The sequence below is a fragment of the Melanotaenia boesemani genome, chromosome 11 (assembly GCF_017639745.1).
Source record: "Melanotaenia boesemani isolate fMelBoe1 chromosome 11, fMelBoe1.pri, whole genome shotgun sequence".
Lineage (NCBI taxonomy): Eukaryota > Metazoa > Chordata > Actinopteri > Atheriniformes > Melanotaeniidae > Melanotaenia > Melanotaenia boesemani.
In genome coordinates, this window is record NC_055692.1 from 703741 (window position 1) to 775829 (window position 72089).

Below are 72089 nucleotides of genomic sequence, written 5' to 3' on the forward strand. Positions count from 1 at the left end.
TCATGATGAATATTTGATTGTTTTCCAAGTGCTGTTCTAAAACCACGCCAGCAATGAATCTCCATGGTAAGCGTTGCTCTCGACCAGCACTGTGTCGTCTGCCAAGTCACCGAGTGCCCAAAAAAAGACTTTTATATGAAAATCAGGGAGATTGGGATGAAAGCAACAATATCCTGCAAATTCTGCCCTTTGTCTGAGGTGGATTACTCCATTAGGGAAATTTATGGAAATGCAGCTAATTTTACTTTGTTGAACTTTCATTTATGGAGCGACATCATTTCAGATAAAAGTCTGATTTATTTGGAACTGATAGAAAGAGAAGCGGTTCTACATCTGGAGGCTAATTCTGTGTTCGTACTGAGCAGGAAGCCGTTTCACAACTTGCTGCAGGAGCTCCAACCTCAGAGGACATGTTACCCTCCCACGCCCTGAGCCACATGCACGTAAACACGCACGTTCACACGCACGTACACATTATTTCAACATCATCCCATTAGAAATTAAATTTGTCATTTATCTGATCTGAAAAATACACAAGATGTTAAAGTTTTTATTGTTTAATAAGAAAACAAACTGAAACTACAACTGACAACTATTAACATGACAGAATTCAATTCAGCTTTATTTATACAAAACCAGTTGACAACAAACTTATCTCCAGTGACTGGCTGCTTTTCCATCAGGACCAGAACCAGGACAGATGGCCATCTTCCTGGATGGTTGAGAGGAGAGAGGACAGGACAGAGGCGTCAGCCAGCAGGAGAACTCTAAGCCAAGGAGGAGGATTATTATTATTATTATCATTATTATTATTATTATTATCATTATTATTATTATTATTATCATTATTATTATTATTATTATCATTATTATTATTATTGTTATTATTATTGTTATTATTATTATTATTATTATTATTATTATTATTATTATTGTTATTATTATTATTATTATTGTTATTATTATTGTTATTATTATTATTATTATTATTATTATTGTTATTATTATTGTTATTATTATTATTATTATTATTATTATTATTATTATTATCATTATTATTATTATTATTATTATTGTTATTATTATTGTTATTATTATTATTATTATTATTATTATTATTGTTATTATTATTATTATTATTGTTATTATTATTATTATTATTATTATTATTATTATTATTATTATTGTTATTATTATTGTTATTATTATTATTATTATTATTATTGTTGTTGTTGTTGTTGTTGTTTACATGAAAAAGTCTTAGATACTGTTCTAGAGGCAGAGGAATGTCTTTCCTGTGTATTTATCATCTAGTATTTATTGGATTTTATGTTGAACTCATTCAGCATCTTACTGTATTTTTACTTTCATGCTTCCTTTTCTGGTTTCTTGCTGCTTGTAATGTGTTGAAGAGGAAAATGTTTCTCTCTGGGATTTATAAAGTTTTTCTGGTTCTCATTGAGTTGTATTTGTTGGTGGGTTACGAAGGACATGAAACAACAAGTGCTTTGCTAAATATTTTATTTAAACACATTCAGGCTCCCACCCAGTGAGGAAGGTAGATTTCCATCCTGCAGAGCCCCACCCCCATCCAGGCCCGGCCCAGCGGGGTGTTTACCCTGCCAGCAGTTCCACGGTAAATAAATGATGGCAGCGTAAAGTGGCGTGTGGAACAGGCTCTGAGATTGTAGGACAGTCGGGAGGGCGTGGCAGGCTCTGAAATATTAATGATCCTGATTACTTTCTGCCCTGGTGACAAAGGCTTCCTGAGATGCTTCCTGACAGAGCCGAGCCGAACCGAGCCGGAGACAAGCTGCAGCAAATCAAAGCTCAGACCAGAGGACGTGTTGGAAGAGCTCGACACAGAAAACACACATTCCCTCAAAGCTGCTTAAAACTCTGACAAACTGGACAACGTCTGAAAGGTGTCAGAATTCTAAAATAAAACATCATGTTGGCTCTCCGGGTTTGTCCTGTTACGGGTCAAGTTGGATCAAAAAGTTGGAGAAAGAGATAAAAACTGCTGAGTCATTTAAAGAGATGACATCCTCTTTCACTCCGGTGCATCATGGGACGTCCCCCCGCGGAGAGGAGCCCGGTGCATCATGGGACGTCCCCCCGCGGAGAGGAGCCCGGTGCATCATGGGACGTCCCCCCGCGGAGAGGAGCCCGGTGCATCATGGGACATCTCCCAGCAGCCTCGGCCTCTAGCAGCAGGACTAAAGGATGGATCAGGGTCACCAAGCCGGACCTGCTATAAGATTCATCAGGAAGGAAAGTTTGAAGATGATCTGAAGGTAGAGAGGGCCTGATACCTGAAGGTTCTGCCTCCCGTTCTACTTTCCATCATTAAATGTTTGCAGGTTCATCAGGAACTGATTATCTGGAGAGTTTTCTGGAGGAGACGGGGTCTGGTGGAGTTATTGGTGGTGGACAGGTTCAGATACAACTCTGTCCTCCTTCCTACTGGGTCACATGATCAGGTTTACCTGCGTTTGAAGACTTCATATCCTGTCTGTTGTCAGGACGTCTGCCTGTTGCTACCACACCTCACGGCCTCATGGCGCTGACGTGTCCTCTCGTCAGAAGAACCTGCTGTCATCAGGAATTTTCCACCAGTTAGAAACGAAGAGCGAACCCTTCCACACAGAGCTTGTGGCTTCGCGTCCAGCCTCCTTAGGACGATGTGAAGAACATGTTGTTCTCCTGAAGCATGAAGCTAGCTACAGATTAGCAGCTTGCAGGATAAAAGACAGAAATCTGTGCAACAGCTGTGAAATCTGGTGCTTTGGAGGATAAAATAGAGACACTTCAGATGTGTGAGGGTAATAACATGCAGGGAAGTCAGTGGTCTCAGACAAGCCGCGGTATGTATATCACTTCAGCGGAGGGTGTTTTTGTGGAGGAGCTTTCTACTTTGCATTGTAGGCTTCAAGTAGTGTTTTTTCTTCCCTGTAGACCCTTTATGGGGCCCCACTGGGGTCTCCAGATGCCTTCTGAAAGAAGAGACATAATGTGGACAAGCCCCCTGACAGAACAGGGCCCCTCTGAATTATCACCCACTCCTCCTGGCTAATTAAAATTTTGCTTGTAACTTATGTCAGCCATTTGAAGGCTGACAATTCCCAACCTCCCCCTCATTTTAATTTGTGGCACGTGTGCATAAATTGTTGGAAAAGGTAGCGGCGGCGATGCCCGGCACAAATTGAAATGGTGTGTGAATTCTCTGCCTCTCTGGGAGGGGAAGCTGCGTTTAGAGGTCCTTCACTCCTCTGAGGACAACTTGATTGATAAATGCCAGGGAGGATTTGTCAAGCAACTCAACTGCCCCCAGTAGCAAGTCAATATGGTTCATTTAGACTCCCACCAGGCAGCGGCGGCCCGTGGAGAGGACATGCTGCAGAGATCAGGAGGGAGCTGTGGCCTGATCCAGGCGCTGCCGCTCTCTGAAAGGAAATGGCTAACTCCTGTATGGAGGGATAAAGCAGCAGGGAGGACATCGCTCCGAGATGGGGGGCAGCAAAAATGTGTGTGTGTGAGGCGTAAGTGCTGGAGAGGAGGAGTGAGGGTGATGCAGGGTTCAGTGTGTGATTGGCTCAGCTCAGCTGGAGGAGCTTTTAGTCCATCTCCCAGCAGCCTTCAGGACAGATGCACTGCCCTGAGCCATAATGTGTGTCCTGCTTCAGATGACAAATGGCGCAGTGCTGCATATTGCATTATATATTAAGTAGCAGCAGTCAGTAAGTTATAGGAGGCTGCTGCTGCCTGCAGCACTTGTCGCTCACTAAGCAGACTGTTTTACAACAGCCAATTAGATCCGGGCCATAACCTGCCACTAAATCCTGTCCTGCTTGAGTCTGTCACTCCTCCTGGACCCTGAGCTAAAATACACACCAGCAAGAAAACCAGTTGATCTGATGACAGAAACCATTTAGAATATCTGAAAGCTGCCCGACTCAGTTGTTCCCAATATTAACCTCTACTGATCCAAGTTTATTTTCTGCCCCCCATGAAAACCATGAAATTTATCTCCACAGCTACCAGGGCTGTAGGCGTAACCCTGCTTTCACACGGAGCTGCTCCTAGGAACGAGTAAAGTAATCAGAGTAAATTCACTCTAGAAACGTCAGTGTATGTTCACCGTTTAATAAAAACTATTTTCCGTGAATCTTTTTCTTGAGTTTTCAGGAGTTGAATTTTCAGATATTTCTGGATAATTGATTATTAATTTATATTTAATAATCTCCTCCACAGATCAGCTGCAGCAGCATGCCTTTTGGGAAAAACCGATCCTGTACCCTGTTTTCCCAAACAATCCATAAAAATAACCTTTCTTCATCCCTGCATAATGAGATATTCTGTAAATAATAAGAATGCAGGAAGTGCACGATGGAACTGAAGAGATGAAAACCGAACCGTCTCGTCTGGACCTGACCCGGTGTCCTCACCATGACCCAGCAGGGTCGGCCGGCATGCATCACCACCTCCTTCCAAACCATTAGACACAAGCGCTGCCACCTCAGCCTGAAAACGCTCTGCTGGATCCATACAGGCCTTTCAGGAAACATCTGACCTACATCCAGGTCTGCTTCCGTCTGCAGCCCTGAAAGCTCTAGAGACCCACGAAGCACAGCAAAAGGGAACATATCATCCAAAATACATGAAATATTCATCATCAATAAACATACAAGATCATACAAAACATCCAGCTCGTTGCTATGATTCTGTCTGGGTGTGTGAAGCAGAGACCAGGGACCAGTTTAACCCTCAGCACCTGAATTTATTTACACTTTTAGAGAAAAAAACAATAAATACGGTAAAAAAAAATAAAGAAAAAGAACAGAATAAATGACAATTAAATATTTAGTAAATTAATACCTTTAAATAATAAACAAAAAGAAGCCTCTGAATCCAGCCTCCAAACCCGGGTTAATGAAGAGCTTACAACATGTAGCCTCAGATAGTTTTTCTTTTTGTTTTTACATTATTCAGTTGAAAAGGTGAGACGGAACCAATTTGGTCCACGTGAACGTTCACTAAAGTGTCCTATGATGTGGAAAACTTAGGAATTCTGGAGGTTTAAGTGATTCAATGTCCCACGTTGCTGCTACGGGAAAGTTCTCATCGGCTAGGTAGGCTGAGCAGAGACTATCGAACACGAACAATGAATGTATGAATAGATTTAGCAGCATAAAGGTCGACCAGAAGAAGAAAGCAGAATTTATTACTAACAGAACTTTGTAGAAATAACACACAGATCAACAGTGACCAAACCTTTTCTCATCTCATCGTTCTCTCAAGTCTTGGCTTTCAGGAGAAAAAATATTGTTATTGAAACAAACACACAACAGAAACTATTTCCATGTTTCCACTTTTTCCTCATTTCCAGTTATTCCTGCTACTATTTACCTGCTATCCTCACTAAACCAACTCCAGCTCAGCTGCTTTGTGGCGCCACCGTGCATCAGAAACGTCTTCTTGGCTTTATTCCAGCCATAGAGGAGCATTATTTTTCTTCTTTTCACACACACATAGAACTTTCTGCTCACTGGTTGATCTTTGGCTGCTCCTGATTGGACGTTACCGTCAATCTAAGCTCTCTGATTGGTGGAAAGTCTGACAGGAGGTCCGGGATCTTCTGGGATGTGGACCAGCTGGCACAGCTTAATGTCGGACACCGAAACAGATTAGATTAAAGGAGCTGAAGTGGTTCTACCAAGTTTTCTGGTAGAATTCCTGGAAATGTTTCTAGTCATGTCAACAATGACGTTCCTGATGGAGCCAGTTCTTAGTGTTCAGTCTCTGGAACTGGACTCACTCTGAGACCCTCCGTGGATCGTGAGGATCTTCCTGGTCTTCTGTCTCCTCCTCTGGTGCACTGTGTGTCCATGTACTGGTTTTAGATACCAGGACTGAGGTGTTTTTTCTGACTCTTATCAGAAGAAAGTCAGGAGGTCACAGGATGCTGTATTTGGGAAGTGACGTAATCCCATTTTTCCTGCTCCAGCTGTCTGTGAGAAGTTGACGGGGAAGACGGGAAGTGAAGCCACAACTCTCTAATTCTGTTTGCTGGCAGGCCGAGACACGCTGCAATTATCTGAATGAATAGTGGCTGCAGACCATAATTTGTTTTTCACTTATTTCACGAGGGTCTGGTAATTCACTTTGTGCTATTAAAATATGCCAATTAGATATTCTAATTACAGTTTTCACTGTATCACTTTTTGCTGTCACTGAAAAGATGTAATTCTGCTGTTGATGGGGAATATAGCGACAGCTTCATGTTAGCAGCACAGACTCAGTTCCTGCTGGCAATGATGCAGAAAAAAGAGGAGTTTTTATCTAATGAGAAAAAAAGTTGGACATTTCATGTTTCAAACAGACGATTTACCCCAGAGGGCCCAGAAACGCCTGGACTGGGTTTACTGTCAGCTTCCACATCTTCACTAACAACAACAACAAGAGTCGATCAGACACAGAAAACCAGATGCTCCAGAGAAGCAGGCGACTCAGGAAGCTGAATGAATGGATGCAGGAGGTGGAAGACAAGCATCATGAAAGGATCAACCATGGCGTGCTTACGTCTGAATGAAATAGAAAACAAGATGGTGTCCTGGTTCCCCAGGTGGGTGGCTGGAGCATTGAGGTGGGCGCTGGCCCACACCGGGTGGTTGCCTGGCGGGCACCTGGTCCTCCTGGGTGTGGTGCGGGTCCTCTGCCTTCTCGGGGGGTGGGGGTTGCCTCTGGGCTCTTTTGCTCTGGCCGCCTAGGATGGGTGGGGCATGGCGGGGTTGGTGGCAGTCGGTTTTCGGTTGGTGCTCCAGGATTGCTGCTGATGGCCTGGGTCTCTGGGCCACCCTAGTCTTCCTCTAGCCTCCGTGGAGGCGTGGCCTCATCTCTGATTCTTCCTCATTCCTCATCCTCTGTATGTTGAAAAGTCACTGAGGTGTCCAGTGGGTCTTTACACTAAGAGATATTTTGGTTGTTTTTCTCTGCAAGTGAGTATCTGGTATTTACGGTTGTTGTTGTGATACTTTCTTCTTTCTCTTTTGCTCTTTTTGCTATTTTCCATCTTTTTCTGTCCCCTCCGGTCAGGTCCAGTAAGATTACATAGATTCTGTGATTCAAAGTAAATAAATAAATGAATCACATTATCAAGAGGAGCCTTACCCATAGGCCTCCCCTTGGCAGAGCAAATTTGTTCAGTACGATACAGCAACCAGATTATCATTTTGCTGCTATGATGCTGGACAGGACAAGTTAAAAAACAACCAGAGAAAGAGACTCAATCTGCAAAAATATGAGTCCAAATGGACGTAGATGGAGTGAAACCCACCCAAGGACAGAACAGGAACAGAGGACATGAGGAAGACCAGATGACCATGTGAAGCAATTGAAGCATGTCAACCTCTCAGATCGTTTAATCATTCATTCATTCATTCATTCATTCATTCATTCATTCATTCATTTTCTATATCTCTTATTTCAATTCAGGATTGTCGGGAAGCTGGAGTCTATGCCAGCAATCTGTAGATGAAAAGCAGGAACACCTGAACAGGCAGCGGTCCTTCGCACCTGGACAGGTAGTTGAGCTGGATCACCGTCTGTGAGCGTCTCAGATGGTCTGCAGGTAAATGAATCTCTGTGAGATTTTGTTTCCTGTTGAATGTTTTTCTTTTTTTTTATTTCATTGCTGAATTCCAATAATTTCCCTTTTCAGGTGGACTAAAGTTGATGGATTGGGGTCTTCTTTCACCTGGCAGGTGTGGTTCATGTGGACGAGCAGACGTGCTGTAGACTCCTGTTAGCTTGCAGAGCATGATGGGAAATAACAGGAAAAAGATTTTGAAGCAGTTTTAGTTGCAGTTTTATGTAAATATTGATTTGCGTGTTTTGTGGAGGACGCTGGCTCAGAGTTGTGCAGGATGTTGCTGTTCTTCCTTCTGCTGTTTAGATGTGATGAAATTTGCCTGCAGTCATCGCCGGGGGCGACGGCTGCCCCAGAGACAAAGGAAGACGGACTGCCACCATCATGGTTAACCACCCCTGACACATCATTGCCCTTATTGTGCCTCTCAATCTGAACACACACACAGGAACACGCAGCGTCCAGGCAGCCGAGCTGGAGCACCATCTGTCAGCCTGGTGTCAAGTGGCCCTTGTCTCCAGTGATTATGGGAGTTCCTGCTGCCTCAGGTGGTCTGAGGACCAGCTCACCATCTAGTGGGGCCAGGCCCAGCCATATGGTCTGTGGGGCACAGGGAGACACCCAGGGGAGACGGCCCTCCTCCCAGACGCCACAGCCTGTGACTGTCCGATGAGATGTCCCAGAGGCCGACATGAAGGTGAAGGATCTGACAGGCATCAGTCAGAGTATCTGAAAAAGGTCAAGGAGAGCTGGAAGCCCCAAGGAGAGAAAGAGGAGTTGTTTTAAAACCAGCCTGTTATTACACTCGCTGTAAACCTGGTATAAAAACTCATGAGCAGAGGTCATGAAACATAGAAGTGATGATAAACTTCCTTCCTGCTACTTCATGCTGACATTTGGCATGTTGTGAAAAACAGCTGTTTCTGTTGACGTTGGTGGGGTTTGATGAAATGTGGTGGAAACGTTTTCCTTTTCAACCCTTAAAACCTACAAAAAGCAGCTGAGCTGGAGTTGGTTTAGTGAGGATAGCAGGTAAATAGTAGCAGGAATAACTGGAAATGAGGAAAAGTGGAAACATGGAAATAGTTTCTGTTGTGTGTTTGTTTCAATAACAATATTTTTTCTCCTGAAAGCCAAGACTTGAGAGAACGATGAGATGAGAAAAGGTTTGGTCACTGTTGGTCTGTGTGTTATTTCTACAAAGTTCTGTTAGTAATAAATTCTGCTTTCTTCTTCTGGTCGACCTTTATGCTGCTACATCTATTCATACATTCATTTTACACCATTTACCTCCCAGTCTGACAGCTGCTACACACTGGTTTATACTGGGATTAAAAGCTGTTACAGACTGGTTTATATTGGGATTAAAAGCTGCTACAGACTGGTTTATACTGGGATTAAAAGCTGCTACACACTGGTTTATACTGGGATTAAAAGCTGTTACAGACTGGTTTATATTGGGATTAAAAGCTGCTACACACTGGTTTATACTGGGATTAAAAGCTGCTACACACTGGTTTATACTGGGATTAAAAGCTGCTACACACTGGTTTATACTGGGATTAAAAGCTGCTACAGACTGGTTTATACTGGGATTAAAAGCTGTTACAGACTGGTTTATACTGCGATTAAAAGCTGCTACAGACTGGTTTATACTGGGATTAAAAGCTGCTACACACTGGTTTATACTGGGATTAAAAGCTGCTACAGACTGGTTTATACTGGGATTAAAAGCTCTTACAGACTGGTTTATACTGGGATTAAAAGCTGTTACAGACTGGTTTATACTGGGATTAAAAGCTCTTACAGACTGGTTTATACTGGGATTAAAAGCTGCTACAGACTGGTTTATACTGGGATGAAAAGCCGCTACTGACTGGTTTATACTGGGATTAAAAGTTGCTACACACTGGTTTATACTGGGATTAAAAGCCGCTACGGACTGGTTTATACTGGGATGAAAAACGGTTACACACTGGTTTATATTGGGATTAAAAGCTCTTACAGACTGGTTTATACTGGGATTAAAAGCTGTTACAGGCTGGTTCATACTGGGATTAAAAGCTGCTATACACTGGTTTATACTGGGATGAAAAGCTGCTATGGACTGGTTTATACTGGGATTAAAAGCTGATACAGACTGGTTTATACTTGGATTAAAAGCTGCCACAGACTGGTTTATACTGGGATTAAAAGCTGTAACAGACTGGTTTATACTGGGATTAAAAGCTGTTACAGACTGGTTTATACTGGGATTAAAAGCTGCTACAGACTGGTTTATTCTGGGATTAAAAGCTGCTACACACTGGTTTATACTGGGGTTAAAAGCTGCTACAGACTGGTTTATACTGGGATTAAAAGCTCTTACAGACTGGTTTATACTGGGGTTAAAAGCTGCTACAGACTGGTTTATACTGGGATTAAAAGCTCTTACAGACTGGTTTATACTGGGATTAAAAGCTGTTACAGACTGGTTTATACTGGGATTAAAAGCCGCTACTGACTGGTTTATACTGGGATTAAAAGTTGCTACACACTGGTTTATACTGGGATTAAAAGCCGCTACGGACTGGTTTATACTGGGATGAAAAACGGTTACACACTGGTTTATATTGGGATTAAAAGCTTTTACAGACTGGTTTATACTGGGATGAAAAGCTGTTACACAATGGTTTATACTGGGATGAAAAGCTACTACTGACTGGTTTATACTGGGATAAAAGCCGCTACGGACTGGTTTATACTGGGATTAAAAGTTGCTACAGACTGGTTTATACTGGGATTAAAAGCCGCTACGGACTGGTTTATACTGGGATGAAAAACTGCTACACACTGGTTCATACTGGGATTAAAAGCTGCTACAGACTGGTTTATACTGCTATTAAAAGCTGTTACAGACTGGTTCATACTGGGATTAAAAGATGCTACAGACTGGTTTATACTGGGATTAAAAGCTGCTACAGACTGGTTTATACTGGGATTAAAAACTGCTACAGACTGGTTTATACTGGGATTAAAAGCTGCTACAGACTGGTTTATACTGGGATTAAAAGCTGTTACAGACTGGTTTATATTGGGATTAAAAGTTGTTACAGACTGGTTTATACTGGGATTAAAAGCTGCTACAGACTGGTTTATACTGGGATTAAAAGCTGTTACAGACTGGTCTATACTGGGATTAAAAGCTGCTACACACTGGTTCATACTGGGATTAAAAGCTGTTACAGACTGGTTTATACTGGGATTAAAAGCTGCTACAGACTGGTTTATACTGGGATTAAAAGCTGTTACAGACTGGTCTATACTGGGATTAAAACCTGCTACAGACTGGTTTATACTGGGATTAAAAGCTGTTACAGACTGGTTTATACTGGGATTAAAAGCTGCTACAGACTGGTTTATACTGGGATTAAAAGGTGTTACAGGCTGGATCATACTGGGATTAAAAGCTGCTATACACTGGTTTATACTGGGATGAAAAGCTGCTACGGACTGGTTTATACTGGGATTAAAAGCTGTTACAGACTGGTTTATACTGGGATTAAAAGCTGCTACAGACTGGTTTATACTGGGATTAAAAGCTGCTACACACTGGTTTATACTGGGATTAAAAGCTGTTACAGACTGGTTTATACTGGGATTAAAAGCTGTTACAGACTGGTTTATACTGGGATTAAAAGCTGCTACAGACTGGTTTATACTTGGATTAAAAGCTGCTACAGACTGGTTTATACTGGGATTAAAAGTTGCTACTGACTGGTTTATACTGGGATAAAAGCCGCTACAGACTGGTTTATACTGGGATGAAAAACGGTTACACACTGGTTTATATTGGGATTAAAAGCTTTTAGAGACTGGTTTATACTGGGATTAAAAGCTGTTACACACTGGTTTATACTGGGATGAAAAGCTACTACTGACTGGTTTATACTGGTATTAAAAGCCGCTACGGACTGGTTTATACTGGGATTAAAAGTTGCTACACACTGGTTTATACTGGGATTAAAAGCCGCTACGGACTGGTTTATACTGGGATGAAAAGCTACTACGGACTGGTTTATAGTGGGATTAAAAGCCGCTACGGACTGGTTTATACTGGGATGAAAAACTGCTACACACTGGTTTATACTGGGATTAAAAGCTGCTACAGACTGGTTTATACTGCGATTAAAAGCTGTTACAGACTGGTTTATACTGGGATTAAAAGCTGTTACAGACTGGTTTATACTGGGATTAAAAGCTGCTACAGACTGGTTTATACTGGGATTAAAAGCTGCTACAGACTGGTTTATACTTGGATTAAAAGCTGCTACAGACTGGTTTATACTTGGATTAAAAGCTGCTACAGACTGGTTTATACTGGGATTAAAAGCTGCTACAGACTGGTTTATACTGGGATTAAAAGCTGTTACAGACTGGTTTATATTGGGATTAAAAGCTGTTACAGACTGGTTTATACTGGGATTAAAAGCTGCTACAGACTGGTTTATACTGGGATTAAAAGCTGTTACAGACTGGTCTATACTGGGATTAAAACCTGCTACAGACTGGTTTATACTGGGATTAAAAGGTGTTACACACTGGTTTATACTGGGATGAAAAGCTACTACTGACTGGTTTATACTGGGATTAAAAGCCGCTACGGACTGGTTTATACTGGGATTAAAAGTTGCTACACGCTGGTTTATACTGAGATTAAAAGCCGCTACAGACTGGTTTATACTGGGATGAAAAACGGTTACACACTGGTTTATATTGGGATTAAAAGCTTTTACAGACTGGTTTATACTGGGATTAAAAGCTGTTACACACTGGTTTATACTGGGATGAAAAGCTACTACGGACTGGTTTATACTGGGATTAAAAGCCGCTACGGACTGGTTTATACTGGGATGAAAAACTGCTACACACTGGTTTATACTGGGATTAAAAGGTGCTACAGACTGGTTTATACTGCGATTAAAAGCTGTTACAGACTGGTTCATACTGAGATTAAAAGCTGCTACAGACTGGTTTATACTGGGATTAAAAGTTGCTACACACTGGTTTATACTGGGATTAAAAGCCGCTACGGACTGGTTTATACTGGGATGAAAAACGGTTACACACTGGTTTATATTGGGATTAAAAGATTTTACAGACTGGTTTATACTGGGATTAAAAGTTGCTACACACTGGTTTATACTGGGATTAAAAGCCGCTACGGACTGGTTTATACTGGGATGAAAAGCTACTACGGACTGGTTTATACTGGGATTAAAAGCCGCTACGGACTGGTTTATACTGGGATGAAAAACTGCTACACACTGGTTTATACTGGGATTAAAAGATGCTTCAGACTGGTTTATACTTGGATTAAAAGCTGCTACAGACTGGTTTATACTGGGATTAAAAGCTGCTACAGACTGGTTTATACTTGGATTAAAAGCTGCTACAGACTGGTTTATACTTGGATTAAAAACTGCTACAGACTGGTTTATACTGGGATTAAAAGCTGCTACAGACTGGTTTATTCTGGGATTAAAAGCTGCTACACACTGGTTTATACTGGGGTTAAAAGGTGCTACAGACTGGTTTATACTGGGATTAAAAGCTCTTACAGACTGGTTTATACGGGGGTTAAAAGCTGCTACAGACTGGTTTATACTGGGATTAAAAGCTCTTACAGACTGGTTTATACTGGGATTAAAAGCTGTTACAGACTGGTTTATACTGGGATTAAAAGCCGCTACTGACTGGTTTATACTGGGATTAAAAGTTGCTACAGACTGGTTTATACTGGGATTAAAAGCCGCTACGGACTGGTTTATACTGGGATGAAAAACGGTTACACACTGGTTTATATTGGGATTAAAAGCTTTTACAGACTGGTTTATACTGGGATGAAAAGTTGCTACACACTGGTTTATACTGGGATTAAAAGCCGCTACGGACTGGTTTATACTGGGATGAAAAGCTACTACGGACTGGTTTATACTGGGATTAAAAGCCGCTACGGACTGGTTTATACTGGGATGAAAAACTGCTACACACTGGTTTATACTGGGATTAAAAGATGCTTCAGACTGGTTTATACTTGGATTAAAAGCTGCTACAGACTGGTTTATACTGGGATTAAAAGCTGCTACAGACTGGTTTATACTTGGATTAAAAGCTGCTACAGACTGGTTTATACTTGGATTAAAAACTGCTACAGACTGGTTTATACTGGGATTAAAAGCTCTTACAGACTGGTTTATACTGGGATTAAAAGCTGTTACAGACTGGTTTATATTGGGATTAAAAGCTGTTACAGACTGGTTGATACTGGGATTAAAAGCTGCTACAGACTGGTTTATACTGGGATTAAAAGCTGTTACAGACTGGTCTATACTGGGATTAAAAGCTTCTACAGACTGGTTTATACTGGGATTAAAAGCTGCTATACACTGGTTTATACTGGGATGAAAAGCTGCTATGGACTGGTTTATACTGGGATTAAAAGCTGATACAGACTGGTTTATACTTGGATTAAAAGCTGCTACAGACTGGTTTATACTGGGATTAAAAGCTGTAACAGACTGGTTTATACTGGGATTAAAAGCTGTTACAGACTGGTTTATACTGGGATTAAAAGCTGCTACAGACTGGTTTATTCTGGGATTAAAAGCTGCTACACACTGGTTTATACTGGGGTTAAAAGCTGCTACAGACTGGTTTATACTGGGATTAAAAGCTCTTACAGACTGGTTTATACGGGGGTTAAAAGCTGCTACAGACTGGTTTATACTGGGATTAAAAGCTCTTACAGACTGGTTTATACTGGGATTAAAAGCTGTTACAGACTGGTTTATACTGGGATTAAAAGCCGCTACTGACTGGTTTATACTGTCATGAATGGCGGCGGAGGTGAGGACCCAAATGCAGGCAGGAGGCAGAACTGGTGCAGGTAAAAGGTTTATTTCCCAGGAACACAAGACAGGCAACCATAGACGACCGGGATAAACTCCATTGAACATAAACCAAACATGACAAAATGAGGATCTGACAAGGAATTAATGAAAACCGGGAGTACTTATACACAGGGGGAGTAACAAGACACAGGTGAAGTGGATGACTAATTAGACCAGATGAACTAACGAGGCAGAAACAGAAAACCACAGGACACAAGGGAAAAAACTAAACATGACCAGAAAACCAAGAACATGAACACAACACACCAACACCCAGAAACCATGACATATACTGGGATTAAAAGTTGCTACACACTGGTTTATACTGGGATTAAAAGCCGCTACGGACTGGTTTATACTGGGATGAAAAACGGTTACACACTGGTTTATATTGGGATTAAAAGCTTTTACAGACTGGTTTATACTGGGATGAAAAGCTGTTACACTCTGGTTCATACTGGGATGAAAAGCTACTACTGACTGGTTTATACTGGGATAAAAGCCGCTACGGACTGGTTTATACTGGGATTAAAAGTTGCTACAGACTGGTTTATACTGGGATTAAAAGCCGCTACGGACTTAGGAGTAACAAGACACAGGTGAAGTGGATGACTAATTAGACCAGATGAACTAACGAGGCAGAAACAGAAAACCACAGGACACAAGGGAAAAAACTAAACATGACCAGAAAACCAAGAACATGAACACAACACACCAACACCCAGAAACCATGACAGAACCCCCCCCTCAAGGGCCGGATACCAGACGGCACCAACCAAGTCCACAAAAAAAAGAAAAAACCCCCAAACAGTCCAGCCAGGGCGGGCGGAGGGGGTCCGGAGGAGGGACCAGACCAAAACAAGACAGGCCCCTCGACAAAGGTCAGGGGGGGCCACCTGGAGGCTGAACAGACGGCAGGATTAGGTCAGGAGGCCGGCCAGGGGGCCGGACGGACCGGGGCAGAACCTCCGGCGGACGACCCGGAGGCCGTGCAGACAGCAAGTTCAATTCAGGCGGCCGGCCAGGGGGCCGGACGGACCGGGGCAGAACCTCCGGAGGACGACCCGGAGGCTGTGAAGACAGCCGAATCTCAGGCGGACGGGCAGGCTTGGGCCAGCGCTCTGGAGGACAAGCAGGCTGGATCACCAGAGGCCGAGCAGGCTTGGACCGTCGCTCTGGAAGACGGGCAGACAGGATCTCTGGCGGCGAACGGGCAGACAGGATCTCTGGCGGCGGACGGGCAGACAGGAGCTCTGTGTCGGGCACCAGTTGCGGGTAAGGGGCGTCTCGACCAGAGACCCCCTCGGAAACAGGAATCAGAAGAGAGGCGTCACCACTGGAGACCCCCTCAGGGACAGGGACCAGAAGAGGAGCGTCACCACTGGAGACCCCCTCAGGGACAGGGACCAGAAGAGGAGCGTCACAATCGTTGACCTCCTCAGGAACTGGGACCAGAAGAGAGGCGTCACAACCAGAGACCCCCTCAGGGACAGGAACCAGAAGAGGAGCGTCACCACTGGAGACCCCCTCAGGGACAGGGACCAGAAGAGAGGCGTCACCACTGGAGACCCCCTCAGGTACAGGGAACAGAAGAGGAGCGTCACAATCGTTGACCCCCTCAGGAACTGTGGCCAGAAGAGAGGCGTCACAACCAGAGACCCCCTCAGGGACAGGAACCAGAAGAGACGGGCAGGACCTGGGCACCGGCGTGGGACGCCGAAGAGCTGGGCAGGACCGCGGAGCTGGCATGGGACGCTGCAGAGCAGGGCAGGACCTCGGAGCTGGCGTCGGACGCTGCAGAGCAGGGCAGGACCTCGGAGCTGGCGTCGGACGCTGCAGCGCAGGGCAGGACCTCGGACCAGGTGTGGAGAGCTGGGGCGCTGGAGCAGACCTAGGAGCAGGCGTGGAGAGCTGGGGCACTGGAACTGGAGGCGAAACTGGAGGCGTGGGCCTGGGAGCCCGTGACGACACCCGTGACCGTGGAGCTGATGGCGTCACTCGAGACGTGAAGCGATGAGCCGGCGGACGGAGTTCTGCCCTTGCCCTTTGAACAGTGGACTCTAACCCTAGGTCAGCTGCTCCAGGAAAGGTGAGGTACTCAGTCCACAACCTTACCAACCTGGTAGCAGTCGCCACCCGTACAAGGGGTGGATAAAGCCCCTCCAAACTCCTGAGGTAGGAGTTCTCGGCCAGGAATAAACAGTCCACCAAATGGTCGCGCTCTGTGATGTCCTTATATGGCCAGCTCATTCTGCCTGCTGAGTCCGGTTCTGGTCAGATCCTACTGTCATGAATGGCGGCGGAGGTGAGGACCCAAATGCAGGCAGGAGGCAGAACTGGTGCAGGTAAAAGGTTTATTTCCCAGGAACACAAGACAGGCAACCATAGACGACAGGGATAAACTCCATTGAACATAAACCAAACATGACAAAATGAGGATCTGACAAGGAATTAATGAAAACCGGGAGTACTTATACACAGGGGGAGTAACAAGACACAGGTGAAGTGGATGACTAATTAGACCAGATGAACTAACGAGGCAGAAACAGAAAACCACAGGACACAAGGGAAAAAACTAAACATGACCAGAAAACCAAGAACATGAACACAAGACACCAACACCCAGAAACCATGACATATACTGGGATTAAAAGTTGCTACACACTGGTTTATACTGGGATTAAAAGCCGCTACGGACTGGTTTATACTGGGATGAAAAACGGTTACACACTGGTTTATATTGGGATTAAAAGCTTTTACAGACTGGTTTATACTGGGATGAAAAGCTGTTACACTCTGGTTCATACTGGGATGAAAAGCTACTACTGACTGGTTTATACTGGGATAAAAGCCGCTACGGACTGGTTTATACTGGGATTAAAAGTTGCTACAGACTGGTTTATACTGGGATTAAAAGCCGCTACGGACTGGTTTATACTGGGATGAAAAACTGCTACACACTGGTTTATACTGGGATTAAAAGCTGCTACAGACTGGTTTATACTGCGATTAAAAGCTGTTACAGACTGGTTCATACTGGGATTAAAAGATGCTACAGACTGGTTTATACTTGGATTAAAAGCTGCTACACACTGGTTTATACTGGGATTAAAAGCTGCTACAGACTGGTTTATACTGGGATTAAAAGCCGCTACTGACTGGTTTATACTGGGATTAAAAGTTGCTACACACTGGTTTATACTGGGATTAAAAGCCGCTACGGACTGGTTTATACTGGGATTAAAAGCTGCTACAGACTGGTTTATACTGGGATTAAAAGCTGTTACACACTGGTTTATACTGTAATGAAAAGCTGCTACTGACTGGTTTATACTGGGATTAAAAGCTGTTACAGGACTGGTTATACTGGGATTAAAGCTGCTACACACTGGTTTATACTGGGATTAAAAGCTGCTACGGACTGGTTTATACTGGGATTAAAAGCTGCTACAGACTGGTTTATACTGGGATTAAAAGCTGCTACAGACTGGTTTATACTGGGATTAAAAGCTGCTACAGACTGGTTTATACTGGGATTAAAAGCTGCTACAGACTGGTTTATACTGGGATTAAAAGCTGTTACAGACTGGTTCATACTGGGATTAAAAGCTGTTACAGACTGGTTTATACTGGGATTAAAAGCTGTTACAGACTGGTTTATACTGGGATTAAAAGCTGTTACAGACTGGTTTATGCTGGGATTAAAAGCTGCTACAGACTGGTTTATACTGGGATTAAAAGCTCCTAGAGACTGGTTTATACTGGGATTCAAAGCTCTTACAGACTGGTTTATACTGGGATTAAAAGCTGTTACAGACTGGTTTATACTGGGATTAAAAGCCGCTACTGACTGGTTTATACTGGGATTAAAATTTGCTACACACTGGTTTATACTGGGATTAAAAGCCGCTACGGACTGGTTTATACTGGGATGAAAAACGGTTACACACTGGTTCATATTGGGATTAAAAGTTTTTACAGACTGGTTTATACTGGGATTAAAAGCTGTTACAGACTGGTTTATACTGGGATGAAAAGCTACTACGGACTGGTTTATACTGGGATTAAAAGCCGCTACGGACTGGTTTATACTGGGATTAGAAGTTGCTACACACTGGTTTATACTGGGATTAAAAGTCGCTACGGACTGGTTTATACTGGGATTAAAAGCTGCCTACAGGACTGGTTTATACTGGGATTAAAAGCTGCTACGGACTGGTTTATACTGGGATGAAAAACTGCTACAAACTGGTTTATACTAGGATTAAAAGCTGCTACAGACTGGTTTATACTGCGATTAAAAGCTGCTACAGACTGGTTTATACTGGGATTAAAAGCTGCTACAGACTGGTTTATACTGGGATTAAAAGCTGTTACGGACTGGTTTATACTGGGATTAAAAGCTGCTACAGACTGGTTTATACTGGGATTAAAAGCTGTTACAGACTGGTTCATACTGGGATTAAAAGCTGCTACGGACTGGTTTATACTGGGATTAAAAGCTGTTACAGACTGGTTTATACTGGGATTAAAAGCTGCTACAGACTGGTTTATACTGGGATTAAAAGCTGCTACAGACTGGTTTATACTGGGATTAAAAGCTGCTACAGACTGGTTTATACTGGGATTAAAAGCTGCTACAGACTGGTTTATACTTGGGATTAAAAGCTGCTACAGACTGGTTTATACTGGGATTAAAAGCTGCTTACAGACTGGTTTATACTGGGATTAAAAGCTGCTACAGACTGGTTTATACTGGGATTAAAAGCTGTTACAGACTGGTTTATACTGGGATTAAAAGCTGCTACAGACTGGTTTATACTGGGATTAAAAGCTGCTACAGACTGGTTTATACTGGGATTAAAAGCTGTTACAGACTGGTTTATACTGGGATTAAAAGCTGCTACAGACTGGTTTATACTGGGATTAAAAGCTGCTACAGACTGGTTTATACTGGGATTAAAAGCTGTTACAGACTGGTTTATACTGGGATTAAAAGCTGCTACAGACTGGTTTATACTGGGATTAAAAGCTGCTACAGGACTGGTTTATACTGGGATTAAAAGCTGCTACAGACTGGTTTATACTGGGATTAAAAGCTGCTACAGACTGGTTTATACTGGGATTAAAAGCTGCTACAGACTGGTTTATACTGGGATTAAAAGCTGCTACAGACTGGTTTATACTGGGATTAAAAGCTGCTACAGACTGGTTTATACTGGGATTAAAAGCTGCTACAGACTGGTTTATACTGGGATTAAAAGCTGCTACAGACTGGTTTATACTGGGATTAAAAGCTGTTACAGACTGGTTTATACTGGGATTAAAAGCTGCTACAGACTGGTTTATACTGGGATTAAAAGCTGTTACAGACTGGTTCATACTGGGATTAAAAGCTGTTACAGACTGGTTTATACTGGGATTAAAAGCTGTTACAGACTGGTTTATGCTGCGATTAAAAGCTGCTACAGACTGGTTTATACTGGGATTAAAAGCTCCTAGAGACTGGTTTATACTGGGATTCAAAGCTCTTACAGACTGGTTTATACTGGGATTAAAAGCTGTTACAGACTGGTTTATACTGGGATTAAAAGCCGCTACTGACTGGTTTATACTGGGATTAAAAGTTGCTACACACTGGTTTATACTGGGATTAAAAGCCGCTACGGACTGGTTTATACTGGGATTAAAAGCCGCTACGGACTGGTTTATACTGGGATTAGAAGTTGCTACACACTGGTTTATACTGGGATTAAAAGTCGCTACGGACTGGTTTATACTGGGATTAAAAGCTGTTACAGGCTGGTTCATACTGGGATTAAGAGCTGCTATACACTGGTTTATACTGGGATGAAAAGCTGCTACGGACTGGTTTATACTTGGATTAAAAGCTGCTACAGACTGGTTTATACTGGGATTAAAAGCTGCTACAGACTGGTTTATACTGGGATTAAAAGCTGTTACAGACTGGTTTATACTGGGATTAAAAGCTGCTATAGACTGGTTTATACTGGGATTAAAAGCTGTTACAGACTGGTTCATACTGGGATTAAAAGCTGTTACAGACTGGTTTATACTGGGATTAAAAGCTGTTACAGACTGGTTTATACTGGGATTAAAAGCTGTTACAGACTGGTTTATGCTGGGATTAAAAGCTGCTACAGACTGGTTTATACTGGGATTAAAAGCTCCTAGAGACTGGTTTATACTGGGATTCAAAGCTCTTACAGACTGGTTTATACTGGGATTAAAAGCTGTTACAGACTGGTTTATACTGGGATTAAAAGCCGCTACTGACTGGTTTATACTGGGATTAAAATTTGCTACACACTGGTTTATACTGGGATTAAAAGCCGCTACGGACTGGTTTATACTGGGATGAAAAACGGTTACACACTGGTTCATATTGGGATTAAAAGTTTTTACAGACTGGTTTATACTGGGATTAAAAGCTGTTACAGACTGGTTTATACTGGGATGAAAAGCTACTACGGACTGGTTTATACTGGGATTAAAAGCCGCTACGGACTGGTTTATACTGGGATTAGAAGTTGCTACAGACTGGTTTATACTGGGATTAAAAGCTGCTACAGACTGGTTTATACTGGGATTAAAAGCTGCTACAGACTGGTTTATACTGGGATTAAAAGCTGCTACAGACTGGTTTATACTGGGATTAAAAGCTGCTACAGACTGGTTTATACTGGGATTAAAAGCTGCTACAGACTGGTTTATACTGGGATTAAAAGCTGCTACAGACTGGTTTATACTGGGATTAAAAGCTGCTACAGACTGGTTTATACTGGGATTAAAAGCTGCTACAGACTGGTTTATACTGGGATTAAAAGCTGCTACAGACTGGTTTATACTGGGATTAAAAGCTGTTACAGACTGGTTTATACTGGGATTAAAAGCTGCTACAGACTGGTTTATACTGGGATTAAAAGCTGTTACAGGCTGGTTCATACTGGGATTAAAAGCTGCTATACACTGGTTTATACTGGGATTAAAAGCTGCTATAGGACTGGTTTATACTGGGATTAAAAGCTGCTACAGACTGGTTTATACTGGGATTAAAAGCTGCTACAGACTGGTTTATACTGGGATTAAAAGCTGCTACAGACTGGTTTATACTGGGATTAAAAGCTGCTACAGACTGGTTTATACTGGGATTAAAAGCTGTTACAGACTGGTTTATACTGGGATTAAAAGCTGCTACAGACTGGTTTATACTGGGATTAAAAGCTGTTACAGACTGGTTTATACTGGGATTAAAAGCTGCTACAGACTGGTTTATACTGGGATTAAAAGCTGCTACAGACTGGTTTATACTGGGATTAAAAGCTGTTACAGACTGGTTTATACTGGGATTAAAAGCTGTTACAGACTGGTTTATACTGGGATTAAAAGCTGCTACAGACTGGTTTATACTGGGATTAAAAGCTGTTACACACTGGTTTATACTGGGATTAAAAGCTGCTACGGACTGGTTTATACTGGGATTAAAAGCCGCTACGGACTGGTTTATACTGGGATTAGAAGCTGCTACACACTGGTTTATACTGGGATTAAAAGTCGCTACGGACTGGTTTATACTGGGATGAAAAGCTCCTACGGACTGGTTTATACTGGGATTAAAAGCCGCTACGGACTGGTTTATACTGGGATGAAAAACTGCTACAAACTGGTTTATACTGGGATTAAAAGCTGCTACAGACTGGTTTATACTGCGATTAAAAGCTGCTACAGACTGGTTTATATTGGGATTAAAAGCTGCTACAGACTGGTTTATACTGGGATTAAAAGCTGTTACAGACTGGTTTATACTGGGATTAAAAGCTGCTACAGACTGGTTTATACTGGGATTAAAAGCTGTTACAGGCTGGTTCATACTGGGATTAAAAGCTGCTACGGACTGGTTTATACTGGGATTAAAAGCTGCTACAGACTGGTTTATACTGGGATTAAAAGCTGCTACAGACTGGTTTATACTGGGATTAAAAGCTGCTACGGACTGGTTTATACTGGGATTAAAAGCTGTTACAGACTGGTTTATACTGGGATTAAAAGCCGCTACTGACTGGTTTATACTGGGATTAAAAGCTGCTACACACTGGTTTATACTGGGATTAAAAGTTGCTACAGACTGGTTTATACTGGGATTAAAAGCTGTTACAGACTGGTTTATACTTGGGATTAAAAGCTGTTACAGACTGGTTTATACTGGGATTAAAAGCTGTTACAGACTGGTTTATACTGGGATGAAAAGCTGCTACGGACTGGTTTATACTGGGATTAAAAGCTGCTACAGACTGGTTTATACTGGGATTAAAAGCTGCTACAGACTGGTTTATACTGGGATTAAAAGCTGCTACGGACTGGTTTATACTGGGATTAAAAGCTGCTACAAACTGGTTTATACTGGGATTAAAAGCTGCTACAGACTGGTTTATACTGGGATTAAAAGCTGCTACAGACTGGTTTATACTGGGATTAAAAGCTGCTATGGACTGGTTTATACTGGGATTAAAAGCTGCTACACACTGGTTTATACTGGGATTAAAAGCTGCTACAGACTGGTTTATACTGGGATTAAAAGCTGTTACAGACTGGTTTATACTGGGATTAAAAGCTGTTACAGACTGGTTCATACTGGGATTAAAAGATGCTACAGACTGGTTTATACTTGGATTAAAAGCTGCTACAGACTGGTTTATACTGGGAATAAATGCTGCTACAGACTGGTTTATACTTGGATTAAAAGCTGCTACAGACTGGTTTATACTTGGATTAAAAGCTGCTACAGACTGGTTTATACTGGGATTAAAAGCTGCTACAGACTGGTTTATACTGGGATTAAAAGCTGTTACAGACTGGTTTATACTTGGATTAAAAGCTGCTACAGGCTGGTTTATACTGGGATTAAAAGCTGCTACAGACTGGTTTATACTGCGATTAAAAGCTGTTACAGACTGGTTTATACTATGATTAAAAGCCGCTACACACTGGTTTATACTGGGATGAAAAACTGCTACACACTGGTTTATACTGGGATTCAAAGCTGCTATAGACTGGTTTATACTGGGATTAAAAGCTGTTACAGACTGGTTCATACTGGGATTAAAAGATGCTACAGACTGGTTTATACTGGGATTAAAAGCCGCTACGGACTGGTTTATACTGGGATTAAAATCTGCTACACACTGGTTTATACTGGGATTAAAAGCTGTTACAGACTGGTTTATACTGGGATTAAAAGCTGCTACAGACTGGTTTATACTGGGATTAAAAGCTGCTACACACTGGTTTATACTGGGATTAAAAGCTGCTACAGACTGGTTTATACTGGGATTAAAAGCTCTTACAGACTGGTTTATACTGGGATTAAAAGCTGTTAGACTGGTTCATACTGGGATTAAAAGATGCTACAGACTGGTTTATACTGGGATTAAAAGCTGTTACAGACTGGTTTATACTGGGATTAAAACCTGCTACAGACTGGTTCATACTGGGATTAAAAGCTCTTACAGACTGGTTTATACTGGGATTAAAAGCTGTTACAGACTGGTTTATACTGGGATTAAAAGCTCTTACAGACTGGTTTATACTGGGATTAAAAGCTGTTACAGACTGGTTTATACTGGGATTAAAAGCCGCTACTGACTGGTTTATACTGGGATTAAAAGTTGCTACACACTGGTTTATACTGGGATTAAAAGCCGCTACGGACTGGCTTATACTGGGATCAAAAACGGTTACACACTGGTTTATATTGGGATTAAAAGCTTTTACAGACTGGTTTATACTGGGATTAAAAGCTGTTACACACTGGTTTATACTGGGATGAAAAGCTACTACGGACTGGTTTATACTGGGATTAAAAGCCGCTACGGACTGGTTTATACTGGGATTAAAAGTTGCTACACACTGGTTTATACTGGGATTAAAAACTGTTACAGACTGGTTCATACTTGGATTAAAAGCTGCTACAGGCTGGTTCATACTGGGATTAAAAGATGCTACAGACTGGTTTATACTGGGATTAAAAGCCGCTACGGACTGGTTTATACTGGGATTAAAAACGGTTACACACTGGTTTATATTGGGATTAAAAGCTTTTACAGACTGGTTTATACTGGGATTAAAAGCTGTTACAGACTGGTTTATACTGTGATTAAAAGCTGCTACAGACTGGTTTATACTGGGATTAAAAGCTGCCACACACTAGTTTATACTGGGATTAAAAGCTGCTACAGACTGGTTTATACTGGGATTAAAAGCTGTTACAGACTGGTTTATACTGGGATTAAAAGCTGCTACAGACTGGTTTATACTGGGATTAAAAGCTGCTACACACTGGTTTATACTGGGATTAAAAGTTGCTACAGACTGGTTTATACTGGGATTAAAAGCTGTTACAGACTGGTTTATACTGGGATTAAAAGCTGTTACAGACTGGTTCATACTGGGATTAAAAGCTGCTACAGACTGGTTTATACTTGGATTAAAAACTGCTACAGACTGGTTTATACTGGGATTAAAAGCTGCTACAGACTGGTTTATACTGGGATTAAAAGCTGCTACAGACTGGTTTATACTTGGATTAAAAGCTGTTACAGACTGGTTTATATTGGGATTAAAAGCTGCTACAGACTGGTTTATACTGGGATTAAAAGCTGTTACAGACTGGTTTATACTGGGATTAAAAGCTGCTACAGACTGGTTTATACTGGGATTAAAAGCTGTTACAGGCTGGTTCATACTTGGATTAAAAGCTGCTACGGACTGGTTTATACTGGGATTAAAAGTTGCTACACACTGGTTTATACTGGGATTAAAAGCTGCTACAGACTGGTTTATACTGGGATTAAAAGCTCTTACAGACTGGTTTATACTGGGATTAAAAGCTGTTACAGACTGGTTCATACTGGGATTAAAAGCTGCTACAGACTGGTTTATACTGGGATTAAAAGCTGTTACAGACTGGTTCATACTGGGATTAAAAGCTGCTACAGACTGGTTTATACTTGGGATTAAAAGCTGCTACAGACTGGTTTATTCTGGGATTAAAAGCTGCTACAGACTGGTTTATACTGGGATTAAAAGCTGCTACAGACTGGTTTATACTGGGATTAAAAGCTGCTAAAGACTGGTTTATACTGGGATTAAAAGCTGCTACAGGACTGGTTTATACTGGGATTAAAAGCTGCTTACAGACTGGTTTATACTGGGATTAAAAGCTGCTACAGACTGGTTTATACTGGGATTAAAAGCTGCTACAGGACTGGTTTATACTGGGATTAAAAGCTGCTACAGACTGGTTTATACTGGGATTAAAAGCTGCTACAGACTGGTTTATACTGGGATTAAAAGCTGCTACAGACTGGTTTATACTGGGATTAAAAGCTGTTACAGACTGGTTTATACTGGGATTAAAAGCTGCTACAGACTGGTTTATACTGGGATTAAAAGCTGCTACAGACTGGTTTATACTGGGATTAAAAGCTTGCTACAGACTGGTTTATACTGGGATTAAAAGCTGCTACAGACTGGTTTATACTGGGATTAAAAGCTTGCTACAGACTGGTTTATACTGGGATTAAAAGCTGCTACGGACTGGTTTATACTGGGATTAAAAGCTGCTACGGACTGGTTTATACTGGGATTAAAAGCTGCTACAGACTGGTTTATACTTGGATTAAAAGCTGCTACAGACTGGTTTATACTGGGATTAAAAGCTGCTACAGACTGGTTTATACTGGGATTAAAAGCTGTTACAGACTGGTTATACTGGGATTAAAAGCTGCTACAGACTGGTTTATACTGGGATTAAAAGCTGCTACAGACTGGTTTATACTGGGATTAAAAGCTGTTAGAGGCTGGTTCATACTTGGATTAAAAGCCGCTACGGACTGGTTTATACTGGGATTAAAAGTTGCTACACACTGGTTTATACTGGGATTAAAAGCCGCTACAGACTGGTTTATACTGGGATTAAAAGCTCTTACAGACTGGTTTATACTGGGATTAAAAGCTGTTACAGACTGGTTCATACTGGGATTAAAAGCTGTTACAGACTGGTTCATACTGGGATTAAAAGCTGCTACAGACTGGTTTATACTTGGATTAAAAGCTGCTACACACTGGTTTATTCTGGTATTAAAAGCTGCTACAGACTGGTTTATACTGGGATTAAAAGCTCTTACAGACTGGTTTACACTGGGATTAAAAGTTGCTACAGACTGGTTTATACTGGGATTAAAAGCCGCTACGGACTGGTTTATACTGGGATGAAAAACGGTTACACACTGGTTTATACTGGGATGAAAAGCTACTACGGACTGGTTTATACTGGGATTAAAAGCCGCTACGGACTGGTTTATACTGGCATTAAAAGCTGCTACAGACTGGTTTATACTTGGATTAAAAGCTGCTACACACTGGTTTATACTGGGATTAAAAGCTGCTACAGACTGGTTTATACTGGGATTAAAAGCTGTTACAGACTGGTTTATACTGGGATTAAAAGCTGCTACAGACTGGTTTATACTGGGATTAAAAGCCGCTACTGACTGGTTTACACTGGGATTAAAAGTTGCTACACACTGGTTTATACTGGGATTAAAAGCTGCTACAGACTGGTTTATAATGGGATTAAAAGCTGTTACACACTGGTTTATACTGGGATTAAAAGCTGCTACGGACTGGTTTATACTGGGATTAAAAGCCGCTACGGACTGGTTTATACTGGGATTAAAAGCTGCTACAGACTGGTTTATACTTGGATTAAAAGCTGCTACACACTGGTTTATACTGGGATTAAAAGCTGCTACAGACTGGTTTATACTGGGATTAAAAGCTGTTACAGACTGGTTTATACTGGCAGTCAGACTGTAGTCAGACAAATTGTGTAGCTGAGTGCAGATGAAGACCGATAGACCCGGTTCAAACCCAGGGGTCTTTCTTTCTTCTCCTCCAATGCTTTGCTCATCTCAGAGAGTTTTGGATGTGAGGTGAAATCAAAAGACTTGAGTGGGAAAAGCTGACATGGCCTGAACTAACTGACATGAGAGAGAAGTAATGAAGTGGGAAGCAGGAGCTGGATCCACCAGACTTAAATACACCGAAGGAGCTAACAAGGCTCAGGTGAATTGAACGAGCTAATGGAGCAGGTGAACTAATGAGCTGAAACCAGTAAACACAGAACATGACACTAAACACAGAAAACCAAGAACATAAACAAAAACATGACAAACCCCAGAACATGAATATAAAAGAAAACCAAGGAACATAAAGCATGAATCATGACAGCTCTCTCTTCCAGGTTCCTTCTTTTCTCTCTGGATTTTAACATTATCATCGTCTTCAAACAGAAATAAAAGAAACACCTGCAGGTAGGTCTAGAAAGAGCTCCAGCAACCAAATGGCACATAGTTTATACATCATGGCCGACAGTCAGTCACATTTTCATCTGCTCAGTGCCTGGACAGCAGTGGGTTGAACGCGGTCTGCAGGAAGCCCTTAAACCTGAAACTCAAGCCTCAACAACTGCCTGGATGATGGCGTTTTATTTCTTTATTTTTTATCTGTAAGTTTTTATTTAATCTTTACTAAGCAAACAGAAAAAATAAGCAAATATTCTCTCTTATGAATAATAAATTAAACGTATTTAATAAAACTGCAGGTTATCATGCTGCAGACATTTTACTCTCCATCACCACAGAGCCAAACTAATGAATCTCCTTCATTATATTTTCATATCATCGGTTATTTAATCATTTTTAAAAACAATAATTGATTCTGCTTCTTTAGTTTGATCCAGATTGCCCCATAAACCGACTCACCAAAACATCCTCCATCACTTTTGTTCTGAATCTTAGTTTTCTAAATATCTCACATTTATAAATTATAAAGATTGATCCTTTTTTAAAAAATGTTCTTTGTATATTGGAACGCTTTAATATATATATATATATATATATATATATATATATATATATATATAATATGTGTGTGTGTGTGTGTGTGTGTGTGTGTGTGTGTGTGTGTGTGTGTGTGTGTGTCAGAGAGCTACTACTCTGCATGTGTTCTCTGACCAGCAGCCCCTTCCTGACCTTCCTGACCTTCGGTGAACCAGAGCGACGCCCTGGAGTCCGTCACTGTTGAATAAAATCAAACTTTGATGCCGTTTGACAGATTTATTAAATTTACTAAGAAATAATAAAAATGCGAGTTTTGGTTCTTTGTTTAATGGGAAAATGAAAATTTTCTTCTTGTTAATTTTTTCTATGTTTAATTTTCATTTTGTAGAAATATTTAAATCCCCGTTTGATTCTCAAGGATGGAGCCAAACTGGTGGTCTGGGAGGGTCCTGATCCCCCTAAAATCCGAATCCCCTTAGGTAGGAAAAGACTCATTCTGACTGAGTGTAAACTGCCTTTTACCTGGTAAACCTCAGATGTCCAAGTGTCAGTGAATGCACCATGTGATGTTTTAGTTGTTCTACCTGAACTCCAGCATGTTCATTCATCGAGCTTCATCTCACACCTGGAACCACCGGTTCAGACTGTTTCTGTGTGAGGAAGAGGATGCAAAGCCAGCAGATGAAGGTAAACAGATGATGATGATGATGAGTAGGAGGATGATGGTGATCAGCTGGTAGTCAGTGTGATGAATACACGTCATCAGGGAGTTCTGGGTTCATCTTCGGTGGTTCAGGCCTGTTTTCTCTTCTAACAGAAACGTAAATAAACCAACCAACAAACACACTTTAAATAGATAAATAGATAAATAGATAAATAAATAAATAAATAAATAAATAAATAAATAAATAAATAAATCCGCTCCATCAGAATAAAATCCCGCATGAAAACCATCAGAGGGAGAAAAATGAGCAGCAGGCCTGAGTGATTGCGTGTGTGCGCGCGTGCTGGTCAGGGTCTGCAGAGCCAATCAGCTCCTCGTGCTGATGACGTGCTGATGTCCTACGTCATCCCGCCGCTTCTCAGGATCAGAGCTCCGCAGAGTCCGGTTAAAAAAAAAAGAAAGAAAGTAAGACACACACACACGCTTACACCCTCTCTCTCTCTCTCTCTCTCTCTCTCGCTCTCTCCCTCCCTCCCTCTCTGAGCCGGACCAGTCAGCTCGTGGCCCTGCAGCCCTGCAGCCCGGTAGCGGAGCTCATAGCCAGGCTTCCCGGCGCCGCAGCCCGCAGTGACAGTGGACCTTCCAGCGCCTTTCTTCATCAGGATGGGGGACATGGGGGACCCGCCGAAAAGTAAGAGCCCTGCTCCAAGTTGGGAATGTCAGAATTCCCAACTTCAGCGTTTAGCTGGAAAATCTGCAGACAGAAAATAGTTGAATAAATCCTACAAGTAGCCAAAGTTCCTGCAGCAACAATTTATTATTATTATTATTATTATTATTATTATTATTATTATTATTATTATTATTATATTGTTGTTGTTTCTGACTTGTTTACTCAGCGTACATTGATGTTGAACCGCGTGCCATGTGCCCTCTTCATGGTCTTCCAGAGAAGCGCCTGGTGTCTCTCTGCGTGGGCTGCGGGAACCAGATCCACGACCAGTACATCCTGCGGGTCTCCCCGGACCTGGAGTGGCACGCGGCCTGTCTGAAATGCGCCGAGTGCAGCCAGTACCTGGACGAGTCGTGCACGTGCTTCGTCCGGGATGGAAAGACTTACTGTAAACGGGATTACATCAGGTAGGACTGATGGCCCGGGACGCCGGTCCCTCAGCGGGACCCGGAGCTGCAGAAATGTGGATTTTTTAAGAGACCAGAGAGACCACTGGGCCGATCCCGTCCTTTGGAGTTCTGCTTTCATTTTTTTTTACCTTTTCTTCAGAGAGTCCGTGTTTAGAAATGACACGTAAAGGAGGAATTTTCAGGAATATAAAAGTTCACGCGGCTCGATTTAATAAAAAGCGCCGATTACTGATCCAATCAGAGCAGATCTGAGACCCTTTCTGGATCAGCTGGAGCGGAGGAAAAATACGAATCTGCATCTGTTAAACAGAATCAGAAGCAGAACTCCTGCTAGCACCTGAGCTTTTCATTATTATTATTATTATTATTATTATTATTATTATTATTATTATTATTATTATTATTATTATTATTATTATTGTTATTATTATTATTATTATTATTATTGTTATTATTATTATTATTATTATTATTATTATTATTGTTATTATTATTATTATTATTATTATTATTATTATTATTATCATTATTATTATTATAATTATAATTAATAATAATAATATAAAAATAAGAATAAAATATTTTTATTATTATTAATAATAAAAATATATAATAAATAAAAATATGCCTGCATCTAAATGAGAATGAGAATTGCTTAGTGTCTGTTTGTTTTACCAAACTGTATAATAATAATAATAATAATAATAAAGCTTTATTTATTGTTTATTTGGGCTGTGTTTGTGACCCTGTGCGCGCGCCTCTGTGTGTGTGTGTCCTGCAGGTTATACGGGATTAAATGCGCTAAATGTAACATCGGTTTCAGCAAGAACGACTTCGTGATGAGGGCTCGCTCCAAGGTCTACCACATCGAGTGTTTCCGGTGCGTCGCGTGCAGCCGGCAGCTGATCCCCGGGGACGAGTTCGCGCTGCGGGAGGACGGGCTGTTCTGCCGGGCCGACCACGACGTGGTGGAGCGGGCCAGCCTCGGGAACGGAGACCCGCTCAGCCCGCTGCACCCCGCCAGGCCGCTGCAGATGGCAGGTAAACTTCTCCCCTTTTATTCAGCCACGCGCTCCTCCAGCAGGAAGAAAAGGCTCGTGCTGGAATGCTCATGTGCAGGATCCTGGATCTTCATGAGGACTGATTTTTATTTGTTGTCCAGAGACCTCCTCCTGGTCCTGGTCAGGCCTCAGTCCGCTCAGATTAGATAAAGTCAGAAATAAACTGGTTTATCTCCACTGGGGGAGGACCAGGTCTGGGTTATCATGCACGCGGGTGCTGCTCCGGGTTGTGCACTGATGTTAGTCACGATTTTAGGGTTCAGCTGGTGTAACTCTGAGAAACGGGTCCCGTTCTCGGTCCCCGGACCAGCTTTGTCAATCAGAACTGAGCTGTTTCCTAAAAATGTCACTTTATAAAATATGAAAAAGAAATAATAATTATTATTATTAGTAGTAGTAGCTGAAAATTCCTGAAGTTCCTGCCATCATCAATTTCTTTTTATTATTATTATTATTATTATTATTATTATTATTATTATTATTATTATTATTATTATTATTATTGTCGTAGTTGTTGTTGTTGACTGACAGCTTGTAACTCCTGGAGGCCCCTGGGAGCCTCCGTCAGGCTACTGACTGAAATCGCATCGCGTCCTGAGACAAATTTAAATCCTTCTAGTCCACATCCAGGACTCCGGATGGACTTCTTCTAAGACTCGTTAGTTGACCGAAGCGCTTCATTTTTCTCCTAACAGCAGAACCGATCTCGGCCCGGCAGCCCGCGCTCCGGCCTCACGTGCACAAACAGCCGGAGAAGACGACCCGGGTCCGGACGGTGCTGAACGAGAAGCAGCTGCACACGCTGCGGACCTGCTACAACGCCAACCCGAGGCCCGACGCCCTGATGAAGGAGCAGCTGGTGGAGATGACCGGCCTCAGCCCGCGGGTCATCCGGGTCTGGTTCCAGAACAAGCGGTGCAAAGACAAGAAGAGGAGCCTGCTGATGAAGCAGCTGCAGCAGCAGCAGCCCAACGACAAGACGGTAAGAGAACCGAGCCCACATAAGAACTCAAGACCAGCTCGAGACGCGCGCAGGAACCAGGTAGAGAGCGCGCGGACAGAGGCCTGAAGTGTCCCGGTTCTGTCCGCTCTCATCTCATAACCGGTCCAACCTCCGCGCGCAAAGAGTGAAGTTTTAGAGCAAAGGTTGCGCTGATGTTGATCTGATACTGGCTGCACCTTCCTCCACCTGCAGAACATCCAGGGAATGACGGGCACCCCGATGGTGGCGGCCAGCCCGGAGCGGCACGACGGCGGCCTCCAGGCCAACCCGGTGGAGGTGCAGAGCTACCAGCCGCCCTGGAAGGTCCTCAGCGACTTCGCCCTGCAGAGCGACATCGACCAGCCGGCCTTCCAACAACTGGTGCGTGACGCAAAGAGTAACCCGACGTTTTTAGGTTTACAGGACTCTGTTCCAAGCCCGACGCCGCGTGCGTCCCTCTCACCCCAGCACCGCTGCTGGAGGCTTAGTTTAGATCTGAAAAACCTTCCCGATGTTCTCACCTACGACCAGATGAGCGTCGGCAGGTCCTGCATCCCGGACAGCCGCGTCCAGGCAGAAAGAGAGAAAACATAAAAATAACGAGCCGTTCTGCGCGAGGGACGCAGACTTTCACACCAATTTATCATTTTAAAAAACAGGTTTAATACAAGATCTGTGTGGACACATGTCCATTCAGGGTTCCAGGAGATGTGGAAATAAGACAGAAAGACAGCGATGGTCTGCAGGCAGGTTTCAGACTCAGTCCGAACTAAACTGCTTTTCTCATTTTCTTTATTTATCTGCGTGTGTGATGAAATGTTTTTGGGTGAGTTTAGATGATCCTGTTTCGGATACAAACACTCTCTATGACTTAGAACTGGCCCTGTTAGAGATTTTATGTGAATAGATGTTTAACTGAGGCTGGATCCGGGTTTTTCTGACCGCAGGTCACTTTCTCGGAGGGGGGACCAGGATCCAACTCGACAGGCAGCGAGGTCGCGTCCATGTCGTCCCAGCTTCCCGACACGCCGAACAGCATGGTGTCCAGCCCCATCGAGGCCTGAGCCGCCGCCGCATGGACCGACCGAAGCTCCCGCACCTCCTCCTCCTCCTCATCTTCATCTTCATCTCCTCCTGACGAGCAAACAACCCGGTTGTTGTTTTTTGACACTGTGAAGACAATCATGGGATTTACCACGGACACCCATCCTGATGTCTCTCAGAGCGCAGACAGGCGGACCCCAGCCCCCCATGCCCAGACGTCCTGGTTCAAGTTGCCAAAAAGAGAAAGACATGAACCCGCTTCACCGGGACCTGTGAGTCGGACAGAGACCCAGACCAACTTAAAAACAATGAGATCAAACTGTGGTGATTTTTCATTTTCATTTTTTAAAATTCACCCAAACGCATCATTTAAAGTGTGGAGGAAACAGCGCGAGCCTCCCATGTGACTGCTGTCCTCCATGACTTCAGTAATAAGGCGTTTGCAACAAGGTATACCTCTACTTCTGCCACAAGCTTCGTGGACATTTGTGAATTAGTGTCCGTCCAAGAAAATTTTCTTTCTTCCCCAAAGACCCGTGAAGGCAGCAGCAGCGAGCTGAGGAGGACATGTCTGTTTGTTCCCGTGCAACATGATTATTTATTATTTATTGCCTTTTTGCCACCTTTTGTGAAACTTTCGTAATTGAAGTAAAAAGGAAAAAAAAAAATCTTGAGTTTGGTGGTCTGTGGATTTCCCTCCTAATTCGCTTTTTATCTTAAAAATAAGCCAAAAATCGGTGATTTAAACTAAGCAGAGATCATCTGTCCCGAGTCATCATTAATGAACTTATTTATTTGTGTGTTTATTTTCCTGGATGAAGCGAACTGGTGAGTATTAATCTGTCCGCTTCTTTCTTTTACTCACAAATCCGTTTGTTTTAATTTCCATCCTCTTTATTCTGTCTGTTCATTTTCACCCCAACACATTCATTTCACAGAAAAACTACCCCATAGAACAACTGGACCTGAGTTCACCGCCTAAAAATAGAAATGATCAGTTAATTTACGTACATTTATATTATCTGGATAAAAGTTTTCTTTATATTCTTCTTAAACAAGAATAAAGAAAATGGGCCAAAAGCGCAACCAGAAAACCGAGCCAGTAAAAAAAAGTATTTTTCTAAGATGAGCAGTAGTTTATTTTTTCCAGTAGAAGCCGTTTATCTTTTTAATTAAAGATGATTTCTTTTCTACTTTTTGAAGATTATGGGAAACAAAACATTTAGTTTATGTGATTTTTATTAAATTCTCTGCAGAAAATCTCTTTTAGTTTCAGCTGAAACCCACAAACTGGCGTCACATCTTCATTTATTCATTCAGAAATAAAAAATGAACCCAGATTATTTTATTTATATAAAAACTTAAAATCCAAAATAATTCGTTCTATGTGAAAAAGAATCATCTTTGTTTTTCTTCTTTATGTCTAAGAAGCAAAAGGAGGAAAATTAGTTGATTTAAATCCTGTTTTAAACTTGGGACGAAAAATTAGATAAAAAGATTTTAACAAGATTTTTGTGCGTCAAATCGGATTAAAAGCTGAGATCCAGCCGACGCGTGCAGAGGAGGTAAGATGTTCCACCAGGATGGAAAATGAGAGAAAGCAGTTTCATTCCAGGATGAATATTTCTGACTACAAGGAGAAGCTTTTTCTGGTCTGAGCTTTGTTGTAATTCAGGATCTCGCTGAGGTGGATTTCTGTGATCCTGCAGCAGAAAGCAGGTCCAGGTCCAGCTGAAGAACCAGAACCAGCTTCTGTTCAGCGTGTAAAACACAATCCAGCCCACAATGCTTCGTTTCCACAGATGGATGATGGATGGATGGACGGATGGATGAATGAATGGCAGATGGATGGATGGATGATGGATGATGGATGATGGATGATGGATGATGGATGAATGTATGGATGGATGGATGGAATGATGGATGGATGGATAGATGGTGGATGATGGGTGGATGGATGGATGGATGGATGACTCATGGATGGATGGATGGAATGATGGATGGAAGATGGATGATGATGATGAATGGTGGGTGGATGAATGGGTGGATGGATGGATGGAATGATGGAAGGATGGATGGATGGAAAGATGATGGATGATGGGTGGATGGATGGATGGATGGATGGATGGATGGCAGATGGATGGATGGATGGATGATGGATGATGGATGGATGGATGGAATGATGGATGGATGGATAGATGGTGGATGATGGGTGGATGGATGGATGGATGGATGGATGGATGGATGGAATGATGGATGGAAGATGGATGATGATGATGGATGGTGGGTGGATGGATGGGTGGATGGATGGATGATGGATGGATGGATGGATGGAATGATGGAAGGATGGATGGATGGAAAGATGGTGAATGATGAGTGGATGGATGGATGGATGGATGGATGATGGAATGATGGATGGATGGTTGGTTGGATGGATAGATGGTGGATGATGGATGGATGGATGATGGATGGATGGAATGATGGATGGATGATGGGTGGATTGATGGATAGATGATGAATGATGATGATGGATGGTGGGTGGATGGATGGATGGATGGATGATGATGATGGATGATGAATGGATGGATGGATGGATGGATGGATGGATGGATGGATGGATGCATGGATGGATGGATGGATGCATGGATGGATGGATGGATGATGGATAATGATGATGGATGATGGATGGATGATGGGTGGATGGATGGATAGATGATGAATGATGATGATGGATGGTGGGTGGATGGATGGATGGAAGGATGGATGGATGGATGGATGGATGGATGGATGGATGGATGGAAGACGGATGATGATGATGGATGGTGGGTGGATGGATGATGGGTGGATTGATGGATAGATGATGAATGATGATGATGGATGGTGGGTGGATGGATGGATGGATGGATGATGATGATTGATGATGGATTGATGGATGGATGGATGGATGCATGGATGGATGGATGGATGATGGATAATGATGATGGATGATGGATGGATGATGGATGATGATGATTGATGGTGGGCGGATGGATTGATGGAAGGATGGATGGAAGGATGGATGGATGGATGGATGGATGGATGGAAGGATGGATGATGGGTGGATTGATGGATAGATGATGAATGATGATGATGGCTGATGGATGGCTGGATGGATGGATGATGGGTAATGATGATAGATGATGGATGGGTGGATGGATGGATGGAAGATGGATGGATTGATGGATGGATGGATGGATGATGATGATGGATGATGGGTGGATGGATGGATGGATGATGATGATGGATGGTGGGTGGGTGGATGGATGGATGGATGGATGATGATGATGGATGATGGGTGGATGGATGGATGGATGGTAGATGGATGGATGATGGATGATGGATGATGATGATGGATGGTGGGTGGGTGGATGGATGGATGGATGGATGGATGGATGGAAGATGGATGATGATGATGGATGGTGGTTGGATGGATGATGGGTGGATGGATGGATGGATGGATGGAAGATGGATGATAATGATGGATGGTGGTTGGATGGATGATGGGTGGATGGATGGATGGCAGATGGATGGATGATGGATGATGATGATGGATGGTGGGTGGGTGGATGGATGGATGGATGGATGGATGGAAGATGGATGATGATGATGGATGGTGGTTGGATGGATGATGGGTGGATGGATGGATGGATGGCAGATGGATAGATGATGAATGATGATGATTGATGGTCGGTGGATGGATGGATGGATGGATGGATGATGATGATGGATGGATGGATGGATGGATGGATGGTGGGTGGGTGGATGGATTGATGGATGGATGGATGGATGGAAGGATGGATGGATGGATGATGATGATGGATGATGGGTGGATGGATGGATGGATGGATGGTGGGTGGATGGATGGATGGATGGATGGAAGATGGATGATGATGATGGGATGGTGGGTGGATGGATGATGGGTGGATGGATGGATAGATGATGATGATGGATGATGGATGGATGAATGGATGGATGGATGGATGGATGGATGGATGCATGGATGGATGATGATGATGGATGGATGGATGGATGGATGGATGGATGGATGGTGGGTGGGTGGATGGACTGATGGATGGATGGATGGATGGATGGAAGGATGGATGGATGGATGATGATGATGATGATGGGATGGATGATGGGTGGATGGATGATGGGTGGATGGATGGATAGATGATGATGATGGATGATGGATGGATGGATGGATGGATGGATGGATGGATGGATGGATGGATGCATGGATGGATGTATGGATACATGGATGGATGGATGGATGCTGAAGGCAGCTCATCTCCTGCATTTACAGCTGGCTGTGTGGAGGTTTAGAGGAGCTTATGTTTTCTCATCACAGCTGCTTTTCTGCCTTGTAGATTCTGTTCATTCATAGCTTCACTCACTGTTTCATCAGGATTCTAGGATTTAACAGAAAGTGGTGAAGTTAAGTGCCAGAAAGAACCTGGTAAAAGTTGTGAAATATCACGGCAGCTGCCACTGACCTGAACTGCAGACAAAGCTCCTCCTTCTGTCTGATGAAGCATCAGGCTACTTTCATTTAATCAGTATCTCAGCTGTCGCTAAAGAGGAGATGAGGGCATTTTTAGACTCCAACATCAGGGCAGTAAGCAAACAGCAGCAGGTCCTGGAAGGTCCTGATCCCGTTGTGGGCCAATAACAGTCTCTTCAAAACCTCCAGATGTGGGACACTTGAGTGACTAAACAGTCTCAAGCGACAGAAAACTAGAAGAAAACTAGATGACTTCCAAAGCACTGGAGCTCCTTCTGGCTCGGGCTGAGGTTTAAGTGGTTCTATGTGGACCAGTTTTATGCGACAGTCTTTACCCAAGTGGCTTCCTTAGCTGCACCCTGTGGCCACTCGCCTCTTGGTTTAAATTACACTTAGACATCAAAACACCAACACAACACACAAAAACCTCTGGGGGGCATGTCATGTGGTGCATGGAGGGCGGGAGTGGGGGGCAGTGCCCCAGTTTTACTTGCAAAAAACACACTCACCATAAACAGTCATGAGCAGGGAGGAGGAGGAGGACAATGGGGACACCTCACACCCCTCTTCCCCGGGGCGCCGCCGGGGGCTGGTGGGGGAGGTGGTTGCCCTGGGGGCCGGAAACCGGGGCAGCTGCACTGATGAGGGGCTGCTGATCTTGGGGGATGCCCGGTCAGCCGCATCTGGGTGGGAGGTGATGGGGGGCGGCTGGGGATGGTGGTGAGGGCTGGATCTGGGGCTTGCCATTCTCTGGTCTGCCGGGGATGTCTTCCACAGGGCATGGTGGGAGGGAGAGGGGGCTGGGGAGTGAGAGTGGGAGGGGTGTATGCTGAGTGGTGTGCCGTGGGTCTGCTGCTGTCCCATCCTCTCATTCCCCATTAGGCATGTGGGGGGGTGGGTACCTTCTGGGGTCAGTGGCGGCTCATTGGCTGCGGTCACTGTATGGCCGGTCGTGGGGGGCGGCCTCTCCTGGCCTGTTTTGCCCTGGGGGGCCTCCTGGGGAGCGGGGGTGCCTAATGCCACTAGAGGCTCAACATCCGGAGGGAAGTTTGCTTCCCTCTGGACTTACATCCCCGGACCACTTATATTTCCCGCTCTCTCTGTCTCACACACACAGTCACCTACGTAGGGAGTTGGGAGGCGTGGAGCCATGTGGGGTGGAGCAGAGGGGGCCATTCAGTGGTCTCCTTGGATGCACCCCATGGCGACTCGCCTCTCAGTTTTAATTGCACCGAGACACCAAAACACAAGAAGCACAACACACAAACAACACTTGGGGGGGGTGTCATGTGGTGCATGTCGGGCTCATTGCGCCCACTGCCCCTCAGTTTTAATTGCACACAACACACACTACATAAACAGTCAGGAGCGGGGAGGGAGAGGGTATTGGGGACCTCTCACACCCCTGTTCCCCCTGGGTGTGGCCGGGGGTGAGCGGGGGGAGGTGGATGCTCCAGGGGCCGGGTCCCGGGGTGGCTGCGCATGTGGGCTGCTCCCTATGTGGGTGCTGGGTCGAGGGGCGGGGGGGGGGGGGGGGGGCGGAGGGTGGGTGCTTGGGGCTCGCTGTCCTCTGGTCTGCCTGGGGTGTCCCCCACGGGGCATGGTGGGTGGGTTATGTGTGACGTGACTATGTGATGGTGAGTACTTGTGGGTACGAAACAGGGGAGGGTGTGAGTGTGGTGTTATATGGGGTGCAAATTGGAGTAGGTGGGGGGTGGCCTACGCTGGGTGGTTGTCTGGGGGGGCCTGGTCCTCCTCGGCATGTTGCGGGCCCTCTGCCTTTGGGGGGTGGGGCGTCTGCCTCTGGGCTCCTGGGGCCCTGGGCCCTTCGCTTGGGCTGCCCTGGGTGGCAGGTCCCTGGCGGGGCCGGCGGCTGCCAATCTTGACCCACTGGGACCTGTACCCCAAAACCGTGGGGGGCTCTGGCTGGGGCTCTCCTCTGCCGCCCTTCGGGTGGGGCTTCGTCTTCGTGGTGGGGTAGCTTGGGTTGGTGCACCAGGGCTGCTGCTGAGGGCCCGGGTCTCTGGCCCTGGTCTGCCTCTGACCTCCGTAGCGGTGTGGTCGCATTTTCACGACCTCACTCAACACTCTTCATCACTGATTCCTCCTCTTCCTCATCCTCTGCATGCTGACACAGTCACTGAGTTGTCCAGTGGGTTTTTATACTAAGAGATAATTCTTCTTTTTATTTTTCCTGTGAGTTAGTATCTGGTCGTTGTTGTGCTACTTTCATGATATGACTTTTTGATTTGGTTATTATTTAAAACTCTTAATGACTGGCAGCTCTGGTTTTCAGTAAAAGTTGTAGGAAATTTTCTGGTGTGTTCATGTACAGGTGTAACAGTTTGTTGTCTGGTGATGGTGTGGATTGAAGGGTCGTTTCCTTCTGTCTGTGATCTTTTTGTCTCCTTTTTTCTTTCCCTTTTGCTCCTTTTGCTATTTTCCATCTTTTTCTGTCCCCTCCGGTCAGGTCCAGCAAGATTATATAGATTCTGTGATTCAAAGTAAATAAATAAATAAATGAATCAGATTATCAAGAGGAGCCTTACCCATAGGCCTCCCCTTGGCAGAGCAAATTTGTTCAGGACGATACAGCAACCAGATTATCATTTTGCTGCTATGATGCTGGACAGGACAAGTTAAAAAAAAAAACAAACAAAAAAACAAAGAGAACGGCTCCAGAGAGGAATTTTCTTAAAAGGCAAGGTGAACCACGCCCATGGAAACATGGACTGGAATCTTAGATGTAAATGAGGCATTGGTTGTCATGGTTACTGGTAATTACAGAGGTAATAAAGAGCCTGAAGCACCAGCTACTTTGGTAGAATTGGATCCAAACCAAAAAAAGTGCCCCAAGATACTGTTTTTAATTTGGGGGAAAAATCACAATCTAGAAATAATCTGCTATTAGTGGGAAGTTATTCCAGAATAAATATTAATATGAGAAGAAACATCACAGCTGTGAATTACAAGCAATCATCTCTGAGATAAATGTTCAGTTCACACATGAAATCCTCCTGGTTCTGGTCCCGATGGAAGTTTTCCTTCCTGCTTCTGGTCCCGATGGAGGTTTTCCTTCCTGCTTCTGGTCCCGATGGAGGTTTTCCTTCCTGGTTCTGGTCCCGATGGAAGTTTTCCTTCCTGCTTCTGGTCCCGATGGAGGTTTTCCTTCCTGGTTCTGGTCCCGATGGAAGTTTTCCTTCCTGCTTCTGGTCCCGATGGAGGTTTTCCTTCCTGGTTCTGGTCCCGATGGAAGTTTTCCTTCCTGCTTCTGGTCCCGATGGAGGTTTTCCTTCCTGCTTCTGGACCCGATGGAGGTTTTCCTTCCTGGTTCTGGTCCCGATGGAAGTTTTCCTTCCTGCTTCTGGTCCCGATGGAGGTTTTCCTTCCTGGTTCTGGTCCCGATGGAAGTTTTCCTTCCTGCTTCTGGTCCCGATGGAGGTTTTCCTTCCTGCTTCTGGTCCCGATGGAAGTTTTCCTTCCTGGTTCTGGTCCCGATGGAGGTTTTCCTTCCTGGTTCTGGTCCCAATGGAATTTTCCTTCCTGCTTCTGGTCCCGATGGAAGTTTTCCTTCCTGCTTCTGGTCCCGATGGAGGTTTTCCTTCCTGGTTCTGGTCCCGATGGAAGGTATCCTTCCTGGTTCTGGTCCTGATGGAGGTTTTCCTTGTTGGTTTAACCCATAATTGGACTATAAGGAATCGGACTGAATTGGACAGGGAATCTGACTCAATTGTTTCTGTATAAATAAAGCTGAACTGAATTGATGCAGATCAGAGTTTCAGATAATTTTGCTTTGTCTTCACATTTCAGACAGATGGGGTGTTGGTGAGTAAAGATGGAGACATGAATCAGTAATTAACCCGACTTAATGAACATCTCTGTTACCAAACAGGCCGACAGGTGTGTCAGTAGGTTGTTGCTCGGCAACACAGAGAGACAGCTAATGTACATCACAGATCAAACAAACGATGTGGAGCCTCCCCCATTAGAGATTCCTGCTTCACCAAGGGAAGGTGAACAGGTTTGGAATGATGGCCTGGATGTTTTATATTACACACACACACACACACACACACATAGGTAAAATGGAGAGCTTAATAATAATAAAACAAAAGCAACAAGCACAGGTGAAAGTATTAAATGAAGGTGACGGTGTGAAATGAGGCGGCCCCGTTACCAACGTAGCTAATGTGATGTTTGAGTTTGCTGCAGTGCTTCAGGCAGACTGTCTGCCTACAGGGTGCCTCTCCTCCATTGTATGTTCAGGGATCTGGGAAGGCAAAGCCAAGAGCCAGGACAAAGAGTCTGGATAACATAGCCCACAGGTCTGTGAGGGTCTGGGACTGTACTCAGGAACAAAAGGAGCTCTGTATCCAGGCAGGCTGCAGGAGACAACAGCCAGACTCTGGACCAGAACCCAGGGAGATGAACTAGAAAACTAAAGCTGCATTCAGAAATCTGGTTCCAGATTCACAAAACCAGGTTAGAAAGGAGGGTCCAGGTAGATTTACCAGGCTCTAATGTAAGAAATCTTTACTCTACCGGGTCGTCCTCTTCATCAGGTCCACCTTCTAGTACCGGGTCGTCCTCTTCATCAGGTCCACCTTCTGATACCGGGTGGTCCTCTTCATCAGGTCCACCTTCTGGTACCGGGTCGTCCTCTTCATCAGGACCACCTTCTGGTACCGGGTCGTCCTCTTCATCGGGTCCACCTTCTACTTCATCAGGACCACCTTCTGGTACCGGGTCGTCCTCTTCATCAGGACCACCTTCTGGTACCGGGTCGTCCTCTTCATCGGGTCCACCTTCTAGTACCGGGTCGTCCTCTTCATCAGGTCCACCTTCTAGTACCGGGTCGTCCTCTTAATCAGGACCACCTTCTAGTACCGGGTCGTCCTCTTCATCGGGTCCACCTTCTAGTACCGGGTGGTCCTCTTCATCAGGTCCACCTTCTAGTACCGGGTGGTCCTCTTCATCAGGTCTATCTTCTGGTACCGGGCCGTCCTCTTCATCAGGACCACCTTCTAGTACCGGGTCGTCCTCTTCATCAGGTCCACATTCTAGTACCGGGTCGTCCTCTTCATCAGGACCACCTTCTAGTACCGGGTCGTCCTCTTCATCAGGACCACCTTCTGGTACCGGGTCGTCCTCTTCATCAGGACCACCTTCTAGTACCGGGTCGGACCTTTTTAATCCTGGTGTGATAGATGAAGCAGGTGGTGGAAACCTTCCTCAGAGGTTTTCTCCATATTAACATGACAGCATCACACAGTTGCTGCAGGTTTGTCGGCTGCATCCATGATGAGAATCTCCCGTTCCACCACATCCCAAAGCTGCTCTACTGGACTGAGATCTGGTGGCTGTGGAGGCCGTTGGAGTCCAGTGAACTCATCGTCATGTTCTAGAAAGCAGGTGGAGATGATCTGAGCTTTGTGACATGGTGCATTATCCTGCTGGAAGTAGCATCAGAAGATGCTCCACTGTGGTCATAAAGGGATGGACATGGTCAGCAACAATACTCAGGTAGGCTGTGCTGGTTAAACCAGGCCACGTTGGTACTAAGGGGCCCAAAGTGGACCAAGAAAATCTCCCCCCATCATGACACCAGCAGCAGCCTGAAGCGTTGATCCAAGGCAGGATGGATCCATGTTTTCATGATGTTTCCAGCAGATTCTGAGCCGAGCATCTGAATGTGGAGCTGAAATGGAGACTCATCAGACCAGCAACGTTTCTCCATCTTCTATTGTCCAGTGTTGGTGAGTGTGTGTGAATTGTAGCCTCAGTTTCCTGTTCTTAGCTGGTAGGAGGCACCCGGTGTGTCTTCTGCTGCATCCTGGTCCAGACAACTGCTGCTCTGGATGTTTTCTCTTCTTCAGACCATCTCTGGAAACCCTGGAGATGGTTGTGGGTGCAAATCCCAGTAAATACTCAGACCAGCAACCATGCCACATTCAAAGTCTCTTAAATCCTCTTTCTTCCTCATCCTGATGCTCAGTTTGAACTTCAGCAGGTCATCTTCACCACGTCTACATGACTACATGCTCAGGGCTGGAAATTGTTATTATCTTCCTGAATCTATTTAATTCACATATTTCAATTGGATTTTGATTAAATCTGATTTGATTCAACATCGATTCATTTCCAGCTAACTGTGTGACAGCAGCTGTTTCTCTTTAATAATAAAAACCTTCTCAGATTAACATTTTATAAACCACTGCTTGCATTTACGGGACAATCAAACTCAGTTACCTGGGAGTAATCAGATTACTGTAATAATCTGATACATCTACATGCATTTCTGAAACACCAGAACAATCTGGTGTTTCCCAGATTCCCAGCCAGGAACGCTGTGTTGGAAACACTCAGGACTTTTTAAATGTCCTGATGAAGCTTCATCCAGCGGAGTCGCTCTAAATCTTCCTAAAGTTAACATCTCGTGTTGATGCTAACAAAACTTACAAAGAAAACTGGATCCATTTAAAACCGGAATACGACTCAGAAATTCCTACAGGGACGTAGATTCAGCTTGTTCAGCTGTGCGCGTTGCCGTGACGACCGTGACGCTATGGGCGTTAACATGGAGCAGGAGAAATCCTCTGTTTTTGCGCACTTGTGTGTGTGTGCTTGTGAGTGTGTGTGCTGACAGCTATGACATGTCACCATGGAAACCAGATAAATAGCATCAGACTGTTTCCTGTCTGGTAAAAGGACGAAGTGGAAACCTGCTCTAGAGGAAATGAAAAGAGCACGTTGAATAAATTTCAATCTACATGGTAAAAGGTCTGTAGATATATAACGCTCTTTTCAAAGCGCTTTACATATACGTCACATTCACCCATTCACACACACATTCACACACTGATGGTGGAAGCTGCCATGCGAGGCGCTCAACCACAACCTATCAGGAGCAATTAGGGACACCTCAACATGAACTCTCCAGGCTGGGATCGAACTGGCAACCCTGGCTGCAGGACAACCACTCTACCCACTGAGCCACACCGCCCCTACATGCACAATCTATGTAAATGCGTCGTGACATCACTTCCTGTTGTTGTCTATGGGGTTGTCTATGGGAGTACCATGCTAATATGAGAGTCCACGGTCTTAGCGTTAGCTGCTAATGCACTAACACATAGAAAAATACTTTACTGGTGAATGTAATGCACACTGGTGTATAAAAACATCTGAAAAAAAAAAAAAAACATCTGATCTGGGCCACAGTCTACTTGTTAGTGACCTCTGATCTAGATCATCATTTAGATCCAGTACTTGCAGGACTCTGGCTCTACTACTTGCTCCCCATCCTGCAGCATCCTGTAACCATCTGGTCCATCTGTGGGAATCTAGGCGTTTGGAAGGACCAGAGCAGGACAGTAAACTCCATGTCAACTTTGCCTGAGCGCTTCCTCCTTCCCTTTCTTCGAGGCGACGTATTCAGCTGTGTTTTAGATGACGTAATGACGCAGCACCGACTTGGCTCCACCTGGTGGAAAAGCGAACAGGTGGGCTGGAAGCTCCCACTAAGCACCGGCTCGTCTTTGCTGGAAAAGGAGCCTCTGAGGATCTCCTCCCAGCCACCGCTGCAGCAGCCTTGGTTCCTGATCATCTGCCCTGCATCTGTTAAACCCGTTTAAACTTTATCCTTCACGCTTTGAGGCATCAGACCACCGTTCCTCTGGTTGCCGGAGCAACCGTCGCCTCATGAGAGAGCTGCTCTCATCCTGGACATTTGCTCTTTAACTGCTCCTGATGTGCAGCGCTGCTTCATGAAGCTGCTTTTCTTTAACTGCTCTCCAGTATAATCACTTTCACTCGTTTCCACATCTGGGAGGATTTTTCTGGAAGTTTTCCTCCTGAAGATTTTTAAATTGAAATGTTATTTTTTAATTTTTATTTTATTTCCCACATCGTCAGGTCATGACAGTCCCCTGTAAAATAAACTGATCAGTATTTTTATCTGCTCATAATCACAATGACCATGTATGTAATAACCGAAGTTATTTTAACCCTTTAGATCCCAGTTTAATGTCATGATTGAAGAATGGTATAGTTGGAATTTTTGATCAGGGATGAGGTTGATTCAGCAATTTGATCTTCTTTATGGCAGCTTTTATGGGAGAGGACATTGTTTCCTCCAATAACCTGCAAGGTGCTAAATTACAAATCTAACACTAATAAAAGGCAATAAAAACTATTTTACTACTTTTTATTTAAGACTATATTAAATAAAATCTCAGCTGGACAAAGTCTATTATATGAAATAACTTATTTCCTGTTTTTCTTTTAATGAAACAATGACATCAAGTTCTCAGACTGGCATCTAAAGGGTTAAAATCCTTTACACCTTTAAATAGTGATGTGTCATGGAAAATAATTTATATCCTTCTAGTTTCGTTTTACAGGCTTTCTCACGATCTACACGTTTCTCAGATCCATTAAACTTTTTATTTTACTCATTCCTGCTTTTTACAGGTGGCTGATGAAGCGTTTCCATTTTAATTTTCGTACTGAGTCGATCGTCTGTGTGGAACTTATTGTTCTTGTAGACGTGCTGATGTGGGTCCAGCTAACTTTCAGGGTCACATGTCTTTGCTCTGCAGTCAAACCTTCTAAGGTTTATGTCCCCAATGTGTGTGAACGAGATCCCACCTTCATCGTCCTTTTCATAGCCATAGTCTTCCTCTTCAGTGTCTTGGAAGGGAAACATATGATCCGTGTCCCAACTTGTAACGTCTTTTTTTTTTAACTTGTCCTGTCCAGCATCATAGCAGCAAAATGATAATCTGGTTTCTGTATCGTGCTGAACAAATTTGCTCTGCCAAAGGGAGGCCTATGGGTAAGGCTCCTCTTGACAATCTGATTCATTTATTTATTTACTTACTTTGAATCACAGAATCTATGTAATCTTACTGGACCTGACCGGAGGGGACAGAAAAAGATGGAAAATAGAAGAAAGAGGAGACAAAAACATCACAGACAGAAGGAAACGACCCTTCAATCCACCATCAGACAACAAACTGTTACCTGTACATGAACACACCAGAACATTTCCTACAACTTTTACTGAAAACCAGAGCTGCCAGTCATTAAGAGTTTTAAATAATAACCAAATCAAAAAGTCATATCATGAAAGTAGCACAACAACGACCAGATACTAACTCACAGGAAAAATAAAAAGAAGAATTATCTCTTAGTATAAAAACCCACTGGACAACTCAGTGACTGTGTCAGCATGCAGAGGATGAGGAAGAGGAGGAATCAGTGATGAAGAGTGTTGAGTGAGGTCGTGAAAATGCGACCACACCGCTACGGAGGTCAGAGGCAGACCAGGGCAGCGCAGAGACCCGGGCCCTCAGCAGCAGACCCGGAGCACCAACCCAAGCTACCCCACCATGAAGACGACTCCAGCCCCACCCGAAGGGCGGCAGAGGAGAGCCCCAGCAAGAGCCCCCCACGGTCCCAGGGCACAGGTCCCAGTGAGCCAAGATCGGCAGCCGCAGACCCAAGCGAAGGGCCCAGGGTCCAGGAGCCCAGAGGTGGACCGGGGAGGCCACTAAATGGCCCCCTTCACTCCACTCTGCATGCGTGCCTGGTTTTCTCCACAAAATACTGCTTAGAATTAAAGCCAAAAAGTTCAGCCTTGGTCTCATCAGACCAGAGAATCTTATTTCTTAATTTGGCAAACTCTATGCGGTCTTTCATATGTCTTGCACTGAGGAGAAGCTTCCGTCGGTCCACGCTGCCATAAAGCCCTGACTGGTGGAGGGCTGCAGTGATAGTTGACTTTGTGGAACGTTCTCCCATCTTCCTGCTGCATCTCTGGAGCTCGGCCACACTGATCTTTGGGTTCTTCTTTACGTCTGTCACCAAGGCTCTTCTCCCACGTTTGCTCAGTTTGGCTGGACGGCAAAAAAGGAAAAGTTCTGGTCGTCCCAAACGTCTTCCATTTAAAGATTATAGAGGACACTGTGCTCTTCGGAGCCTTGAGTGCTGCAGAAATTCTTTTGTAACCTTAGTCAGATCTGTACTTTGCCACAGTTCTGTCTCTGAACTCTGTGGGCCGTTCCTTCGACCTCATGATTCTCATTTCTCTGACATGCACTGTGAGCTGTAAGGTCTTACAGACAGGTGTGCCTTTCCTAATCAAGCCCAGTCAGTTTAATTAAACACAGCTGGACTCCAATGAAGGAGAAGAACCATGTCAAGGAGGGTCAGAAGACATGGACAGCATGTGAGTTAAATATGAGTGTCACAGCAATGACCATGTGATATTTCAGTTTTTCTTTTTTAATGAATTTGCAAAAATGTCTACATTTCTGTTTTTTTCTGTCAAGATAGGGTGCTGAGTGTACATCAATGAAAAATAAAATAAACTTTCTTTTCATTTTAGCAAATGGCTGCAATGAAACAAAGAGTGGAAACTTTAAAGGTGTCTGAATACTTTCCGTACCCACGGTACCTGTTGGTGTATCAGAGAGAAACAAAGAGTGATAATATGTGACACATTAAAACACGTAACACATCCTGTAGAAGGCTTGTTGTCACCATGCTGACGTGCACAGATACATGCAATAATTGAAATGTCTGCTGAGCCAGAAACCATTAATGATGCTGGTTCCAGTCCACTGGCTCACTAAGAAAATAATTATGCTGCACCCTGTTTAAAGTTTAATGGCAGTTATCTGCTCTGGGCATCGGCCAGCAGGGAGGAAGTAGAATTAGAGGTTTCCTGTCACATCAGTTAGTTCTAGATTTTCTGTTATACGTTCAAAAACAACTTGGGACGACGTATGAAATGTAAATTAAACAGAAAGACTCGTCAACATCATCCAGCCCCGTTCCACACGTATGATACGCCACACCTGCACATGCAAGGCATCATGTGACAAACTGCAACCATTACATTAGAAATGTAGGTGATGCCAACGCATTTTTCTAACTCCAATCATGTGTATTTTTAACCCTTTAGAAGCCGAGTTTTTAAGGCAAACTGTAAATGAAAAAACATGGTGAATATTTATACTAATATATATATATATATATATATATATATATGTGTGTGTGTGTGTGTGTGTGTGTGTGTGTGTGTGTGTTTGTGTGTGTGTGTGTGTGTGTGTGATAAACCTGGATAACAGACGTTTGATCCAGAACGGAGAAACCAGAAATTCCTCTGTTGCTGTGGTTCAGGTGGGAGAGCAGGTCGTTCCATAACCTGCCAGGTTGGTAGTTTGATTCTCACTACATCCCAGTGGAAGTAAGGCTCTCCTTACTTCCAGCGTGGTCCTAACAGCCGTTGGCGTGCACCAGCAGCCATGTTTCCTGTCAGACTTCTGCAGGATGTCTGTGGCTACACCTGTAGGTGAATGATGGTTCACTGTGAAGCGCTTATATCAATTAAAAAGGGATAGATAATAAATATCCATGCAGAGGACCTATAAAGCAATGATGAGTGATCTTTATTTAAACTCTATAGAGACAAACTGGAACCAGTTCACACATTTCTGGAATACAGGATTAATGGGAATGGTCAGATAGGGGAGATGATGGGGGCTCAGGCTGAAGGAAGACGAAGAAGCTACCTGCCTGCTTCATCCCTGCTTTGCCAGAACAGCTGTTCATGTTGTTCCGGAGGACAAGGCTAGATCCAGTTGCAGTCTGCAGGATCCATATTGATGGAGCAGGAACGATGCAGGTCTTCCAGATTTATTGAACTATAAATCAGAGGGTGCTGCAGTGAAGGAATTCATCTTTACTCAGCTCAGGACTGAAGGGATCAGAGAGACGGCCTGTCTGTGGAGGAGGGGGGTCATGACCAGATCATGGAGTTTAAGGTCCAGCCTGACTGACGGGGGCTGGGAAGATGAGGACTGTAGTTCATCATTTCCTCCCCTGGCTATAAACAGTCCATGTAAAAAGAGGATTTTACCATCTCTGCTTGGAGGCAGAACCTCTAAAAATGTGACATCTGGAATAGAAACAAGTCCTTCTGTTCCTGAACCTTTGTGCTTCGGTGTGTTACCATCACAGCAGTCACACTAAGATTAGGCAGGACATGAAACAAGAGCTCATTTATTTGTCTGTCCTGGAGTTTTCATGTTTTCTGGGAAGGACCTGAAGATAAAACATCAATAAGGGAAATGTTCTTCTCTTTTAGCTCCAGACCTATTTACTTCTGCTTCCAGTCACAGATGCAGCTCCTTCTTCTCCACCCACCCTCCTCTTCATCAGCTCCACCACACATCTCTAAGCAGCCAGTCACATCTTTGCCTTGTCTCAAACGTTATGAGAGAGAAGTGTGATGGATCCTGGGTGGAGACTTAGTCGCTTGTGCTGGTTGGTCTGTGCCAGCACTATGGCGATTTAAGGAACGCTTCCTCCCCAGTTTCAGCAGCACAGCACACTGGAAAAGATGCCCGTAACCAGTAAGGCCAAATATAGGCAGAGCTACCACAACTGACCATGTCAGGCTGGTGACTCTACCTGACCTGCTATGTTGTTTCCAAAAAACTATCAGTACTTGGGCCATAGTTTGATTCACAAGCATGCTGAATGTTTTTAAGCAAGACAACTTTCTTTCTACACATTTCATGTAAAGGAGAAGTCAAAGTGCTTTACATAAAACCTTAAACGCATTCCCGATGATGCAACTAATGCATTATAAAGTAGTGAAAGGCCACCAAAACAAATAAATAAATATATATATACATATATATATATATATATATATATATATATATATATATATATATATATATATATACACACTACATAAATAACATTAAAATGTTGAAAAGCCGATCAGTAAAAGTCAGCAGCAGATTTCCTGCAGAGACGACAAGAACAGAAATGTTTCACATGGATTTAAAGAAATTTTTATCTCCACTGCAGCAACGCTACATGGTGCTCCAGGTTTAGTCTGGACTCTGATCTGGACTAGTTGACCAGAGCTCTGCTAGGTTTATATTCTCTGAACGTATCAGATGGATTCTGGGTCTAAACCATTTTGGGATGTAAACAAAACAGACAAAACTTTTCATCCTGTTGCTGGTAAAAAACTTCTTAGTGAAGCTTTGATGTGGCTGCTGAAAGTCAGGTCTGCAGTCATCTGGCGACAGAGACATAAAGTTGTGTATCATCTGCATAACTTTGATAACTAATGCTATAGTTCTGTAATATTTTACCCAAAGGGAGCATATACAAGTTGAACAGAAGAGGTCCAAGGACTGACCCCTGGGGGACTCCACAAGTCATGGCCACTCGCTCGGATTCATAGCTGCCGATCGTAACTAAATAACTCCGGCCTTCAAAATAGGACCTGAACCAGTTAAGGACCGCTCCAGAAAGTCCAACCCAGTTTTCAGCCTGAAAACAGGATTCTGTGATCTACAGTATCAAACGCAGCACTGAGATCCAACAGAACCAGGACTGATACTTGACCAAAAACCAGGACTAGTACTAGATCAGAACCAGGACTGATACTTGACCAGAACCAGGACTGATACTAGACCAGAACCAGGACTGATACTGGACCAGAATCAGTCCTTTACCACTTTGACCAGAGCTGGTTTAGGGCTGTGATGAGGTCAGAAGCTGGACTGAAATTTATCAAGATTTCCACTTTCATTTAAAAAGTAATGAAGCTGGTGAAATACAACTTTCTCATTAATCTAGATATAAAAAGGGTTTAATTGTTGTTCAAGCAGCATTTTACTTGAACGGGCAGATTTCAGAGAAACTTGAAACGCAAACTGATGTTTGTGTTTGCATAGAGCCTTCACATGAAGGATGTTATTCTGCTCTGAAGGATTGCAGCATCAGCTGAAAAAACCTGAAATGAGGTAAACCTTGAAGGACTCCTGATTGACCCAGTATGGGCTTTTCTATGTTTTTGAGAGGACGGATTCTGAAATCCATTTTTTGCAAATCTACTCCTGTTTACGTTTTCCTGTCAAAGATCAAAGACTTGTTGTCAGTCTGGTAAAATTCACCATGTCTAAGGTAATACCACATTGTTCACGGTAAAACCAGTAAAGTTTTTGACACAGGTAGAAACTGTAATACCGTGATATCACATGATCATGTTTCCAGCCGATGACGTTTAACACAGCATGTATCACTTTTTGGAGCTCAGTTGAACAAGCGAACCAGGAAACATGGCGGCGCAAAACAGAGTGCGGCTCTACAATAATGTTGACTTTGGCTTCAAACAATACAAAAACAAACAAACAAACAAACATAGAAAAAAAAAACCTTAAAAAGACTTAAAACAGAGGGAACGAAATAAGACCAACAAACCCCAACGTCTGTGGTTACATCCACCACATCCACCTCAATGCACCTTAAAACACACCTGGAGAGGTTAGTGTCATGATGCTAATAGGTTTGGACTTAAGATGACTCAGAATTCCAGGGATGGGTACAAACTTTTATTTGTTTACAATGTAAGGAATGTGCAATCCGGGTCTTCTAAGTTCAGGCTTCTGTGAATATGGAGACAGATGTTAGTAAGCAGGGGGCGGCAGGTTACAGTGCGTAATGGTGTGGCTGACGTACCAGCAGAGTGAGATCCAGCGGGAGAGGGAGGAATCCTCAAGCTCAGAGCCACGGGAATCCGGGGGGGAAATCTGCTGCGTGCTGTAGGAGAAGCTGCTGAGCAAAAGAGGGGTTAGTATCTGGATAGGTTGAACTGCCGGCCAGGCTGACAGAGTGGGAAACGAGAATCCTCGTGGGGGTTAGGGGGAGTAGTCCGTAATCCGTAATCCAAGTCCAATAATCGATTCCAGAGGTCCAGAGCCAGGAGATCCAAACAGAGACAGGCAGAGTACCAGACAGGGGCAGGCTGAGGCAGAATCCAAATCCAAGGCAAACGGGTCAACAACAGACGGGCAAACAGGCTGAGAAATAAGGGCTGGAAGCGTACAGGGTAGAACCAAGACGATCTGGCAACTGAGAGATGAAACAGGCAGGTATATAAAGTGCTCAGCGCAGGTGGAGCGCATCAGTAATCAAGCCAGCGTGCGGGGAAGATGCCTTCAGGGTAGCTGGGAAAAACCGGCTCCGAACCACGGAGCATGACAGTACCCCCCACACAAGGGTCGGCTCAAGACGACCCACCAGGCAGACCAGGGAAGCGACGATGGAAGCGGGCCCGGAGCGCAGGATCCACCACGAAGCGAGCAGGAATCCAGGACCGCTCCTCGATGCCATAACCAGCCCAGTCCACAAGGTACTGGAGAGAGCGGCCCGAGCGGCGGGAGCGCAGGATGCGGCGCACAGAGTAAACAGGACCCCCACCCACGACCCGGGCGGGCGGCGGGGGTCTGGAGGCGGGCACCAACGGACAGGAGAGGACAGGCTTGACCCGGGAAACATGGAACGTAGGGTGAACCCTCATGGTCCGCGGGAGACGAAGACGCACAGCCGCAGGGTTGATGACCTTCGCAATGGGAAACGGCCCCACGAACCTGGGAGCCAGCTTCCGACATTCCAGGTGTAGCGGAAGATCCTTGGTGGCCAGCCAAACCCGTTGACCCACCCGGTAGGACGGGGCGGCCCGGCGCAGGCGGTTGGCCGCCGTCTGGTAGCGCTGAGACGTCTCCAGAAGCGCAGCACGAGCGCGCCGCCAGAGCCGGTGACAGCGGCGGACCGCCGCATGCGCCGAAGGAACCCGCACTTCTTCTTCCTGAGGGGAAAACAGCGGAGGTTGAAACCCATTGACCACTTGGAAGGGAGACAGCCCTGTGGCTGAGGAGGGCAAAGTGTTGTGTGCATACTCCACCCAGGACAGGTTGCGGGACCAGGCAGAGGGGTTTTCGGAGCACAGACAGCGGAGACAGGTTTCCAATGTTTGATTCGCCCTCTCAGACTGACCATCAGACTGGGGATGAAAACCAGATGAGAGACTGACCTGGATCCCCAGCAGACGGCAGAATTCGGCCCAGAACTTCGAGACGAACTGGGGACCCCGGTCAGAAACAACATCCACCGGGATGCCATGGAGCCGGAAAACATGGTCAGTCAGGAGGTCCGCCGTCTGCTTGGCTGTGGGCAGCTTAGGGAGGGCGATGAAGTGGGCCATCTTGGAGAACCGGTCAACGATAGTCAGGATAACCGTCATGCCACCCGATGGAGGGAGGCCAGTAACAAAATCCATAGCAATGTGGGACCAGGGGCGATGTGGTATGGGCAGAGGGCGCAGAAGACCAGCAGGACGCTGTCGAGAGGACTTGGATCGGGCGCAGACAGGACAACCAGCCACGAATTCCTGAACATCCCGTCGACAGGAAGGCCACCAAAACCTCTGGGACAACAGATGGTGAGTGCGCGTAGCTCCAGGATGACATGCCAGGCGGGAAGAGTGGCAGAACACCAAAACCTTGGAGCGCAGACCGGGAGGCACGAATAACAGACCCGCAGGACAGCCATCCGGGATGACTGCGCCAGCCTGAGCCCGATCGACCTCATCCTCCAGTTGTAACCGAGTGACTCCCAGACGAACATGGGCAGGGAGGATGAAATCCCCGGCTTCATCTGCGTCTTCCTCCGGAGAAACAGCCTGCCGGGAGAGAGCATCAGGTTTAATGTTTTTGACTCCAGGTCGGTAAGCAAGAGTGAAGTCAAACCTGTTGAAGAATAAGGCCCAACGGGCCTGACGAGGTGAAAGTCTTTTAGCAGTCCGTAGATATTCCAAGTTCTTGTGATCAGTCCAGACAAGGAACGGTTCGGCGGCGCCCTCCAGCCAGTGTCGCCATTCCTGTAGCGCGAGCTTGACAGCCAACAGTTCCCGGTTTCCAACATCATAATTACGTTCGGCCTGGGTCAGGGTCTTAGAATAGTAAGCGCAGGGGTGCATTTTAGCATCATCAGGACTCCGCTGAGAGAGGACAGCCCCCACACCGGAGTCGGAGGCGTCAACCTCCACCACGAACTGGCGAGATGTATCAGGGGTGCGCAGAAGGGGAGCTGTGGTAAATTCTCTCTTGAGGTGGGTGAAGGCTGCTTCGGCTCTTTTATTCCAGACATACAGATTTTTGACAGACGTCAACTGGTGAAGAGGGGAGGCTATGACACTGTAATCTTTGATGAACCTACGATAAAAATTAGCAAACCCCAGGAACCTCTGGAGCTGCTTGCAGTTAACAGGCGTGGGCCATTCACGCACAGCGGAGATCTTGGAGGGATCCATCTCCACGCCTCCTGCCGAGATGATGCTTCCCAGGAACGACACTGACGGGCAATGAAAGTCACACTTCTCTGCTTTCACAAATAACTGATGCTGTAGGAGGCGTTGCAAGACCGTGCGGACGTGGAGGACGTGTTCCTCGAGATTCCGGGAGAAGATGAGGATGTCGTCTAAATAAACAAACACAAATTTATTAAGCATGTCACGTAACACATCATTAACCAGCGCCTGAAACACAGCAGGGGCGTTGGTTAAACCAAACGGCATGACCTGATATTCATAATGACCATCTGGCGTGTTGAATGCCGTTTTCCATTCGTCCCCCTCGCGGATGCGGACTAGATGATATGCATTTCGTAGATCCAGCTTAGTGAAAATGGATGCCTGCAGCAAGAGATCCAGTGCGGAGGACATGAGGGGCAGAGGGTAACGGTTCTTCACGGTGATGTCATTTAGTCCCCGATAATCAATGCATGGTCGCAGTGAGCCGTCCTTTTTATCCACGAAGAAGAAACCTGCTCCGGCAGGAGAGGAGGAAGGACGAATGAGTTTGGCTGATAATGACTCGGAGATGTACTGTTCCATGGCTCTCTTTTCGGGGGCCGACAGGGAATACAGACGGCCTCTGGGAGGAGTGGTGCCAGGCAGGAGATCAATGGCGCAATCATAAGGGCGGTGAGGAGGTAAGGAAGTGGCTCTGCTTTTGCTGAAAACCTCTTTTAGGTCATGATAAAGGTCTGGTACCTGTGAAAGGCAGGGGTAATCGGTCTCTGTGTTTTCTACCCTGGGGCTAACAGGTGGAAATGAGCGGAGACAGGTGGTAAGACAGTTCGTGCTCCAGTTTATGATTTTGCCGTTCTGCCAATCTATCTGAGGATTGTGAAGCTGTAACCAGGTGATACCAAATATGACCGGAATCTGAGGGGAGTCAATAACTAAAAAGCTGAGTGTCTCATGATGACACTTATCTATGACAACCGGCACGGGCTCAGTTCTCACGGTGACCTGGTGCAGGAGATGGTCATCCAGAGCTCGGACCTGAACAGGGTTTGGCAAAGCAGAAAAACGGAGACCTAGCTGTTCAGCCAAATTCTTGTCAATAAACTCTGAGTCTGAGCCGGAGTCTATAAATACAGAAAGTTCATGGTCCAGTCCCGCTGCGGTCACTTGAATGTGGAAAATGGGTCGGGAGACGGATGGGTTGAGGAGTGTACGGCTCAGCAGGGTTCTCCCGACCCCCGCCGAGCCCCTTCTTTTACTGGGCATGCGCGAACTATGTGACCTGATTGACCACAGTAGAGACAGAGTCTGTGGGTTAACCTCCGGTCTCTTTCGGCTTGGGACAGTTTGGACCGACCAAGTTGCATGGGTTCTGTGTCAGAGGTCGGAGACGGAATGGACTCTTTGAAGAGAGGTGGTGGAAAAGATCTGGGAAGAGCAGGTAGGTGGTTAAGGTCCCGGATCCCTCCTCTTTCTCTCCTCCTCTCACGGAGACGTTGGTCAATGCGGATGGAGAGATCAATTAGGGCATTAATATCTTTAGGCGGGTCCCTGGCGGCGAGCTCGTCCTTTATTCGCTCGGAAAGACCATTGTAAAATGCGTCAAAGAGGGCTGACGCGTTCCAAGAACTGTCAGCCGCCAGGGTCCTAAAATCGATGGCGTAGTCTGTAACTGTCCGGTTCGCCTGACTGAGGGAGAACAGGCTTCTGGATGCTTCCCGTTCTGGGCGAATGGGATCAAAGACCCGGCGTAGCTCCTCCGAGAAGCTCGAAAAAGTGCTAATGACAGGTGAATTCCGTTCCCATTCCGCGGTTCCCCATAACCTGGCTCTTCCTGACAAGAGGGACAGGACAAAAGCCACCTTGGCTCTTTCTGTGGGGAATGAAGAAGGTTGTAATTCGAACTGTAGTGCACACTGTGTCAAAAAGGCCCGGCACTGACCTGGATCTCCAGAATACCTTTCTGGTGGCGCCACGCGGGGCTCGAAGCCCGGGACAACTGTAGGGGAACGTACAGGGGGACGGGTTTCAACAGGAGCGGACGGGGTCAGCTGGGAGATGCTTTTAGCCAGAGACTTGACCTGTACAATGAGTTCGTTTAATCCAGCTTCCTGTTGACAGATAGCACTTTCAACTTTAGTTCGCCAATCCCTGGGTTCTGAGGAGTCCATTGATTGGCCAGATCGTTCTGTCATGATGCTAATAATAATAATAATAATAATAATGGATTAGATTTATATAGCGCTTTTCAAGGCACCCAAAGCGCTTTACATTGTGTGAATCCACTATTCATCCACTCCTCACTCATACCTGGTGATGGTAAGCTACATGTGTAGCCACAGCTGCCCTGGGGCAAGCTGACGGAAACGTGGCTGCCAGTCTGCGCCTACGGCCTCTCCGACCATCACCGAACATTCATCCACACATTCATACACCAGCGATGCCAACACTGGAGGCAAGGAGGGTTAAGTGTCTTGCCCAAGGACACAACGACAGATGACTGCGGGAGCGGGAATCGAACCGCCGACCTTCCTATCATTGGACGACCTGCTCTACCGCCTGAGCCACTGCCGCCCCGAGGTTTGGACTCAAGATGACTCAGAATTCCAGGGATGGGTACAAACTTTTATTTGTTTACAATGTAAGGAATGTGCAATCCGGGTCTTCTAAGTTCAGGCTTCTGTGAATATGGAGACAGATGTTAGTAAGCAGGGGGCGGCAGGTTACAGTGCGTAATGGTGTGGCTGACGTACCAGCAGAGTGAGATCCAGCGGGAGAGGGAGGAATCCTCAAGCTCAGAGCCACGGGAATCCGGGGGGGAAATCTGCTGCGTGCTGTAGGAGAAGCTGCTGAGCAAAAGAGGGGTTAGTATCTGGATAGGTTGAACTGCCGGCCAGGCTGACAGAGTGGGAAACGAGAATCCTCGTGGGGGTTAGGGGGAGTAGTCCGTAATCCGTAATCCAAGTCCAATAATCGATTCCAGAGGTCCAGAGCCAGGAGATCCAAACAGAGACAGGCAGAGTACCAGACAGGGGCAGGCTGAGGCAGAATCCAAATCCAAGGCAAACGGGTCAACAACAGACGGGCAAACAGGCTGAGAAATAAGGGCTGGAAGCGTACAGGGTAGAACCAAGACGATCTGGCAACTGAGAGATGAAACAGGCAGGTATATAAAGTGCTCAGCGCAGGTGGAGCGCATCAGTAATCAAGCCAGCGTGCGGGGAAGATGCCTTCAGGGTAGCTGGGAAAAACCGGCTCCGAACCACGGAGCATGACAGTTAGTCACGGTAACATGAAACTAATGTTAGCATCTATGTTAGCAAGAGCTTAGAGCCACAACAGCATAAACATTAGCTTGTTGCTACCTTTGTACTAAAATAATGTTCACTCCATCAGACTGGCTTCACTGTTCAGAAGAAGAACGAGACATTTACTGAACAGTTTCCATAAACAGCCATGATATTAAACTGGGACATAACTGGGATTAGACCCACTTTCTCCAACATTAGAAGCTAACGCTAAGACTGTGGGCGCTCACATTTGCAGCTAATGCTAAGGCAGCGGTCGCTTATATTGTATGGTACTCCCATAGACAATGCCATAGACAACAATAGGAAGTGATGTCACCATGCATGTATGAGGCAAACTCATTTTTTATATTATTTCCCCAGTGGTGGTATTTTCAATTTTTTCTAAGAGGATGTCGTTTAGTTAAGGTTGTTATGTTCTACAGTAAATCAAAAATGTTTAGATTGGACATTAAGTTTAATTTGAGGTGGTTAAATATTTAATGTAAATAAGAAGCAACCAATTTTTCCCTGGTATTTTTGGTACTGTGGCTTTAAGAATGCATCCAGGGTGTGTAATGGTAGAACAGCGAACTATGGGTTTTTTTTGTACTATATTAGCTGTGGAAGCACGCGGTTTTCTTACTGTGTCTTGGTGTTTAGTTTGTTATCCAGACAGTCTTGAACTGGCATATGTTTGTGACGCTTAAGGAATAAACCATTTTTGTTTTTTCTTCAAACCAAGACAGAATGGGACTGGATAATTAAACCGCATGAGAGACACGTGTAAACCAGGTTCAACAGCTAATATGCTTATGAGGCAATAACATAGTAAGAAAACCAGCTCCTTGTGGTCCACCTCTTTCAGTGTAACTGGAAACTACGGATTTGGAAATGCTATAGTAAAGGAATTGTGACCGGCTTTCATCAGCTGTTCAAGGAAGTCCGCTGTAAGTGTAAAGGACTCAGAAATGCAAATGAGCAGCGCATTGTTATGCTAATTAGCCACAAACTACCTGCTAACGGCTCGTGAACTATTCGCTTTGTGTGCAAACTGAGATACATTTAGAACACTGCACTGTGTTTTGCTAGCAAAGAATAAGAGAAAAAGGCTAATATCAGTTATCAAAGAACCATGGAAGATGATACACATCCAGCCACAATGGAAAAACGGCAAGGAAAACCTACAGTGAAGGCTATGGAGAATGCATTACAAAGGAAAATAGGAGCAAGAAAGGCTACATTGGGTCAGCTTACAGCAAAAAAGAATGAGATGCTTCAGCTAATGGATGATGATAGCAATGTGGAATTGGTGGAACAGGAGTTGAGTGGTGAGTGTAATGTGCTCTTTGGAGAGTTTTGTGAGCAGAATATTTCTGTTAAAGGACTATTTCAGCAGTGTATGTCAGAAGAAGATAAGAACAAAGATCAACAGGATTGGTTTGAGCCAAAGGCACGTTCATTTAAAGACTTTACCGACCAGGTGGATAGGTGGATAAAGGATGTGCAAAAACGTAAGGAAGAAGCTAAGAAAGTGGATGAAAGTGTTCAGCCTTCAGATAGTATCTGTTGCTGCATCTAAAAGGTCTAGAAGATCTAAAGCAAGCTGTAGTTCCTCTTCAGCATCATCAGCATCCTCTGCACGCCTGAAAACAAAGGGCTGCACTTATAGCACAGGCAGTAGCACTTAAGCAAAGACAGGCTCTACAAGAGCAAGAAGCTAAGATTAAAGCTGATAAGGAAGAGCTGGAGATACAAACGGCTTTAGCAGTTGCAGATGCAAAACTCAAAATTCTGCAGAAGTTTGAAACATCAGTTGTTTCACAATACAAGAGCACACGATCTGAAACTAATCCACCACCTGTGGTTAGCAAAGCTGTTGGTGACATGGACAATCGCAGCTCTTCTGATAGTGGTTCTACAAAATCAGAAGACACAGCGAGTCCAGATGCTTTGGTGACTGTAATGCAGCGTCAAAATGATATAACAGAGTTCCTGGCAAAGCAACAAAGGATTTCTACTCTTCCACCTCAAAACATCCCCACGTTCAAGGGAGACCCTTTGGAATATAGACTCTTTATCAGAGCATTCGAACATGGTGTAGAGCAGGGGTAGCCAACGTCGGTCCTCGAGGGCACCAATCCGGCAGGTTTTCCAGATTTCCCTGCTCCAGCACACCTGACTCAAATTAAATGGATCCAACAGCCTATAAGGATCTCCACAATGACTTGTTAGTTTAAGACCCAGGCAGTACTGCAACGTTTTGCACCGAAAGGCTTATGAATGACCTAAACCTACATGGAAAGAAGACTGACATTCTTCTAACAACTACGGGACAGCAAAAGACTGTTAGCAGTCACATTGTAACTGGTCTAGAGGTGAGCAGTCTAGATGGTTATGACCTCATAGAACTACCAGAAGTGTTTTCCCAAATGACTATCCCTGCAAGCAAAAGGAATATTCCACAGCAAGAAGACATGGACAAATGGCCTTATCTGGAGAGAGTACAGATCAGCAAGGGGTATGCAATAAAGGTTCCAGACAAAGATGTCAACTGCAGTGATGGAAAGGTTTGGTACATTCCACACCATGGGGTGTACCATCCCAAAAAACACAAGTTACGCATCATGTTTGATTGTGGTGCTTCTTATCAGGGGTTCACAATAAACAAGCAACTTCTTCAGGGGCCAAATCTTACCAGTACTCTCATTGGAGTCCTCACAAGATTCCGTCATGAACCTGTGGCTGTTATGGCTGATGTGGAAGCCATGTTTCATCAGGTCTTAGTTCCACCTGAGGATGCTGACTTGCTCCGGTTCCTGTGGTGGCCAGAAGGGGACATCAGCAAAGATCTAGTGGAGTACAGCATGGCTGGAACATCTGTTTGGTGCTACTTCATCGCCAAGCTGTGCTAGTTATGCACTCAGAAGAAGTGCTGAAGACAACAAGGAGATGTTTGATGCTACAGTAGTCAACACAGCGTTACACAACTTTTATGTTGATGATTGCTTGAAGTCAGTTAGCTCTGATGAGGAAGCTGTGTCACTGTTCCGCAATCTGAAAGCTCTTCTTCAGAAAGGAGGCTTTAATCTGATGAAGTGGATCAGCAACAGCCGAATGACATTGGCAGCCATACCAGATAAAGATCGGGCAAAGGAAGTAAAAGATTTGGATTTGGAACAAGATTCACTCCCCTTAGAAAGAGCATTAGGAGTCCAGTGGTGTGTCCAGTCTGACTGCTTCAAATTTAAGATTACAATCCAGGAAAAGGCTCCCACCAGAAGAAACATTCTCTCTGTGGTGAGTTCTGTCTATGATCCCTTGGGAATCTTAGCTCCAGTGATCCTACCTGCAAAAATAATCTTGCAAGAACTCTGCAGGCAAAAAAAATTAGCTGTGATGACAATGTTCCAGCATGTTATGTTCAGCAGTGGTGTTACTGTCCCTCACACACACATAGCTCTAGCCCATATATTTTGCTTTCACTCCCTCTAGTGACAAAGAGGATGGAACGATTTTTTATTATGTAGGTTCTGCCCGACCCGTTTTTTTGTTTACACACCTAGAGAAGACCGCATTGCGAAGGCAACTTATGCATGTTGGTGTGTACCTTAAGAAGAGAAAATTGTAACATAAATAAGATAAGACATAAGAAAAGGAAGAATGAAGACAAGTCGGAGTTCTAAGGATATTTAGCCCCTCGTGGATATCAGCTCACGAGGTTTGTCTTGTTTATTTTACTTCGTTTTATTAATCGCTAATTTCATGTTGTAACATATCCTCTGTATTTCTTTGTGACCAGTTCTCACAGGTTGTCAAGGCAATAAACCCTGTTTTTTAAACTTCCTCGTGCCTGTGATCGATCCTGAGGGCGCTACAGTGAGAACTCTTCTGCTCTGCATGGGAGAGGAGAAGAACGGTGCGGTGCCAGTGAGATGACAGCTTCGCCATGCTCCATGCGTCACGTCCAGATGCTCGCCGCCTGAGGATGTAACAACTACGGAAAGCTAGGTTCACCCGAAATGAGTGTCGCTTCAAATAAAGGACTATAAGGATTATTCCTCAAGAAAACAAGAAAAGTCGAAAGAGACTATATTTGAAATAAGATAATTTCACCTGTATTATTGATGTGAGGACTGAGATAATTTCTCTGAATTTTCCCTGCTTTAAAGGTTAATTTGATGTTCGGTTTGACACTGAATTTAAGTTAGAATTTTGTCTGTGCTAAGTGTCTTGCATATTGCAATATTCAGTAGTTCTCAGCTAGCAGATCACCTGCAATAATTGTCTGCAAGTGTACCGCAGTAATTTAAGTTCAAAACTTTAAGGTGTATCTGAAGAATAACTTGCATAAGTTATAAGTTCAAGTTACAACAGTAACATCTAATAACCTAAGCTAACTTAAACCTTAAGTAAGTGCATTAACCCTGCACTTAAGACAAGTAAGAACCATTATGGCAGACAAAGAGGTTAAGCCAGGGTTTGATGAAGATATCAATGAAAATGAGCAACTCTGCACAGAAGAGCAACCACAAGTTGCTGAAGGCGCAGCAGATGATATCCCCTCTTCCTCAAAGGAGCCACGCAGAAGCCAAAGAGTCCATAAGTTGACTGAGAAGGGCCAAGACCTGCACGATGAGCAAGTAAGGAAGGCTGCACATCGTTTCAGTCTAAGCTACGAAAGGTGGAGGGATGTCACCAACAAAGCTAAAGAGGTTACGGGTGGTCGATGCTCAAAGGATGTGCTGCAACATGTCATTGATGTCGCAAATGCAGCAAGAGACGTGAAGGCTGCTTATGTCGAACTGAGAAGTATTGAATCTCCTGACAATAGCACAAGATGTAAAATGGACACCTGTGAAGCAGTAACCAAGAAATTAAGTGAAGCTGCAGAAGGGTGCAGAAGTTTAAAGGGGATGGAGAGTCGGAGAGATGAAGAAATCTGGAAGGAGACTGAGTCTGTATTTATGTCATCAACCTCAGACGAGCTAAGTGTTAAGTCGCATAAAACAAAGATTTCTTCTAAATCAAGGGGCTCCTCCAGAAGCTCAAGTGTGCAATCTGCCAAAAGACAAGACGCAGCTGCTGAAGTTGCTGCAAATGAAGTGGCTTTACAAGTTCTACTGGAAAAGGAGGCACGCATCATTGAAACTGAGAAACAAGAAGCAGAAATCGCATAAAGACAAAGAGAGCTTGAAGCAAAACGAAGAGAAGTAGAGAGACTCGAAACAGTAAAAAGACTTGAAGAAGCTAAAGCTCGACAGCGTGCATATGAGCAAGAAGAATGTTTGAGTTGTTCGAGCTCTAATAAGGAAAATAAAGTCAGGTCTAATGATGGCCCACCTGCTAAACGGTGCCCCTCGCAACAAAACGTACCGCCCCAATCAGAATTAAACACAGCCGACCTTGTCAAGGCATTCGCAGAGACCCTCTGTGCTAGCCGTCTTCCGGTACCAGAGCCAATAGTCTTCAGTGGCGATCCTCTCCGGCACAGTGACTGGAAGATGTCCTTTCAGACTCTTATTGATAGAAAGGGTATTCCTGCAGAAGAGAAGACATACTACCTTCGGAAGTATGTAAGTGGAGCTGCAAGGAAGGCAATAGAAAGTTACTTTCTACTTGGCACAGAGTCAGCCTACAATGCAGCATGGACAGTTCTCGAGGAAAGATATGGCAATCCATTCCTCATAGCCCAGGCCTTCAGAGACAAACTCAATGCATGGCCCAAGATAAGCTCCAAGGGCAGCATGGAACTTCAAGAGTTCGCTGACTTTCTGTGTAGTTGTAAGGCAGCAACCCAACAGATTAAAGGGCTCCAAGTGCTTGATGACTGCAATGAGAACCAAAAGATACTTGCAAAACTTCCAGACTGGCTCACATCAAGGTGGAACAGAAAGGTTATGGAAATTCAAGAAACAAGTCATACCTTTCCACGTTTCAGTCAGTTTGTGGAATTCATTTCACGTGAAGCCGAAATCGCATGCAATCCAATAACATCGCTCCATGCTCTGAAACCGAATGAAACTGAAAGGGCAAAAATACCAAAGAACAGAAGCCATGGCGCAAAGGTTCTGGTGACTAAGTCAAACGAGAAGGCAAACTTAAGTTGCGTCTACTGTGAGAAAGCAGGACACAGTCTACTGAAGTGCTGGAAATTCACAAATGAGAGTATTAGTGAGAGATTAAGGTTCACACAAAAGAAGAAATTGTGCTTTGGCTGTCTCAAATCTGGTCATCGCTCAAAGAACTGTGAAAGTAGAGAAATATGTGACACATGTGAAAAAGGGCATCCGACGTGTCTCCATGACAACAGAACTAAAGAAGAGCGAAATCAGACAAGGAATAAAGTAAAGTTCAGCGACAGGACAAAGCAAAAAAGAACAGAGATCCCGCAAGAAGACAACACTACACAACAAACGAGCGAAGCAACATCCAACAGAGTTTTACAGGAGGTGAAGGGTACTCACACATCCTCCATCGTTCCAGTATGGGTGTCAGCCGAATCTGAGCCAGAGCGTGAAGTCCTTGTGTATGCACTCCTTGATACACAGAGCGACACGACATTCATCCTTGAAGAAACAGCAAGGGCTCTACATACACCAACTGTGCCCGTCAAGCTAAGGCTCACTACGATGTCTTCAAGAAACCAACTCGTGTCCTGTCACAAGCTTTCTGGTTTACAAGTACGAGGATTTCACTCTAACAAGATCATCTCCTTGCCAGTCATGTATTCAAGAGAATTCATACCTGGAAATCGAGATTATATTCCAGCACCAGAAACTGTCAAGGCATGGCCTCATCTCCAGCACATCGCAGACGAGATCGCTCCACTACAGAGTTGTGATGTCGGCCTTCTTATTGGCTACAACTGTCCTCAAGCTCTCATTCCCCGTCAAGTTTTGCCTGGCAAAGAAAATCAGCCATTTGCTCAGAAGACTGATCTGGGATGGAGCATAGTGGGATTTGGCAATCCATGTATTGATTATGGGGATGCTTTCAGAGTAAGTCACCGAATCATTGTGAAGCAAGTGGTGCCAAGTATTCAACCCTCTTCAGGTCTCAACAGTGAAGTGCATTATGTCTGCAGAACACAAATAGAGGAGGTGGTTTCACCTGCAGATGTTATAAAAATGTTGGAGTCTGACTTTGTGGAGAAGTCTTCAGAAGACACAAGGATCTCCCAAGAAGATCTCAGATTTCTGACAAAAATGAAGGAAGGCATTAGGCATAAGGAGGATGGTCATTACGAGATGCCACTTCCGTTCAAGAGTGAAAGGCCTAATCTGCCAGATAACAAGGCATGCGCCATTCATCGTCTCAGATGCTTAGAGAGAAAGCTGAAGAGAAAGAAACAGTACTACATAGACTACAAGAAGTTCATGGAAGAAATCATAGCTCACGGTGATGCTGAAAGGGTCCCAGAGAAAGACACTGACAAGACGCCAGCGTGGTACATCCCACACCATGGGGTGTATCACCCAAAGAAACCTAGGAAGATTTGCATTGTTTTTGATGCCTCCTCTAAGTTTCAAGGAACTTCCTTAAACGACCATCTCCTGACCGGCCCAGAGCTAACCAACACCCTGCTCGGAGTTTTGTGTCGTTTCCGAAGAGGCCCGGTGGCCTTTATGTGTGACATCGAACGTATGTTCCACCAGTTTCACGTGCGCGCCAATGACCAAGATTATCTAAGGTTCTTATGGTGGGAGAATGGTGACCTTGAAACCCCATTCGCTGTCTACAGGATGAAGGTACACCTATTTGGTGCAGCTTCTTCTCCCGGTTGTGCTAACTATGGCCTCAAGCACCTGGCTATGAAAGGAGAAGGACATTTCACTGAGGAAACCATCAAGTTCGTCAAGACCAACTTTTACGTTGACGATGGATTAGTGAGTGTCGACACTGAAGGTCAGGCAATACAGCTAGTCAACGAAGCACACAAGCTCTGCAACACAGGCAAACTTCGGTTGCATAAGTTCACCTCCAACAGCACTGCGGTTCTCGCCTCACTTCCAGGGGAAGAATGTGCCGTAGCTGCCAAGGACCTGGATATGGCATTCGGTGAAGTACACATGGAGAGAGTGCTCGGCGTACAATGGTGTGTGGAATTAGATCAGTTTCAGTTCAGAGTGGTCGTTAAAGAAAATCCACTCACTCGAAGAGGTGTATTGTCCACAGTTGCCTCCTTGTTCGATCCGTTTGGATTCGTCTCACCCTTCCTCTTGCTGGGAAAGCAGATCCTACAACAAATGCGTCGAGACAAGCTTGGCTGGGATGCAACCTTACCTGACAGTCTTCGACCTTGGTGGGAATTCTGGCTGCGTGATCTGAGGAACCTGGCAGATGTAAAGATTGAGAGATGCTACATCCCTCCAAACTTCAATGTCCAACGCTATGAGCTTCATCATTTTTCCGATGAGAGCGTGTCCAGATATGGTATGTGCACTTACCTCACAGCAGTAAGCACGTCCGGTGAAATCCACTGTTCCTTGGTGATGGGAAGGTCAAGAGTCTCACCATCCAAGGTAACGACCATACCACGGCTTGAGTTGTCAGCTGCCGTAGTTGCTGTTCGCACCAGTAATATGCTGAAAAGAGAATTAGAAGTTGAAGTTGCACAAGAAACCTACTGGACTGACTCTAAAGTTGTGCTTGGCTACATCAACAATGAAGCCAGGAGATTCCATGTGTTTGTCGCAAACAGAGTAGAACGTATCAAACAAAACACTGAGACCGGGCAATGGAAATATGTGGCTTCAGAAGAGAACCCCGCTGACCATGCCTCAAGAGGCCTTACAGCTGAACAGCTCATAGGCTCAAACTGGTTTAAGGGCCCAGATCTTCTATGGCGGGAAGTTGTTACTGTTGGTGAAATCAAGGTGGGAGAGCTATCAAGCAGTGACCCAGAAGTCAAGAAAGTTCTAGTCGGCAAGACTCAAGCTGAAGAACAAAGGTCACTTTTAGATCGCCTACAGAAGTTCTCTGACTGGTCAAGACTGATCAAAGCCATTGCCAGACTCAGTCGCCACACAAGAGAAACAAGGGGTCACCTGCAAAGGTCCTGCGCAGCAAGCAATCTACAAGAGAGGAAGGAAGCGGAGCTGACAATAATCAAAATGGTTCAAGAAAAGGCATTCGCCCAAGAAATCTAGTCCCTTCGACATCATAAGGGAATGGAACCTAAGGACAAGGTCAATAAGCTCCACAAACTATGTCCCTTCGTGGATGACCAAGGCATACTACGAGTTGGTGGTCGTTTAACACATGCTGCCCTGCACTCCAACGTCAAACATCCTGTGATTCTGCCAAAGGACAGTCATGTGTCGGCATTATTCGTCAAGCATTACCACGAGAAGACATATCATCAAGGACGAGGGTTCACCATGAATGAACTTCGTGCTAATGGATATTGGATTCTTGGATGCAGCAAGGTTGTTTCAACTCACATCTACAAATGCTTAAAATGCAGGCAGTTCAGAAGATGTACAGAGCAGCAAAGGATGGGAGACCTTCCCGAAGAGCGGATGGAAACCACACCACCATTCACTTATTGCGGAATGGACTGCTTTGGTCCCTTTTATGTTAAGGAAGGCAGAAAAGAGTTAAAGCGCTATGGGTTGTTAATCACCTGCATGTGTTCTAGAGCTGTACATCTAGAGATGCTTGACGATCTCACCACTGATGCCTTTATCAATGCCCTGCGCACATTCATCGCGATCAGAGGTGCAGTTCGCCAGATAAGGTGTGACCAAGGCACAAATTTTGTTGGTACTAGGAATGAGTTTGCTCAAGCATTAAGGGAAATGGATCAGGTCAAGCTTGGACAACTGGATATTGCGTTTCTCATGAACACCCCAGCATCAAGTCATATGGGAGGCGTCTGGGAAAGACAAATTTGCACCATAAGGAGTGTCCTTACCTCAATACTGGAACAGTCAGCCAGACAACTTGACAGCTCTTCTCTAAGGACATTCCTGTATGAAGTTATGGCAGTAATAAATAGCAGACCACTGACTACACATCAACTGTGCGATGCGTCGAGCCCAGAACCTTTAACACCGAACCATATACTAACCATGAAGTCCGCAATCATCTCCCCACCTCCAGGAAAGTTTGTCAAGGAAGATCTTTATCTCAGCAAAAGGTGGCGTCGTGTCCAACTCCTCGCCAATACATTCTGGGAAAGGTGGAAAAGGGAGTATTTGCTGAATCTTCAAGGTCGACAAAAGTGGGTGAAAGAACATAGGAACGCGAAGGTCAACGACATCGTCCTACTGAAAGATGAGATGACTCCTCAGAATCAGTGGAGGTTGGCGAAAGTTATAGAAGTCTATCCTGGAAAGGACGGAAGAGTAAGAAAGGTGAAGCTTTTGATGAGCGATCCAACCTTGGATAAAGATGGAAGACGCACCTCCAAACCTGTCCACCTGGAAAGACCAATCCATAAGACTGTCATCTTGTTGGAAGCAGAGTGAAGACTCCCAACCTCGTTGCCTGAAATAATGAATAGTTGGTAGTCCATCCATTTAAGTACTTCACAATGTAGTTCATAAGCCATTTATTAGATCTTAATTGCCCTTGTTTAAAATCACAAGTGATTTGGTGGGAGTGTTACTGTCCCTCACACACACATAGCTCTAGCCCATATATTTTGCTTTCACTCCCTCTAGTGGCAAAGAGGACAGAATGATTTTTTATTATGTAGGTTCTGCCCGACCCGTATTTTTTGTTTACACACCTAGAGAAGACCGCATTGCGAAGCAACTCATGCATGTTGGTGTGTACCTTAAGAAGAGAAAATTGTAACATAAATAAGATACGACATAAGAAAAGGAAGAACGAAGACAAGTCGGAGTTCTAAGGATATTTAGCCCCTCGTGGATATCAGCTCACGAGGTTTGTCTTGTTTATTTTACTTCGTTTTAGTAATCACTAATTTCATGTTGTAACGTATCCTCTGTATTTCTTTGTGACCAGTTCTCAGGGGTTGTCAAGGCAATAAACCCTGTTTTTTAAACTTCCTCGTGCCTGTGATCGATCCTGAGGGCGCTACAAGTGGTCTGAGTGGATGAAAAGTTTGCAGCTGCTCAGTGGATTCAAAATGGATCGATGTTTCAAGCCAACAGATTTTGGATGCATAACATTTGCTCAGCTGCATCATTTCTGTGATGCAAGTTTTTTTATTATTATTATTCCTTTATTTAACCATGATAAAAACTCACTGAGATTAAAAATCTCTTTTGCAAGAGTGTCCTGGCCAAGCAGGAGCAGCACAGTTACAACAATGGGTTACAGCAACATACTTCCACACATTCACACATAATAAATACAATACAAGATCAATACAAACAAAATTAACTAAAACAATTACAGGCAAAAGATTTAGTTTCAAGTTCAGTTAAGAGCGACTTAAAAGTGTTGAGTGACACTAAGTCTTTTAGTTTAAGGTCTTTCTGTAGGTCATTCCAATGGTAAGGTGCAGCAAACTTGAAAGCCTTTTTCCCCAGATCAGTGCGAACGCGGGGCACAGAGAACAGAAGTAAGTCCTGAGAGCGCAGACTATAGCTGCTATCACTCCTCATCTCAACGAGATTATTGAGGTATGGGGGAAGCAGCCCAAGGATGGATTTATAAATTAAAAGATACCAATGCTTCATTCTCCGGAATGACAAGGAAGACCAACCCACCCGAGTGTACAAAAGACAATGATGGGTCAATGACTTAGAATTCGTTATAAACGCAATGCCCCATGATAAACAGAGTCCAAGGCATGTAAAGTATCGAAGGAAGCGTTCATATAAATAACATCCCCATAATCAAGAACAGACATAAAAGTAGCAGAAACAAGTTTCTTTTTACCTTCGAAAGATAAGCAAGATTTGATTTGAAAATAAAAGCCCAATTTCAATTTCAATCTTTGGACTAGTTTCTGAACATGAGGTTTAAATGATAAACAACTATCGAGTAAAATACCGAGGTATTTGTATTGTGTAACTAGTTCAATTTGATGACCATCATTTGATTTAATGGGATGTAAGTGTGGAAGACTTGCTCTGGATTTAGTAAAAAGCATGTATGACGGCTATGGCACTGTCACCTATCTTGTCCAAAAGAACAGTGATAATCATTGTGAAACCACCAATTCAACATTGAAACCATTGTGCCTTTGTCATTGGAAAGGCAAGGGTGGCACCGCTTAAACACACCACCATTCCGCGTCTGGAATTAACAGCGGCAACTATGGCAGTGCACATAGACAGAATGTTGAAAGGAGAACTCCAAATGCAGCTTGCAGACTCAGTGTTCTGGACTGACAGTACGGCTGTACTGAAGTACATTAACAATGAGACCACAAGATTCCGCACATTTGTAGCCAACAGAGTGTCAGAAAACCTGAAATGTTCTAATGTATCTCAGTGGAGGCATGTTGGCACCCACTTTAATCCTGCTGATTTTGCATCAAGGGGGCAGAAGGTGAGCTCCTTTGTGAAGAACAAAGCATGGATTTTTGGACCAGACTTTCTCACTGAGCCAATTGACTGTTGGCCGGGAAACTTTGGTCAATGGAATGAACTCAACATTGCAGGTCCAGAGCTCAAGAAAAGTGCAACAACTAATGTTCTAACTACTGCAGCAATCAAAAGAGTTCTGTCTAAGTGTCTTGTTTGTAGACGGCTCCATGGTCTCACAGGACAACAAAAAATGGCTGACCTGCCAAGGAGCAGAGTTATACCAGATGAACCACCCTTCACTAGAACTGGGGTAGATTATTTTGGTCCGTTTGATGTCAAACGTGGAAGAGCTATAGTGAAAAAATATGGTGTGATTTTCACCTGCCTAGCCGTTCGAGCTATTCACATAGAAATAGCAGCATCCTTGGATACAGACTATTTTATTAATGCTCTGTGCAGATTTATTGCAAGAAGAGGTCAGGTGATGGAGCTGCGGTCTGATAATGGGACCAATTTTGTTGGAGCAGAGCGAGAGCTAAAAAAGACTATCCAAGAATGGAATATCTCCAGCATAGAGAACAACTTGACTCAGCAAGGCATTAAATGGATCTTTAATTCTCCAACAGCATCCCACCATGGAGGTGTGTGGGAATGTTTAATCAGGTCCATCAGAAAGATCCTTCATGCCACCCTAAAAACACAAAGGTTGGATGAGGAGGACCTCCAGACCTTTCTCTGTGAAGCTGAGGCCATCGTTAACAGTCGGCCCATTACCACTCCTTCTAGTGACCCGAATGACCTTGAGGCACTCACCCCAAATCACCTCCTGCTGTTAAAAACTAAGCCATCTCTACCCCCAGGACTGTTCCAGAAAGATGATCTTTATGCACGCCGAAGATGGAGACAGGTGCAATATATGGCAGACCTGTTTTGGAAACGCTGGACCAGAGAGTATTTGCCTGAGCTTCAAAAGAGGCAAAAGTGGTTGCGTGTTTCACGTAACTTTATGCCTGGAGACATTGTGTTGATTGTGGATGAGACAGCACCAAGAAACTCGTGGATCATGGGCAAAATCATCCGGTCAATACCAGATGAGCATGGACTTGTACGCCGTGACCGTGTGAAGACCAAGACCAGCGAGTTAGACAGACCTATAACAAAGATTTGTCTTCTCCTAGAATCTGAATGAGGCAGTGGTAAAGACTGCACTCCCGCCGTGTGTCAAGTACTAG

General features: G+C 44.5%; 1 protein-coding gene and 1 long non-coding RNA gene across 4 annotated transcripts; one reads left to right on the forward strand and one right to left on the reverse strand.

Annotated features, from left to right (window-relative positions):
* Positions 1-29718: 29718 nt before the first annotated feature.
* isl1a (ISL LIM homeobox 1a) lies at positions 29719-34014 on the forward strand. 3 transcript variants are annotated; one of them, XM_041999720.1, is made up of 6 exons: positions 29719-29857; positions 30066-30306; positions 31091-31350; positions 32066-32352; positions 32566-32733; positions 33300-34014. In XM_041999720.1, exons 1-6 carry the CDS (start codon positions 29830-29832, stop codon positions 33414-33416), a joined length of 1101 nt encoding a protein of 366 aa, XP_041855654.1. In that variant the 5' UTR covers positions 29719-29829; the 3' UTR covers positions 33417-34014. The 3 variants fall into 3 exon arrangements, with proteins under 3 accessions (XP_041855654.1, XP_041855655.1, XP_041855656.1); XM_041999721.1 differs by having other exon boundaries at positions 32069-32352; XM_041999722.1 differs by having other exon boundaries at positions 30117-30306.
* Positions 34015-57730: 23716 nt separating this feature from the next.
* On the reverse strand, positions 57731-58393 carry LOC121649222. The gene is made up of 2 exons (XR_006012085.1): positions 57872-58393; positions 57731-57798 (listed from the first exon to the last, which is right to left on the reverse strand). It is a non-coding gene; the product is annotated as an uncharacterized LOC121649222 (long non-coding RNA).
* Positions 58394-72089: the final 13696 nt, after the last annotated feature.

Coding starts and splice junctions, on each gene's coding strand:
- isl1a (XM_041999720.1), top strand. CDS start 29,830: ATGGGGGACATGGGGGACCCGCCGAAAA. Junction 29,858..30,065: donor CATGGGGGACCCGCCGAAAA/GTAAGAGCCCTG, acceptor TTGTTTACTCAG/CGTACATTGATGTTGAACCG. Junction 31,351..32,065: donor CAGGCCGCTGCAGATGGCAG/GTAAACTTCTCC, acceptor TTCTCCTAACAG/CAGAACCGATCTCGGCCCGG.